Below are 72,089 nucleotides of genomic sequence, written 5' to 3' on the forward strand. Positions count from 1 at the left end.
CCTTTGTACTGATTTCGGCTATTGTTGTTATTGTTGTTGTTGTTGGCAGAGAAGGTGAAGTGAGTTTTCTTCTTCTGCTCACCTTGGGGGTTACTCTTGGAAAAAGTGAAGCCTTCATAGACTCCATTCTCTACGCTTAGCTCGAGCCATTCTGCTCGCTCAGTTAATTCAATGAAAGTCCGGGACGGTGCAGTAGAGATTAATCCTCTTAACGGCTGCGAAAGGTTATTGAGGATTAGGGACAGGGCGTGCCTTTCTGAAATGGGATCTCTCATTTTATTACAGGCTGACCTCCACCTGTGAATGAAATCCCGTGCTTTTTCATTCTCATTCTGCCTCAGACTGCAGAGATGACTTAATGTCGGGAGCGCTTCTGTATTGAACAAAAAGCGTTCAATAAATAAATTCACCACTTTATCGAACTCCTTGAGCTCGATGGGATTGATATGCTCAGCATACCATTTAGCTGCAACTTCTTCCAAGCTGCGAGGGAAACACAGGAACAGTGCTCTGTTATTTCTCTTGAATCTTGAACATTCTGCGAAGAAAGTGGCGAGATGGGCTTTTGGATCACCAGAACCATCGAACTTGATAAATTTTCGGGGAAGGTTTTCGAGATCATCATCCCCTTCGAGGCCGTCATAGAAGTCCTCACTGGAAAAGACTTTCTTGCCCTTGTCACGGGCTTGGAGATCCTTAACAACTCGGGCCATTTCCCTGAATTGTGACTGCAGAGGTTCTTCTGTGATTTAATTCTTTGCTTTGCGGCTCCTCCTTTGTTCTCGGCCACGTTTCTGAAATGCCGGAGGCACCTCATATTCTTCCTCAGTGTCTTCAGTTGATTCGGATTCATCTGAGATTTCTTCTGACTGAATCTGCTTTTTGGGAGCCTTCTTATTCTTGTGTTCGTGGAACTTTTCTCTGAATTGATTTTTTTCTGCACTAGTCCCAGCCTGTTCACTCATCATTTTATTCATCATCTTTCGGAACATGGCATACATTTGAGGGTCTATGCCGTCATCCTCTTGTTGCTGCTCTTGGCTCTTCTCGGATCGGGGGGAGCCCATCTCTTCTTCTGAGGCTGACGAGTGTTGAAGTGATGTGGTTCTTTTTCCTGACCTTGTTCGAACCATCAAATGCTGCGGATGCTCTCAGATTTTGCTGCGGATGCTCTCCTGTAGGGCAAAGATCTGATTAGATTATGAAGGAATTGGCTTTTGGAAGAAATATTTATGGAAAAATATGGTAGATAATTTGAAGATGATATCCCATTACTAGGGACAGAGTCGTCGCGAGAATCACGACAATTGTGTTGTCAATTCTTGGCACGAGAAACAAACAACGAAAATATGCCTTGTTACCTAGGCGAGGTCATCAAGCCATAATAGAAAAAGAGAGAATCTTATTAAAATGAGAAAACATGATTTTATTGATCTTGACAAAGAGGTGGAGGACAGACAATTTGCCACCATTTACGATAATCGGCAGACACTCTAGGACCAGGGAAAATTTTAAGAGAGACAAAGGAATCCCAGCCGTAGCGAGCAGAATGATATGCCCCGGACCATTGCGCGGAAGTGAGATCAAACTCTGCCATAACACCTGATAACAATCGGGCTTCGACGTACTGTTGTCTCTGGGAGAACTGCCGGACACACCTCTCTGGTTGGTAGTAAGTGCAGAAGAATGGGCCCAGTAACTTGAACCTCTTGCCATAAGCATAGGTGTATCTGGGAGGAGATAATTGCCGATCAAAATAGTCCCAGACTACATCATCTTCTTGAATGTTGTTGATCATAGACCGGTACTGTGCCACTGGAAGGAGCTCTTGACCATTATATCTGAAAGAGCTTGCTCGGGCTGGAACATGCTGAAAGAACCAGGATTGAAGTGCATAGATACATCCTTCAACTAAGATAGATTCTCCAAGTGAGAATCGAGTCAGACCTCGATATAGGAAAGCGAGCGCTGCCATGGCTATAGAAAGGCGATTGGTTTGCCTACTTCCCCATCTTCTCATGAGCTGAATTATTCTGATGTCCATGTAATTCTGTCCATCTGGGAAGAGGGATAATCCTACGGTGCACAGAACCATTGCATTCTGAATCCTTTCTCTGGCTGTTCTTGATAGCGAGCTGACTTCGACGAAGGTCCCGTACTGGCGGTACAACTCGAGCAAATCGACATATTCATTCCCTTCCAACTGGATCAAAGGCCAGGATCGGCGGCCTGTCATACGAGCTAAGGAATCTCGGGGGTCCAAACCCTTGACATTGATCAGGAATTGATGTTCTAATGGATCACTTGGCTGACCGGCTGGTTCTGGTAATCCCATGATTTCTGAAAATTCATCCATTAAAACGGTCATCTCTCCCCATGGGAACCAGAAGGTACATGTTCGAGGATTCCATCGTTCTGCCATTGCATGGATCAAGTTGCCGTTAATGGTCTGCTTCCCAACTGCTGACACCAGTTCTAATCCGCACTCGCTCAAATGGTCCGGGAACATTCGGGAAAAGCTCTTTAGCCAGGAATAATACCACCGAGGAATGAAAGTTCCGGTGCTAAGGGCTCGATGTTCAGGACGACCTTGTCGCACCTCGAAGGAGATGTGACCTTCAGGAAAGATAGGATCGACTTGACTGGATGCCATCGAACTGAAAACAGAGAAAGACTCAGAATGAGACTTAGGAAAATGTGAGAAATTTTGAAAAATTTTGCAGGCAGGATGAAAATGCAGCTAGAAATTTGAGATCCAGTGGAAAGGTAGAATGTAAAATCACCTGGAGTTTTGAAAGAAATTGGATATTTGAGAAAATCATCCAGGGTTTGAGAAAAAGACCTTGTGGAAAATAAGGATATTTTGAAAAAGACCTAATGAGTTGAAAAATATTGGGAAATATAAAGAATTGAAGAAATAACACCCATACAATCACATCCTGCACAAACATTTATGCGCATACAACATTCCCTAAAAGGCTGACTCTAGATGCATCAATTTGAAAATAGCTGTAGGACCTTAATCCTAACTCTAAGTTCAGATCATCTTTGTCCAATCCAGTTATGCCGATATACCCGAACCGAAATTCGAGGTACGTGGCATATAATTTCAACTCCGGTTCTAAGGTAAGGTTTTCCAACATCCTTGAGCGCCTACCGATATACTTCGGACTGTGGCCCGCGGTACGTGGTAGGGGGGTGTTAACCCAAATCATTGGCCCAGTTGTGAGGCTCTGTCCCGAACTAGGGTTCTGGAAGAGAGCCCAGCAACGTGAAGACCGGGTAATAATAGGTAATGGAGATTTTGAAAAATGATCACATGCAAGAAATAGATGGCTCTAAATCCTAGAGAGATAGATTTTGAAAACTTTGAAGAAGCATACATTGTTTGCATTCAGATCCTAAATTGAGGAGAGTTGTATTTAGACCTAAGTCTATGTGAGCATGAAAATTTCTCCTCAATCTGGTCCTACCAAACCATGCCTAGTCTATATGCAATCAATGTCAGCTAGGTAAGAATCTAGGCTCCTAGGTTCACATGATATCAAAATAAAAGAGCTGACATTTTGTGAACATAATTTCAATAATTGAACTAAGTCAAGCATAATTTAGGTCAGACAAAGACAGGTCCCATCACGGTCGCCAAACCTGTTATCGTCGCAAAATTTTTCCCGTCTTCCCTTCCTTGCGGAAGAGAGAAAGAAATGCTTTTGCGATTCAAACTTGACCGGATTTTGGAAATTGTTTTGAAATACTCGCCTCCGTTTGAAAATTGCGGGAAAATCCATGGGATGGGGCTCGACCTGTCGGTACGAGGTTCGACCGTTCCTGCCGCCTTTAACAGGGGTAATCGAACCAAGGACCAAAATTATGCTTGACTTAGCGAAATTACCGAAATCGTGTTCTATCCTAAATGCACAGAGAATTCAGGCATGTGCTATGCAAAAATGCAAGTTGGAAAATATGATGTATGCTTAGAAAACATTTGGAGTTGGAAAGCATTTCTCAGGAAAAGATGGAAATCAATCTCTCAAGAAAACTCAGACGAAGAAGGTTTGAAATCTCGAGAAAGTTTATAAAGAGTTGGAAAATCTTGAAGAAATGAGAATCTTGAGAAAGTTTAAATGGGAATCTCAGGAAAATCTTGAGAAAGTTTATAAAGACTTAGAAGAATGAGAATCTCAGGACAATTTTGAAAAGACTTAGAAAGACTTGGAAAATCATGAGGAAAATGAGAATCTCAGGAAAACTGTAGAAATTCTTGAGAAAAGATGAATATTTGAAAAGGAAAACACTTGTTGGGATAACTCGGACTTTGAGAATTTTCTCAAGAAAATGATAGAAAATTTTGTAGGAAAATTCATTGGAGAAGGAAATTCAAAACTTAGGAAATTGAATTCCTGAGAATCTTGTCTTTTGAAATGTTGGAAAATCGATTTCTGATTCTTGAGAAATATGAAAATTCCTTTTGAAAATGGATCTTAAGAAAATAACTTTTTAAGGAAAATCACAGGAAAGCATTTGATTTGGGAAATCCAACTCCGAATATCATCATAGTTTCTTGAGAAAATCGATTCCATGAAGTGAAAATCTTTTTGAGAAAATCATGAGAAAAATGAATGATGCAGATGATTTGAATGAATGAATGCACTTTGAAAAACTTTCTGAAAAATTTGTTGGAAAATGTGGATTAAGCCAAAGTAAATCCTTCATATATTCTGACTGTGGCCATGAATATATTCAGGGTTTATTTGAGTTAATTCACAATATTTTGAAAACATTGGAAATATGAGGTGCATTTTCAAGATAGCCTAAGAGTGTAGGCTCAATATGACTGGTAGAGAGATGATGGATCTGGGTCTCGTCCATATTCCGACTAGGGCCGTAAATATGGACTCCACCGAGTTCATCAACTCTCTAAGAGTTGGTGCACGTGCCATTCGTGTTCATCCACGGTGAATTTTGAAAATTTGAGATATATGCATCATAGAATCAGGATATTACTGAAATCAAACTATATGAGATGCGACCTAATCTAAGCAGTAAAAGTAACTCTTATTCCAAGGTTTACATTGGATTGTTACATTGCATAACATAAAGTAAAAGAAAATTGAAATGGATCCAAGGAATCTGCATCTTCTAGATTTTCCTGCAAAATGAGAGTTAGTACAAAATAACCAAGGAAATGATCATATATATATAATATATACAACGAAGAGATATATACATATATCAAAATGCTAAAATAGGTGCTAAATGTCATATAACAATGGAAGTGTAACTATATGAGAAAATATATACATGAATGCTCATATATGGAAATAAGGACACATGGAAGTATATATATATCTATATATATAAGTATATATCTATGTACATATATATATATATATACATGTATATATACATATATACATATACATATAGTTACACACATATATATATATATATATATATATATATATATATATATATATATATATAGATATATATATACATATAATGAGAAAATATGTACATACCAATGGAAACTACATATAATAGGTAAAGTCAGAAATTACAAGTATATACAGTTTCTGTAGGTGATTTCACACAACCATAATTCTCAAATTACAAAGTAATTTTCAATGAAAATGGGAATAGAGCTTCCCTATATATCAATAATGAAGCGTGCAAAAGATGGTCTGTAAAGCCTGAATGAATATTAAAATATTCATACATGAACAAGGCCAATTATCAAGACTGGGCTCCTGCAGAAAATCATGTTTATGACAGAAAATCCAATTGATTTCTAGATTGAATGCCTTGTAGGTACTTCCATAAGTCTTATCTTCTAGCTCCTCAGTGACTTTATACCCCTCTACCACTTCAATTCGGCACAGCCCCCAGATGGGTGATACCTTACAGATCTTTTAATTGACTATTCACACAGGTGATATTAGTGACTGAATACCCATCCCTTGCTTGGTCTTTGAAATTCAAAACTTTTATAAATGGGAACACAAAATAAAAGAAACCATTCTGGAAAACCCATTTTTTTTTTTTTTTTATGATACAAAACACCAACCAGCAGATGATCGATACCCTGGATGCAGCTTTTATATGCTTAAATAAACTGACGTCATCTGCAAACAACCATACTAATCTGCAATATCTTAGGCATCACTGCTGTAGCTTCAGCATTTAACTTAACTAATAAAATATACCAAAAAAAAAAATAAATAAAATAAAACACCAGCTTCATTCATACCACCAATTACATAAAAGTTATTGTCCATGGAACACCCAAAACAATGCTGCCTCTGTTTTTTTTTTTTTTTTGGTGAACCAGACGTGAAATCCCCCTCAACACTATCAGCAAACCTAGCATACCTAGCAGTACATGATTGTGTGTGTGTATGTGAGAGAGAGAGACTGTAGCTGAAGCAAGAACAAAATGGCAATTGGCAACATTAGTTGGATATTTTAGAGATTCTCAGAGAACATCCTCAAACAGAGCAACGTATTCTGGAATTATGAGTTAAGTATAGATTCAACAAATAAAGAAAAAGAAAAAAAAGAAAAAAAAAAAAATTATACTGATAACCATTACAGAGATAATATATTCTGATAATGTGTGACGTTGGAATGAGAGATTCAGTCCATGAAAAGGACTAACCTCTCATCCAATTAGTTTTGATTCTCCAAAACATTTACTTTGAACCTATTCCTCATGCTAAAACTCACGCATATTCACAGCATAGTCATCCCTGTTCACAATTGACAATAACGTCCGATTTAATAAAATATAGACAAAAGGTGCAAATCAACGTTGAATCACATTACCTAGTGATCTCTTATGTTAGCTGAATCTGTAACTTGTAAATGGATGCAGAGGGATTCCAGTGGGAGCAGAATTTGCAGATCCTCCTCTTCTCTTTGGCAGAAAGGAAATGGCTTAAAGCCTTATGACTTCCCCCAACTTGTAGATCCCCTGCTGGATTGGCTGTTGTTTCTATTGCTGGACTGAGGTGAGTGGGGAAAACCTTGGATGGCGGCAGCCCCTTTGAAATTTCAGCTGGTGTGCTGAAGCCGATGCAGAGACAGCTGCTGGAGGTACCCTGCGGCTGGTCTGAAGGAGATCAAGACTTGGCTGGGCTGCGACTGAGGATGGCTTGAAGGAAATCTTCTGAAGGTCGATGAAGACGTGACCTGGGCCTCCTGCTGAAGATGGCTCTCCTCCCTCAAATGGCTGGGGCTGAAGCCGGTGAAAACGCTTCTCCCCTTTCCCCTTTGAGCTCCCTGCAAAACCGAAAATCTTCGATTCAAATCCCTCCTTTCTCGTGAATGCCCTGTTCCCCCTTTTAAAACTTTCCCTTCTCACAAGAAAAACGCAGCTCTCCCTTCCGTTACAAAAATTATTAATTTTTTTTTTTTTTTTTTTTGAAAACTTTTGAAATTTTTGTAACTGAACTTTGAAAACTCGCCGTTTTAGGGTCTGGGCAAAATCTTAGGTTTTTTTTTTTTTTAAAATCACTTTGGGTTTATTGACCTAAGTCTTAGATAACTAAGCATTTTAGGCAAGTTTGGCTATGATTTTTTTTTTTCTTTAAAACTGTTTCTAAAAAATGAATAGTGATATCATAAAAAAAAAAAAAATTTAATGATAATAATAAATGGGAGATGCCACCTCAGCCATCTAAAAAAAAAAATATTTTTTTGTTGAAAATAAAGCTTTTAAAGCTTTATTTTGTTTTATAAAATCCTTTCTTTTAAAATAGGGTGCCCCATGTGTGTGGGCCCACTAACTAAAATATAAATAAATAAATATTGAAAAAAAAAAAAAAAAATTGCAAAAGGAACTTCGGGTGGGTCCCGCTCGAGATAAAACATTATTTATTTTCAAGAATTTGGAAAAATTGGTTTTTTCAGGACAAAAAATATAGATAAAATAAATGTAAAAATTTTTGTAAGGAGATTTAAAATCTTTTTGCAAAAAGTTTTGAGATAAAATCTTTAAAATTAATATCCAAATATCCAGATTGTTTTTCTTGAAAGAAAAAAAAAAAAAAATTGTAATTCAAAGTCCTGGGGGTAAAATGGGAAAGATTGGCAATTTTGAAAACCCAGGGTTTTAAAATTCAATTTGAAAAAGTTTAAAAATCAAATCTGGATTGACAATTTTGAAAATCAGGAGTTCTGGATCTCAAAATGACATGCTGTGCAGTGAAATGACGCAATGCTATGCAAAGACATGTTCTATGAAATGTCACTCTGAGCTCGGACTTGGAAATTTTAGCTTTTTGTCCATAAAACAAGATTTTGAATTTTTGCAATTTGAAGATGTCTCTGAACCTAAATATGGAAATTTTGAGTCTCAAGAGTAAAATTTAGGACTTTCTGCAAGGTTCAATCTTGGAAAATGACCATTTTGCCCTTTATTGCTTCTGGAGAACTGAAATGTGCCGATTGAGGGCAATGTCAAGAAAGTGAGTGAAAATTTGGGGTGTTTACAAATACCATTGCCAGCCTAGTCTCAATAAAACTAAATTGAGACAACTACCTATTATGGAGATCCCAACTTGAATCAGTTATGATTAGCCAGAACCTCGTCAAGTTTATCGATGACTCCTGTCCTCAACCTGATTTCTTCATTGCCGCGATAGATAGAGGTAAAATAGAGAATCCAAATTATCCTATTTGGATTCAGTTTGATTAGTTGGCTCTCAGTTGGATCAAAGCTACTATTTCTGAAGTTGTTCTCGGTCAAATCATGAGAACAAAAATGGCTCATGAAGCCTGGCTTGTTCTCGAAAAAGCATATGTATTTCAATCCCCTTTGAGACTCATGCTTCTGAAGAAACATCTGACTTTTACTAAGAAAGAGAGCATGAATATGTTGTCTTATCTAAACTGTATAAAGTTTCTAGCCAACTCTCTTGCCACTGCCAATCATCTCATAGAAGACAAAGAATTAGTTCAAATAACTTTAAATGGCCTTTCTCTCGAATGTGAAAGTTTTGTGAGTTCCATCACCACTAATTTGGCCCTGTATACCTTCATAGATCTATATGATCTGCTTCTTAATCAAGAAAAATATGTGCTTTTAACTCATGCCAAGCCTTCTGAAACACCAAAACCTAAGCAAACTACCTTCACTGCCTTCACGGGCCCAAGATGTGGCCACAATTTCTATCGAGGCCATGGCATGGGACAAGGAAGTAATTCCTCTCCAAACACATCAAATGACAACTCTACCTCTTAAACTCAAGGTGGTTGTGGGGTTGTTACCTGCCAATATTGTAGAAAACGAGGATATACTACCAAAATATGTTGGGATATCCCTAAAGCATTCTCAGCTATGTCTATTCAGCAATCCACTGATATTGGTATCCTGACACTGGTACTACGAATCATCTAACTATGGATGATCAACAATTCTCCCATAAATCACAATATCATTGGGGTGAGCAAATCATGGTTGGCAATGGTAAGATGCTTCCCATCTTGCACACTGATAATCTTATTCTGAAAGCTCATGGCTCTTCATTTGATTTAAATAATGTTCTTCATGTTCTTGCTATTGCAAAGAACCATTTATCTGTGGGTTAGTTTACTAAAGATAATGATTGTATATTTGAATTCACTCCTTTTGAATTCCTTGTCAAGGATTGACAGTCAGTCAAGATTTATTTCAGGGGACCGAAATCCAGTGCGAGACTCTATCCAATCAAATTTGATGATCATATGTAGGTGGCGACATATGCAGGCAGAATGGATCCTTTTGATATATGGCACCAACGTCTTGGACATGCGAACAAGAAGATCGTTTCTTATTTAAACTCTCATCATTCTATTTCTATTAATAAAAATAACAAAATAAAAGTATGTGAAAGATGTCTTATTGGTAAAGCTCACAAACTTCATTTTAGTCAATCTTGCTCTTCTACAACATCTCCACATGAACTTTTACATGTCGATGTCTGGGGGCCTGCTCCAGTCTCTTCATGTAAAGGATTTCACTTTTATCTTCTCATAATGGATGATTTTTCTCGATTTTCATGGCTTTTTCCGTTGCATACTAAGTCTCAAGTGTTTGGGTATTTTAAGTCTTTCAAACATGTTACTGAAAAGCAACTTCAAACAATGGAGGTGAATTTACCAGTCATGATTTTGAAAGCTTTTTGCAGGACCATGGCATACTTCATCGATTTTCATGCCCACGTACCCCAAAACAAAATGAACTTGATGAGCGCAAACATCGGCATGTCGTTGAAACCAGGCTTAGTCTGTTACATACTTTCTCCCTGTCACATACCTTATGGGTCGATGCTTTTTGTACTACTGTTTACATCATTAACCATCTTCCAACACTTGTCCTTAATCGTAAGACCTCGTATGAACTTCTATTTCATAAACCACCTAACTATCATCATCTTCGTGTCTTTTGTGCACGCTGCTATCCTCTGTTAACACCCTATCATACCTCAAAAATCTAGCCAAAGACTACCCCATGTATTTTCTTTGGCTATGCCTCTCTCCATAAAGGCTACCTTTATTTCGACCCTTCTCAACTTCGTACATATATTTCTTGTCATGTTCACTTTGATGAGTCTGTCTTTGGACCCCTCTCTTCATCTCCTCATTCTCCATCATCTAGTTTTTCAGAGTGCGGTCTTTTTCCTACTATCATCCTACCACCCCCGATCCTCTTCCGCCGCCTCCTTATCAACCAACAATTTTCCCTGATATACCTATCCCTCCCACTTTGCCTGCTCCTTCTTTCCCTGTGCGCCACATTCTTGATCCATCTGACTCTTCTTTGCCACTGTCCTCTACTTCCTATCTTCATAAAGCCATCGTGAGTCGTCTGTCTGATCATACTCACCCCATGATCATTCGCTCTATGAACAACTCTGTTAAACCCCATGCATTCACCACTACCCACTATCCTGTATCCCTTGCTTGCTTTAGCTTTGTCCTGCTCACATCCGAACCTACTTTGTTTAAACAGGCCAACCTTGACCCCAAATGGCGCATAACTATGATATATGAGTTTACTATACTTAAAATTAATCACACTTGGCACCTTGTTCCTCCTCATCCTTATTATAATATTATTGGCTCTAAATGAGTTTTTTGTATTAAACGACATGCTGATGGCTTTGTGGCTAGTTACAAAGCCTGCCTAGTTGCTAAGGGTTTCCATTAAGAGGAAGACATTGACTTTTTTGAGACTTTTAGTTCAGTTGTGAAGCCCACCACCATCCGCATTGTTCTTTCTCTTGCAGTCTCGTCAGATTGGCCTATACACCAATTGGACTTTAATAATGGCTTTTTAAATGATCTCCTTTCTGAAGATGTTTATATGGCACAACCTTTGGAATTTGAAGACTCTTATTTTTCTCTGCATGTATGCAAGCTCCATGTGCCTGGTACCAGTGACTCAATTCGTATCTTCAGTCCCATGGATTTCGCATATCTCTTTCCGATGCTTCATTGTTTATTTTTCAAGATAGGGGTTTGGTTATTTATTTACTGGTTTATGTTGATGATATCATAATCACTGACAGTTTCTCTATTGCCATTAAGCAATTGATTCAATGGATCATTCTTGCCTTTTTCATCAAAGATCTTGGACGCCTAAATTATTTTTTGGGCATTGAAGTTCATTATGCTTCGTCAGGGCTTCTTCTCTGCCAACGCATCTATGCACTTAATTTACTTCATCGTGCTTCTATGGCTGATGCAAAGCCAATCTCTACTCCTCTGAGTGCCTCCACTTGGCTATCTAAAGATGACACACCTCATTTTCACGACTCCACTTTATATCGAAGCATTGTGGGCGGTCTTCAATACCTCACCATCACGCGACCTGATATTGCCTTTGTAGTCGACAAGGTTTGTCAGTTCATGCACCAGCCCACAGTTGCTCACTGGTCTGCTGTCAAACGTATTCTTCGCTATATCAAGAATACCATTCATCAGAGCTTGTTCCTCTCACAGTCTTTCTATCTCCAGTTCAGTGCCTTCTTTGATGATGATTGGGTTGGTAGCCTTGATGACTGACTGCATACAAGTGGATTTGCTGTCTTTTTGGGTTCTAGTTTGGTTTCTTAGTCTTCTCGCAAGTAGCAGACCATAGCTCAGTCCAGCACTGAAGCTGAATACAAGTCTCTTGCTTGTGTTGCGTCTGATCTTCTTTGGTTCAAGTTTCTTCTTATTAAGTTAAGCTTTGCCCCTTCTTCTCCACCCATTCTTTGGTGTGATAATCTTGGAGCCTTATATCTCGTAGCGAATCTGATTTTTCATGCTCGTACCAAACATGTTGAAATTGATTTTTATTTTGTTCGGGGTCATGTGCAAAAGGGTCATCTTCAAATTTGGTTTATCACTTCCTCTGACCAGCTGGCTGACGATCTTACTAAACCTCTTTCCTTTTCGTTGTTTTTATTTGTAACAACCTCAACGTCGTTGACCCTATGTTGAACTCGCAGGGGCATGATAAGGATAATGTGGAGCACATCTCTCTTAAGAAACCAAATATGATAAACTCAAATCTTGCTACAAAGAATCCAACTCAATCCAAAGTCTCATGAGCCAACCAATCATTTGATAATCTGATCAGATTATCAAATATGATGATTCAATTTATCATGTGTAACCGTTTTTTATAAAGATTATCATAAACGATAATCTAGAAGTATTCTAGAAAGTGTAAACTGGTGTAATTGTTTTTTATAAGGATTATCAAAAACAATAATTCATAATCGTACATTGTATTGTAAACTATGTTATCATTTTTTGATGTTATAAATAAAGTGCTCGACCTCTCGGTGAACAAGAGAGTAATAATCGATCTTTTCAATATCGTTGAAGTCCTTTCACAGGACTATTGAGTAAAAGTTACCACATTTCATATTTTATTGATTCTTTTTGTAAATCAGAGTCTATAGATATAATTCTACATGGTGTGTGCTTTTAGTAAGAAGTGGGTGTTGAATAATGTGATTGTCACATTTAAGCAGGATTTTCAAAGGCTACAAAAACAATTACCCACAATGTGTCGAAACTTCTATTGGGTCCACATCGAGCTAAAAGTCATAGGTGTAAGTTTTAGCAACTAGACCTGATGTATTCAACATGCTTTATTTCATAGTTGACAAACTCGTGGCTTGTTGTCGGATCGCCCTACCCCTTGACTCATGAGTCAGCGGGTCGACTCGATAGCTTTGACGAGTGAGGACTATGCATTTTCTAGTGTTAAGATATGGAAAAAATCAAACTTCATATTGTATAATCACTAAATTTAGAACATGATATCAATGACTAAGTTATATAAGTATTCAACTATACATAATTGTTAATATTTATGATTTAAAAACAAATAGTTCTTTATAACAAATATTCTTTTATGAGAATTATGCATTAAAATCACAAAATGCAAAAAAAAAAATACATAAGAAGCATGTGGATTGGCAGTCCTGAATCAGGTGACCTAGTTGGGCTTTGATCTGGGTCGGGTGATTCCGGAGTCGACTTGCCAGGTTTTTCAACTATACTTTACTTGCTACTGAGCAGAACATGGTGTATTAACCAACGCTGGTAGGAGCAGCTAGTGCACGTCACCTTGCGTTTGGACGTTGCAAGTTTGAATCCCAATGGTATCATTGTATAACTGGTAGGGGTCTGCCTAACCCCAGCTTGCCTTTAGAAAATAAAGAAAAGAACATGGTGTACTTAGTCAGAAAAACAAGATCCAAGGTCTGATCTACATGGTCAGATTGTGCACATATATATGGTGAGACCTATGACTTTTAAATATTTGAAAATTTTCATACTCTCATTAGTAAGAAATATTTACTCTAGGCTAACATAAGTCATGGGGTAAGGGTTCTAGCCACTTATTTCCCCTCTAAGAGGTCAATCTATGATCTACATGCTACTAGGCTCTGGGCTTAATTTTCATGTCACTAAATCAAAGAAAGCAATATTTACTCTCAATCCAAGCTATAGTTGGATATGACCCTACACAATTGTTAAATCATTTATATACATGCCAATCATACATTTCATAACCACCATTATCAAAATGCAGTCATAAGCCTTCATTATTCATTATCAAAATCATGATCCTACAAGTTATCCTCATGATCAAACAAGAAGACATTCGTATATGTATATTTTACCACAGGTACTTATATATGCGTGGACCCAAGCAAATTTGCTTATGTATTCATCAGTACGTTTTTATTTGCTAGTGCGCGTAATGTTCATTGCCTGCTTGGATAAAATTGCCTGTAGATCCATGCTCTTGACTCAACCAGCAACTTAAACGCTGGCTATGTCAACCTTTCTGCCGTCTGCTGGTGGTTTTCCTGCATCGGGCGAAGCCGGAGACTCCGGATGTATGCCACTTGAAACTGCTTCAGTTACTTCTCCAGCTGGTTTTTGGGATGGAACCTTAACAAGTTTCTCCATCTCTTTCCCTTTGCCCCACAACACAACGTACAGTCCCAAGATGATCAATCCAGCACCAAGCACACTAAAATCACAATTGCATTAGTCATTCCAAATTGAAGGAAGATCAGGAGTAATGTGATTGCAAACTTTTAGTATACTCATGCTCCTGATCACCCGCCATCTTTGGGATACAGCCGGTCAGCAGTGGGGCCCAACAGCGGATGGTGGGTGATACGTAGGGGTGTCAATGGGTCGGGTTTGGTTTGGACCCAGGTGTTATCAGACTTGGACCCAATTTTCAGGTATGGTATCAGGTTTGGACCCGGGTCTAATCAGATCGACTATAAGAGAAACCATACTCAGACCCAATAAGAACTACATGAACCAGACCTGGACCATACCTGGTAAAATAATATTTTTTTATCATTTTTACATTGAAAAATTGCAGGTCCTAATTGGAACTCAGGTCGGGCCTGGGTCCGGTATAAAATTTCATAAACTGTATTTGGATCAATGTATTATAAAATTTTACAAACTGTATCTGGATCCATGTAGTATAAAATTTCACACTGTATCCGGATTCATGTATTAATCAGACCTTTTGGGTCTTCTTATTTATCACCATACTCGTATCATATAGGGTTTGGTCCGGATCGGGTCCATGTAAACCCGACCTGTTGAGACCCTTAGTGATAAGGTGCAGCAGCACACTTAAAGTGTGCAATCACATTGCACCTGATCTCAATTCTTCCAAACTTAGGTGGTGATGGAATAACTGTTTTTACTGCTCATCTAGGAAACATTTTGCACGTTTAGAAAATAAAAGAACTTGTTTGGTTCATTTTAAAGAAGAAACATGCCCAACATTTTGTTTTCTTTGTTTGAAGTATAGAATCTAGATTCTAAGAACTGCTTGTCTGGTAGGAGCAGCTAGTGCATATCACCTTGTGTTGGGACGTTGCAGGTTCAAAACCCAATGGTATAGTTGTATAACTGGTAGGGGTCTGCATGGGTTAAGAACCCCTTTTCATCTTTGTTCAAGATGAGCTTCAATGGAATGTCCATCCAAATCTCCATCAAATATGCATGTTAGGATGGATGATATCGGAACCTTGGCTCTCGTAGGAATTGGACATGAACCCGAGGGAATCAATGCTAAATTTAGTTATGAGGAATCAGAGTTTCCAATTCATACTTTTGGTTGTTTGGGATAAAGGAATTAGTGGAATCATGAAAATAGGAAGGGAAGCCACATTAGCCATTTCTTTCCAATTCTTCAGCTCGTTTTGAATTCCTTCAGCAAGGTGCTGCCAAGTAAGACAGATTATTGCCAATTTCTTTCATATTCATTTCTCTTCTATTCTCTAAGACTGTTCGGGAGATGGTAATCAAGCAGATTTTATGAAATGAGATAGAAGGAAATGGAGAGAAATAAATTTGGAAAGAGTTGGAAGAATTGTGCGTGTTTGGCATCGTCTTCATTTCTTTCAAGGTTTGAGTCCATACTTAATTCTCTTTGATTCTTTATTTTGTTTGGAGATAACTCTTGAGAGCAATATATATGGAGAGAGAGAGAGTGGTAGCTGCTAACCATTTTTCTAGTTACTTGACAGATAACTGGGTTTTTGAAGGGTTTCTTCCATGTTTTTCTTAAATCTGACCATACAAATGTGTTCTACATGCTTGATTTTACAAGAATGAACTCTTGGATCATCTGATTCTGATACGCAGATAGGTTTTTATAAGGTTTAAAAATTAAGATTTTCATTGATATTCAAGGCTTAGAAAATCATGTTTTTATCAAAAAACATTATTCAAGTGTCGTTCACTAGTAAATTGATCATGATGACGAACACATTTGTACAGTTAGGTTTGAGAAAAACATGGATAAATAGAGAATTGGTGCGTATCAAGATGTACTATCCTTATTTAGTGGTCAGAAGTTTTTCATTTCAACCTTAATATTTAAACAAGAAGGATCTGACAAATAGCTCCTCTTTACTAAGAAAATTAAATTAGGTAGGAAAAGTAAGTTTCAAACTTGGTTTGCCTCCTTATTTTCTTGTTCTAAACAAGTTAGATGGCATTCCATGCCAGCCATTTCTCTTCACTTGCTATCATTTCTCTTTAATTACCACTATTCAAACAGGCTTAATAGTCATTTCCATCGATACCTTCCAAATTCACTTTTCAAATAGATACCTATTTTAGAGTGAGATATGAAGAGTTGCACCATTGGAATTCCACGTAATAGTCATTTCTATCGATACCTTCATTCGTATATTAGTTTCTCAGTTGGCATATACTTTTTTCTTATAGGAAGCTGGAGTTTGGTAGACCCACCAGTTATACTGTACCATTGGGTTTTGAACTTGCGACTTCCTAACTGTTCCTACCAATCAAGCAGAGCCCCATATACTTAACTTATGGAACCTTTTCATTTTAAGATTACTTTAAATATGTGATTGGGTTTGTGATGTTAAGAACCTAGGGCACTAGGCTTGTTTTCACCAAATATTGAAAGACGAGTTGTAAAGTGCTCCTACTTGATGCAACGATGTGGACGTGTCACAATGCCATTGTCACCTAGGGTCCTATCCAACAAGACATAGACACATAGAGGCATTATTTTAATATATTTTCATAATTTTTAAATGAATTTTCATTATATTTCAATGAAATATATTTATATATGAAAATATCAAAATATAATTGTTTTATGAATAAATTTCAAAAAAGGCACCTAACTAATGGGCCATTTACAAATAATGGCTAACATTTCAAAAGTTATATTTCAAATACACTCGTATTTCTAACTTCGATGACTTGACCTTGATTGAGTGAAGGACAAGACTAACCTGCCTTCATTTTTAAAACCACCCGAGAGAGAGAAAGGTTTGCCCTATAGCCACTACCATCTCCACCTTCACACTTTCAAGCCTACCATTTGGTGTCTAAACCCCGTCATAGCTCTCTCTCTCTCTAAAAATGGAGTTTTGTAATCACAATGGAGTTGGCAATGATGGTATTAGAGGAGTGACCCATTTCCCCGCTCCACTCTCTCTCTTCCTAAAAAATGGTAGCCATTAATGGAGTGGCAATGGAGGTAATGGTGGGGCAGTCCAACTCTTTCTCTCTCTCTCTTTGTTACAGGTGGTTTTAAAAAAAGAAGGCAATTTGGTTTTTTCCCTCATTAAGTCAAAGGTCAATTAACTGAATCTAAGACTAGGCATGTCTTTGGAATGTAACCTTTAAAATCAGGCAGTTAATTGTAATAAGTGAAACACTAGGTGTGTTTTTGTAAATTGTTTTTATTTTATAGATTAAAAATAAAAAATTATGTCCTTGTATCCCATTTTCTAAACTCATGTTATGCCTGGGGTTGTACCTAGGGGTGTCGACGGGTCGGGTTTACCTGGACCAAACCCTATAGGCTCTGGGTATGGTGACAAATATGAAGACCCGATTAAAACCCAGGTCCAGACCCAAAGGTCCGATTAATACATGGACCCGGGTATAGTTTGTGAAATTTTATACCAGACCCGGGACCGATCTGAATTCCTATTATGACCCACAAATTTTCAATGTAAAAATGATAAAAAAAATATTATTTTACCGGGTATAGTTCATGTAGTTCTTATAGGGTCTGGGTATGGTTTCTCTTATAGTTGACCCGATTAGACCTGGGTCTGAACCCAAATAGACCTGGGTCTGGACCCGATACTATACCCAAAAATCTGATCCAAGTCTGGTTCCACCTGGGTCTGAACCAGACCCGACCCGTTGACACCCAAAGTTGTACCCGTATCCTTGTGACGGATGTGTAGTGAATTTCGCTGGGAGTTATAATGCAAGGAACTGCAGCTCCTCAATTATCCAAGCTCCATTCCCCGCAAGTAGGGGTGGCAATCGGGTCGGGTTGGCGGGTCGTGTCGGCGGGTCAGCATACCTCAACACGAACCCGACCCGTTTATTAAACGGGTCGGCTGTGGCAAACACGAAACCCGACCCATTTATTAAATGGGTAACCCGACACGACCCGGTTAACCCGTTTAATAAACGGGTTGGCAGGTTAGCGGTCGGGTTGGCGGGCGGGTTGGCGGGTCGGGTTCGGGTAAACAGGTTGACCCGCCCGCCTAACCCGTTTATTAAACGGGTCAGCCGGGTTGGCAGGTTGGCATACCCCTAACACGAACCTGACCCGTTTAATAAACGGGTTAGGCGGGTCGACCCATTTATTAAACGGGTTAGTTTAAGCCAAACCCAAACCCGCGTAAGAGGCGGGTTGGCGGGTCGTGTCAGGTTTTGCCACCCCTACTCGCAAGCTTCGATACACTATTTCTTTAAGATGTGTACGCAAATAATGCACCATTTTTCTTGGTACTTATTTTTTTAATTTTCAAGGTTGCTGCCAAGTTAAAAAAGAAACAAAAAAGGAAGAGTTTTATTTCCTATTTTACCTTCCTAGGTGGAGAACCTCGTCAAGAAATATGGATCCGGTAAAGGCCACCATAAGAAGCGACAAGGGATTGAATACTGAAACAAAGAGTGGCCCCCTCTTTTGTATGACCCATGACATGAGTGACACCATAACCCCTGATATCACTACACCCTGCAAGCCGTAGAAATAAGAAAACATAAGTGCATTGCCTAATTTTTCAAACATATTAATAAGTATTACCCTAGTAGACCGTTTGATTAATCTTAGGCATATGCACTTATGTAATTAAGTACATCAGACCCATCTGGTCGGCCTGGTAGCCCATTTATATAACGGGCTGGTTTTCAGACTGGTCACTAATGGGTCACGGCCTAAAGCTCTGGCCCAAACCGAGCCCATGGTGGGGCAGGTCGGCTTGGCTCATCGGACCGCCTGAACCATTGCCCACCCAAGTTTGATCTTTTTCAAAAAAAAGTAATGAATTTGATTCATTTTTAATTTTATAAATGAGGTAAAAAAATGCATATATATGATTTCTTTTTTCTTAAAAAATCAGGTCATAGCATAAGAACAACAGGATTTGGATTTAAGACTGTCATTGAATCTTAAGATCTGATAAATTTGGATTCATACCAGAGTTTCTATGAAAAGTATTTTTCTTTAAACATAAGCTTTTGTGTTTTAAACATCTCTCTGAAAAGAGCCTTTTTTTTAGCATGCTAGAAAGAGAAAGACAATTTCATTTTCATTTCAGCAAAAGACATTTGTTTAGCCCCAAGGGGGGTTGGCGTAGTGGGGTGGGGCCTTGGCTGCTGGACGAAAAGTCAAGGTTCGATTCCCATAGGTATTGCCCCTCTGCGCAAGCCAACGCATAGCGTTGGCTATGGGGGCAGGGGTCCTAGCCTCGGAGTTTTAAGCTGCCGGCACAATGACCGTAGGTATGACAGGCTTAGCCAGTGTGACCAGATCTTCGTGTGCGGTTTCTTCGGGTTATAAATCCAAAAAACAAAAACATTCTTTTAAAAAATAAGTCTATTGCTTCAAAGTTTCATTATAAAGCATGCGTATTCTAACAATACTTTAACCTTATTATTAAGATGTTATCATACTCCAACTATATATGTTTATCTACCAATCGTAAGAAAATTAAAGGAATACACTAAGGGGAGGAGACCATCTACCGCATAGAGAACAGTCAAGAGGTTAACATCCCAGCTTAGCTTCCATGCAGATGCACTCCTGTCAGTGATTGCTGCAATGCATGTGGATTGAATGCCTGCCATCAGGCATAAGAGGGCTGTGCTCGAGTATGGGTGTGGGTACCTCTCGCTCATCTTAGCCTGTGTTGATCAAGGCCTTGTTAGCTAGCACAAATTTGGAGGTATATATAGGTTGGGGGTATTGTAGGGATAAAGTTCACCTGGATTATCAACCATATAGCATAACTCAAATTATTGGCCATAACCAGCACTGAGCCCAGTACTTGGTTAGCCGACCCATGTTTGTCAGCCTGGTGGTGTACTAGGTGGGTATTAACTGACCAGAACTGGACCTTTGCACCCTTGTAGAAGGTGAGCAGCATGGCTCCACCGATCCCTGCAAGTGTGCCCACAGCCTTAGCCTGGAAAGTTGGGGCCTTGATCTCCAGCCTCTCCAATCTGTTCAACACCATGGACCCAAACAAAAACTTCATTAATTTACGCGTTCAGGATATTTTAAAATTATGAAAAAGTTTATCCCATTAATAGATGGATTCCATAAGGGGGTGTTTGCATGGATGCACTACCAGCTTGTCTTGAAAAAGGGATAAACTCTTTCACACCCATGCAATATCCTAGTTTATTCCAGATAATCAAGATATATAATCATATTCATGCAGGTAGGGTTTAAAAGAAAAGGCATGGACAAGGGAACGAATGTACCGGCATATAATGGCCAAAATAAATGTGAAGGCAGGGAGTACGTTGGTCAATGCACTAGCAAATGTTGCAGAAGTCATCTTGATGGAGGCAATGTAGAAATTTTGGTTTATTGTTGCCCTGCAGAAATTTACATATAACTAGAAATTCATAAACATGCAGGACCACATTTCAGAAGGAAGGCCTGTCACATACACACTGACATCATAATGACATAATTCTGACGATACGAGAGTTTTGTAAAACAATGTCCCAAAGAAACGTGCTGATATGTATAATATATATATTGGTTCGGTACCACGACACCATATGATGGTACACTTGATTGCATATAAATCTAACCATACATGTGTTTAGCATGATTTAACTAGTATATTAGAATCTTTTATCATGTTTAATACATCATAAGATTCAATATTTGAGACGGTGGAAATCAACTACTCATAAATCATGAAAATAAGGGTGGTTTAAAAATGATATACAACATCATCTTTTAGTCAACTTTAACACATAATAATAAATAGAATATGCTAAGTATGATCCAATGGTTAGATTTTGCTTTTAAATCTTAAATCTACATAAATCAAATTGTGTACTCCTCTACAATATAGTGGTACAATACCACCATATATATATATATATATATATATATATATATATATATATATATGCTAAATAAGTATTTCAGGTTTTTACATCTTATTTTAAATTATGACGGTACAAATGTGATCTATGTACTTGATTTTATAGGGATAGGCTATTGAAGTGTTTGATTCCCATACATGGGTGGGTTCCTATAACGTTCAAAAAATCAACGGTTCAAATCTTTGTAAATTTTTGAGGCTTAAAATAATATATTTTCATAAAAAACACATGATCTAGGTATGGATTTCTGGTAAATGGACCATGCCCAACACATTTATGAGGTCGAAACTGCAAAAAAAATATTGAAAAAGCAAAAACCCATCTCTCTCTCTCTCTCTCTCTCTCTCTCTCTCTCTCTCTCTATATATATATATATATATATATATATATAGAGAGAGAGAGAGAGAGAGAGAGAGAGAGAGTAGGTGGTAGCTGCCTACTACTTTTCTGGACTACTGCCAGCTTACGAGGCTTTAGAAGGTTTTTTCTATTTTTTCTAAAATCTGATCATACAAATGTGAACTACAAGAATCAACTCTTTGATGGTCCGATTCCGACACACATTTAATTTTTTATAAGATTTAAAAAAATAACAGTCTACAAATTTTAAAAATATTCAATGCTTAAAAAATAATCTTTTTTATCGAAAAAACAGGATCCAAGTGTCATTTCTAAGCAAATCGACCATGTTGAACATATCTCCAAGGTCAGATTTGTGAAAAATAACCTAAAACACCTATTCACCATTGGTAGGCTCATGGTAGGCAGCTACCACCATATATATATATATATATATATAACTGAACATATTAGGCCCGATAGATCTGAACCATTAGATGTGTTTAACATGCTCAATTTAGTAAGAATCAATTCTTGATTCATGTTTTTTCGATGAAAAAATATATTTTTATGAGCTAAAAAAAATTAATACCTTCCTAGCCATCAATTTTGAATCTCTAGAAAAAAATGATACCTTCATAGCCATCGATTTTGGATCATCGGAAAAACCTATATACAGGTCATATTATTTTATTTCCAAAAACAAATCTAACGTTTGGTTCATGTTTAGTATATTCGAATTAATATTTGCATGTGTTAAAGTTTTCTCTTAATGTTTTAGACCATTTTTAAACCACCCTTGTCTTAATGAATTTTGAGCCATTGATTTTTCATGGTTTCGAAAACCAAATCTTGTGACCATGCTAAATCTTGTGGCATACGTATTTACTTTCTCATATAGCATGTTATGTATATTTGTATGGTTGGGTGAAACATTTGCTACAAATAGGCTCGTACTCCTGTACCATCATATGGTATTATGTTATATAATTATAATATATATTTTTTATACTTATATTTTTATTTATATATATATATATATAAATAAATAAAAATATAAGTATAAAAAATATATATTACAATTATATAACATAATACCATATATATATTTGTGTAGACACCAAAATTTTATGATACTCAATTACTGCCTCTCAACTGTTTGCAGGTACCTAGCAAGAATCAGGTAATCCCTCAAAATTTGGATGTCTAAAGGATATTTTGTGGTCCATTTAGAGGACAATTTTTTGAACTGCCATCCATTACGTGATGGTAGAACAGACCGTCGTCTAGTATTGGGGACAGTAGAACGGAAGTACTGTCCGCCATGGGACAGCATAACTGCTTTGCCGTCCACTATACCGAGTGTGGAGATAAACTTTGAGGCTTATCCCTATCTCTTTCTAACACCCTTCACATCTTTCAGGGCGGAAGGACTCTTCTCAGATGAGTTTTTGTATGAGAGGATTATGTTTGATAGCTCTTATCCTCATCCAGGATAAACCTAGATCCATTTAGGTTGGATCTAAATCTATAAAATCTAATGATACATATCTTGTTTTGAGCTCTATAAATTAATAGGGGCTCACCACTATGCCTTGATCATCTGGAAATTAGATACCCAAGTGTTGGCTCTATAAGAACAAACATACTCAAGCCTTGTGGGCATGTTGTCTCTATGTCATTAAAGAATACTCATTCCTACATGAAGGTGCTAACAGACAAAAGGGAGCTTGAAGGATAAAACAGACCCCCGAGTTTGAAAAAAAACTATTTTCCAAATCCCTAATATGTTTATTTCAATTTCATATAATCTTTTGATTATGTACATATACACATTTCTTATCTTTGTTTGCATACTTAAATCCGCGGTGGTGCGATCCGAGATACGAAGATCAAAAAACTTGTTTGAACTTTACCTTTTCTTCGGACAAAAGACGACCAGAGCTTGCAAACAACATCCCTATAATGTTAAAAATGATTTTAAGTAACCCGAGTAAGTCCCATCTTTCCCAACATTAGAATTTTTATCAACAGTTTTTGGCAACCGTGATGGGATGTCATACTTATTTTTATTTTCATAGTTAGAATTGCATTGTGAGGAGATTTTTGAGTCCTGATGATCCCCAAAACTCTATTTTTTGGATTTTTGTCTTTGGTCAGACGACTAATTCTGTTTTGGCCATCCACTGATCGTCGTTCATCGATCTTTAGATGTTCAGATTTTGCTAATCGACAACATTGTGCCATCTAGGTTCTGTCGTCTGCTGACAGACAATGTCGTCCACATACCCTCATGTTTGCAGGTTTTACCATCTGTTGACAAACATCACCATCCGTAGACCCTCGTAATTGTAGGTTCTGACGTCTGCTGATAGACAACTCCATCTACAGGTTTTGTCGTTTGCTAACAGACAATGTCGTTCTCTCTGCCTACAATCTTGTCAACTCCCATCGTATATTGGATCCTTCAATCTGATAGATTGGTTGCTTGATAGGTGTTTGCCATCTGGACGATTCTGACATTTGTGGAGTATGGTGCAGATCACCACTGCTTTCTTTTTGCTAGGTCTCTTGTTTAATTTTTTTAGTCGATTTATCTTGCGAATAGGTTGCTCTGCATTAGATTCATACATCGACATTAGGTTTAGGCTTAGGCTTATTACAATTTAGAAATCCTTGCTGAAGATTTGCATGTATCATAAAAGATAAAAAAAATATAACCTTCTTCAAGTTAGGGTTTTGTGTGGAACACTACTTGATCTCATTGTGTGTTTTTCATTTTTTATCTTCTTCTTTCTTAGGAAAAGAGTTTTTCTTTTATTGTAAATTTTTCAAAATCTCTTGTCCTATCATTTGGATTTTTGGATCCCCCCATCAATACTCTTAAGTTGTTACATTGGGTATACCGGTGGTGGTACTATTGGAGTCAAATATTACACACTAGTATCCTTAAGTTGTTAGCTTAGGTATATCGGTGTAGACCCGAAAGAAAACCCTAAATCCTAGAACTCGAAGAGACCTTGCAGATCAATGTATATAGCTTTTTAGGGTACCCAATATTTTGAAAATCTCTCGATTACTTGTTTGGGCCCATGTAAACCAATTGTCTCGGGTATAATGAATACCCAATCTAAAGCCCATAAATTCCAAATCCAATCCATTCTAAAGGAACCACCTCTGGAGAATCTCATCTACAAAATACTACCCCATATGATGCAAAACATCATATTTGATGAGGATCTTAAAGAAAGGACCCACACTGACATTCCTAATGAGTCTATAGATGATCAGAAAAGAAAAAAGCTCTGATATTTCTGGAGTCCAGCTTATGTTGGTACCCTCATCGATGTCATAAAGTCTCCCAAAAGAGTTACAAGATGGGTAATTCTAGCATGGATGAGTCTACTAAAAAATAAATTCTCAGGACCTCACATTTCAAAGCTTGGTCCGAAGGACGACACCAGTCTCATAAAGTCCCCTACGTGGGATACGAGACAGTCAGTTCTAACACTAGTGAGTCTATAGAGAGGATGAACCTTTAGGAACTTACATTTCAAAGCTTGATCTAGAGAAATGGATGTACTAACATAAGCCAGACAGAACATGGAAAGGATGAAAGACAAAATAAAAGAGATACAAGAGTAGTTGGAACAAGAGCATGCATGAGCTGAAAGAAGAGCCAGAAGAGCCCACAAATCTGAATATGAATAGGCACGGGTTGATAGAGAGACCAGAAGACAGACCAAACAGACTCTAGAGTCACAAGAAGATAAATAATATAATCAGTGGAGAGAGTCTTAACTGTCCGATATAGAAAGGAGAGTCTACAAATCTAGGTCAACCTATCCAATCTAAACCATATCATCTCAATCAGACAGAAAGATCAAATCACTGAAAGACATGGTCTAAAGCCTAACCTTGAGAATGAGATAAATGGACATGGATTAGAGAGAATACTCTATGTATGACTTCCTATCAGAGGGATACAATGATGAAGATGATGAGATCCCTCCAAAATTTCTAAAGTTCAGCTATATATATATATATATATATATATATATATATATATATATATATATATATATATATATATATATATATATATATATATATATATATATATATATATATATATATATATATATATATAATGAGCTCGTTCTGCCCCGTTAGTGCCCTTAAAAAATGGTACTTTTTGGTACTTTTTCTCGCATATAACACCATAGATGTGATCTATAGGTTTTGTTTAGTGGGAACCAGATTTTGGATCAATATAATCTTACCAGTATACAGGTTTTTGCTGTGATCCAAAATCAATGGCTATGAAGACATCAATTGTGTTGGCTCATAAAAATATATATTTTCGTCAGAATAACATGATCCAAGGGACGATTATCACTAAATAGAGCACGCTAAACACATCTAACTATTCAGATCTATCATAAAACACTTCAAACTATGGAGCCTAATGGGGAATAACGGGAAAAGAGGGCCTAATATATTTAGCTCTCTCCCTCTCTCTCTCTCTCTATCTATCTATCTATCTCTCTCTCTCTCTCTCTCTCTCTCTCTCTATATATATATATATATATATATGGTCCACCCTTATCCTTCCCTTTAAAACTCCTATGTTAGATAGGAGGGTGAGAGAAATCATCCCATTGTTATACCAATCTGGGATCTCATTGATGTTGCAAGTTGTTTTGATCAAATCTGACCCTATGATGGATTGAGCATGCTAATTTGATAAAAAATCCCTCATATTGCATTTTGGACGAAACTCGTAATTTTTAAAATCAATAAGTTTCACATTGTTATAGCAATTAACTTTTTCAAATTGAAAATTCTTTTTAAGGGTCAGTATTGCTGATATTCAGTAAATGGACTATATAGATCACATATTTGATGAAACAACTTCCATCACTGAAATCCGAAGATGGGGTATGATGATAAGAATGACATAGAGGATGAGTGAAACCTTGTTGGGGTCAGGTTTTCACCATCAGCTTACAGTTCACTCGTATAAGAAGCATTGCATACTTAACCCTCCCTTGACATCTTTTCAAACAAAGACGGTTGAAAAGATACCGCATTATGTTTGGACTTTGTAGCACTGACAGCAGTATATTTGCCTAATAATGCGGTGCCCTTTTTTCTAAAGAGAAAAGAATCAGCCCATATATAGAGTGAGTTGGATGCTCAGAGTCAATTTTCGCAAAAATAGCTTTATTGGCGCACTAAATGTGCGTCAGTAAAAGTTTGTGACCTTTTAGTGTGTGCGTCAGTAAAGGTATTTTTGTAGAAATTAACACTGAGCATCCATCGCGTCAGAGTCATCCTGCTGGTAGTTGCGCAGCTACCACTTTATATATATATATATATATATATATATATATATATAGAGAGAGAGAGAGAGAGAGAGAGGAAAAGTTCGAAGTGTGAGGCAGAAACCTCACCTTAAAAGTACAAATAAGATGCCAAACAAACTTAAATAAACGCACTAAAAGCAAAGCAAACGAATAAGATAAAGCAGTATGCCTACGATGATGCGGGGGGCATGTTCTCAAACCACGTCTCTCTCTCTCTCTCTCTCTCACTTGTATGCGCACGTGGACAAACACACATATGGGCCTGCAAATATGCAACGGGCCATTTGGTTGCTCATAGGTACAAGTAATTATGGTTTTGCATGCTCACCCGAAAAGCCCACAGCAGAAGGCCTGTCCAAGTACAACCTTAGTCAGCTTCGTCCTGTTCTTCCTGCATGCACCAATGATACCAACTATAAGAAATCGAAATTAGCATTCATTGTTTGCGCAAGGGCAGGCCTCCCCATGATCATCCACAAACCGGCACTGTTGACCCTGAGATTGCACAAGACAAATTTAAACGAGCAGAAAGAACCCAACACATTGTGTTTAAGCTCAGCTCCTTTTTTTTTATAATGATAAACCCTAGCCGAGAACCAGGCTTCTTAATAGACCCGCCCCTCAGAGAGTAAACCCCCGAGTGGGGCCCGTGACCACCCTGCTTACGTGGCTCACTGCCTTCAGCTCGTTCGTGCAAAGAGCCGAACAGAGCTTGAGCTCTCATTTATAAAAAAGAAAAAAGAAAAAGAGACTTTTCAAAATTGAAAATAATAGAATTCAGACTCTAAACCTACTCAGCCAAGCTCATTTGCAGAATAAGCACGTCGTTTCAAAGCTGTAAGCAGTAACCTTAAACCTACTTCTTGTAAGCAAAATATTTCAACTATCTATACTGTATGATCTCAAATATATGTAAAATATACTAATTACTAATTAATAGGCCTAGACAGCCGAACGTCGACTGTTCATGTTTGGCTTGACGCGCGAGGCTATTTGAAGGAGCCAGGTCACATTTTAATCTGGTTTCACAGCCCTAATCAAGCAGTTGTTAATGGGTGGTACATGGTAGTGTTTTACCTCTCAAAGAAGAAGGCAAAAGGGCACAAGAAGGCCGCTCCAAACGTGTAACGGTAGGCGATGATCACCCGGGGGCTCACCCCCCTGTCTATCGACAGCTTGTACAGTATATTCAGACCTGCAACCGTTACTTGAATGATCACCATGCAGATCACGGGCTTCATTCCCTCCAGTTTTGCCCATATCCCCATTTCCCACTCCCTCATTATTCCTTTTCAATGAATTGATCGCTACTCAAAATACACAGAGGAACGAGATGAACGGAGCCTCAATGAATACAGTAAAGATGAGAAATGCAGGGGCAGTGGTCGTTTTTATAGATTTATGAGAGAGAGAGAGAGAGAGAGAGAGAGAGAGAGAGAGAGAGAGAGAGAGAGAGAGAGAGAGAGAGAGAGAGAGCTAAATTAATTGAAGAAGTGTCAAGTGTGGCTTTTCCAAGAATGTGGTTGTTTTCTTTTCTATTTGTTTTTCAAGGAACTTTTCTTTTCTATCATGTGAAAGAAAACCCTTCGCTAAGCTTAGAGCTTCTAGAAGAACCGGTTGATTCAGACTATTTCTCACATGGATCGGGATCTGGTTGTGAGTAGAGTAATGTTGTCAGTATAGTTGTGAATCAACATGAATGATTAGTATTGTAGCAGTCGTAAATGGATACAAAACCAAGTTGAAAATAATTTTAAAATTTAAATTTTTGTGACGTGTCATCTGCTGGTTAAAAGTTGGCTGATTCAGTTTGATTTGGTTCATAGTGAGAAGGGAGGGTGGTGTGTGTTCTCCCCGAAACACAAATTCACGTGTTCCAGTGTATACGGAGGAATATCTTGATACCCATGATAATTCATATGCCAATGTTGCCCACGATGACTTTATAATAAAATAACATATAAAAAAGGTATATATGCTTTTGACGAAAATGTTCTCCGATAAGATAGATATACGTTGGATGAAAATGTCCTCCCGCTCCCAGTAAATAGATTTGCATGTTTCACCTTTATTTTTAGCTTGTGTTACAATGCATGGTCGCCCTCTCGTTCTTCCCTGATAAGTTGTGGAGCCTAATTCAAAGTTTTTAACCTTGCAGAAAGGGGGTCTAGGGGCTCTTCCCGGCGCGGGTCATGGGGGGCCGCGTCCCCCGAAAGAAATTTTTTTTTTGGGCTTATGTTTGAGACTCGATTTCTTATGGATCAGACCCAACTTGTTTAGGTTTAGGGTTGTCGCTCTTGCTTTGTATAAATTCTTTCTTTTCTTTCTCTCTTGTAACTGTTGAAAAGATCAATAAGATTTCTCTCTGAGCGGCCATGGTTTTTTTTATTCTCTCTCTGTTGAAAAAAATGATTTACAGTAGAAATTAAATCAAAGAGAAGTGATTTATAGTAGAAATTAAATCAGAGAGTAGCGATTTACAGTAAAAATCAGATATAAGAGTAGCGATTTACAATAAAAATCAGATAAGAGAGTAGCGATTTACAGTAAAAATCAAATCAAAGAGTAGCGATTTACAGTACAAATCAAATCAGACAATAACGATTTACAATAAAAATCTTATTTGTACTGTAAATCGCTATTCTCTGATTTGATTTCTACTGTAAATCGCTACTCATTGATCTGATTTCTACTGTAAATCGCTACTCTCTGATTTGATTTTTACTGTAAATCGTTACTTTCTGATCTAATTTCTACTATAAATCGCTATTCTCTTATCTATTTTTTATTGTAAATCGCTATTCTCTGATTTAATTTTTATTGTAAATCACTACTCTCTTATCTGATTTTTACTGTAAATCATTACTCTCTTATTTGATTTCTACTGTAAATTGCTACTCTCTTATCTGATTTTTACTGTAAATCGCTACTCTCTAATTTGATTTCTACTATAAATTGCTACTCTTTGATCTGATTTTACTGTAAATCACTATTCTCTGATTTGATTTCTACTGTAAATTGGTACTCTCTTATCTGATTTCTACTATAAATCGCTACTCTCTTATCTGATTTCTATTATAAATCGCTACTCTCTGATTTGATTTCTACTTTAAATCACTACTCTCTTAACTAATTTCTACTGTAAATCGCTACTCTTTTATCTTATTTCTATTATAAATCGCTACTCTTCTCAGTTTGACGTTGCCATCATTATATCTGTTGTAAATCACTATTATCTGTCTACTCAGTTCGACGTTTGCACCCTCATATCATGATGAACAATAGACAAAATATTGATTTTTCATGTAGTTCAACTATTTCTCATGAACAGACGACGACAAAGGGTGCTCTGACGATAATAGACGATGGCAAAGGGTGCTCTGGCAGCAACAAACGATGGCAAAGGGTGCTCCGACGATAGCAGACGATAACAAAAGGTGCTTCGATGGTAGCAGACAATGGCAAAGGGTACATCATCAATCAGAGCTTCTATTACAGCAGATGGTGCATCACCAGAAGGTGATCCAGAACGTTTAGGGCGACATATTGCGAGGAGCTCCTATTAAAGTAGAGGAGTTTACTCCTTAGTGCGAAAATGATGATGATTTTAACTCTTTCTGGCGGGAGGACATTTTGGTCTTTTACTCAAAACATCATTTTATGGCGCTAATGGTGAGAAAGGGTACTTAAGTCTTTGCAAACACATCAGACTCTGATGTTAAGTGATGCTAACACACACGAGGAAATGAGCCCCATGTGCTTACATACGTGGCTCATTCAGACCTAAGAACATGCACCTGCTTGTTCCAAGGGGGAACATATAACCTGCTTCGTAGTGAGAATCAACCAATTGACTGAATCATTCGAAAAATTGATACAGGGACAACACTGACTCTGACAACATTAATAGAGTAGGGTGTCAACTGATCAGATCTTGACCAGAAGTGGGCGGTTCCAGACTCAAATTTGACTAGGAGTTGCTGATACCGGATCTAGACAGAGATCCAACCATATCTTTCTTGGTAAAAACCATAGCCTAGCCCAATAAGGATTACGTACAGCAGATCGAGTCCATGCCCGTTAAACTAATATTTTTTAATGTTATTTTGCATTAAAAAATTGCAGATCATAATTAACGCTTAGGTCGAACCTGCATTTGTTATGAGAGTCATAAACCGTATTAAGGTCCATGCGCTAACAGGACCTCCTGAACAGATAATCAAATGTCTTCCTTTGTTACCAATCCCTAACCCTACTAGATCTGGCACAGGTCAAGACTGGGTCATACCCAACACCTTCACACCACTACTAGGTGTCAGTAGGGGTGTCAACGACTCGGGTTTACCCAAAACCGACCCGAACCAAACCTTATAGAGTCCGGGTATGGTGATAAATAATAAGACCTATCCGAACCTGAAGGTTCGATTAATACATGGACCCTGGTATAGTTTGTGACATTTTAAACCAGACCTAGACCCGACCCAAGTTTTGATTAAGACCCACAAATTTTTAATGTAAAAATGATAAAAAAATTTAGTTTTATCGGGTCTGGTTTTTGTAGTTTTTATCGGGTTTGGGTATAGTTTTTTATAGTGGACTTAATTAGACTGAGGTACATACCTGATATCATACCCAAAAATCGATCGAGTCCAAGTCTGGTTCCACCTGGGTCCAAACCAAAGCCCACTTGTTCATACCCCTAGGTGTCAGCCAAGCAGTGTCTAAGATCTCGTTCTTAAAAATTTGTTCACAAGGGATAACATATGCTGAAAATCTGGCTTTTCTCAAGAAAATCTTGGGAAATGTATCAACACACATAAAATATACAAGCATACAAGTAAAGAAAATATAAAAGTTATTAACTATTAAAAACTACTTTTATCATAACAATATCATGATTAAAATGTGATATGTAGAAGTTGTGATTTTTCAGTATTATATTGGCCTTTGAAAATATCACTACAAAATTAATCATGATGTCCAAGTGTTTGGCCATATCTGTCACACGAACGCGAGTTTTGTTGGACCCAGACACTTAAGGTGAGGATGAAAATAGGTTAGGTACGAGTCAAGTTGCTTATCATCGCAAAAACAAATACATTTTCAAATCCAAAATTATTCACTTAGCCGAGTCACAGATCCAGCAATGATTTGAACTGAACAACTGTGGCACTAGATCCACTTTTTTTTATTTACATGAAGAAACCTCCCCCACACTACAAGAAAACTGACCTTTACTAGCACTAAGGTCCCCTTCGCTCTAGTAAAAGACCTTTACTGGCACTAAAACAACTTCAATATATGGTGTTGTCAGTAAAGGCTTTATCAGCACAATTTTTAGTGCTAGAAAAGGCCTTCTTTTGTGTCTTTGAACAACCAAAAAAATCATTTCTAGAGCTATTTTAGCACAAGAAAACCCCTTTTCTAGTGCTATTTTAGCAACAGAAAAGCCTTATTTTTTGACATTTAGTGCCAGAAAATATCTCTTTTTTGATATTTTTTTAACATTATAATTTTTTTTGCTAATTTAATTTTTTCTCATATAATTTGCTCATACATTCATTCAATAATAAATTTGCTCATACATACATTCATTTCATTCATTCGAAATGAACCTGCTCATTCATTTCATTAATTCATAAATGAACCTGCTCACATACTATAACGCCTCAATTTTTGAAATCGAAAACTTTAGAGTTTTTTTTTTCAAATTCCTTTTTTACGATTTTTAAGAAAACAATGAAAACTTTTTTTAAATACAGTTTAAGCTTTGGGTTGGTTACAATTTACAACTCACACATGTAAGACTAGAATAATTGAAGTAAACCATCAATTGAATTATAATAAATCAAATACTAGTCTTCTAAATATCAGAGTTTACAGAACTAAAGGAAAATAATAAAGTAAATAAAATAATTTAGTTCATCAAACAGCCAAGAGAAATATGACTCTTTTGATGCCACCCCGAGCTTCTTATCATCACCCTATAGCTTATTCGTTACTTGAAATATTAAAATATATGGGTATTAGCCATCTAGTAGGAAAACAGCCACAGAAAGAAGAAAAATACATAAAATATACACTACAAGAAAAACTCTAATTAGCGAAAAAAAATTATGACCGTTTTTTTCTGTCACAAATTTGCGACGGATTAGCTAGAGAAAACTATCCATCGCTAACATTCGAATTATTTGCGAAAATAGCGACAGAAAAAATTCCGTCGTGAATTAACGATGGATTCGTGATGGAACAATTTTGTCTCAAACTCCGTCGCAACTTCACGATGGCTCAGCAGCAAAAAATTTCGGTTGCTACTCTGTCGCACATTTGCGATGGCATTTGCGATAGATTTTTGCCATCGTGAAATTATAGCTAAATTTCTCGTAAATCCCTAATGCGAGCCCTTTTTCCCATTCTATTTCATCAGTCGCCCTTCCACCGCCCATTTGCCTCCCGTCACCCACCCGCTGCCCGTCAACCTCCCATCGCCTGCCCGCCACCAGGCGACCTCCCGTCGCCCACCTGACTGACGTTTGTTGACCTCCCATCGCCCACCCAACGCCCATCGACCTCCCAACGACGTCCTCTCTCTTTCCCTTCCCGTTCTCTCTCTCGTTGCCCCCCCCCCTCTGGGTTTTCTAACGAGCCTCGTCTAGCGAGCTCCGTTCGCAGGTAACCCTCCCCCTTTCCCCTATGGTGTAGCCGCCCCCTTCCCCCTATGGTTGCCGGAGGGCCAACAGAGGCCTGACAACCTCTGTCAGGCCCTCCCCACCTCTGTGTAGTCGGCGGGGGCTGGCAGAGGCCCCGATTGCCTCTGCCAGGCCCTCCCCTTGCCCTTGATCTCTTCAGCAGGACAGACGGCTCTGCCTTTGTCCTTTCAAATGCCGACAGAGGCCCCCCTGTCCGCTGTCGGAGAATGATCGGCAGGGGGAGAAGCCCCCTGCCCTTTTGTTTTCCCTGGCAGGGGGTGGCTTCGCCCCCTGTCTCCGATAATTTTGACAGGGGGCGAAGCCCCCCTGTCCCTTGTGTTTTTTGCTCGGTAGGGGGCGGATCCCCTTGCCAAGAAATTTTGCCTCGGCAGGGGGTGAGACCCCCTGCCTCATGATTGATATGGGAGGTGGCGAGACCTCCCTACCTTGACCTTACTGCCGGTAGGGGCAACGCTCCTGTCTGTCTCAATTTCACCAGAGGGTTGTGTTTCCCTGCCCGAGCTCGTTTTTGATAGGGGGCATCACCCTTCTTGTTATTGGGTAATAAATTTCATTTTAACACACTGTCTCTTGCAGATTTCTCAACGGATCCCGCTTGTGCCCCGCAACCCGTGGTAAGTAAGTGACAAAAGTAATGCAAATCAGGTAAATACTCGTGGTGAGTAAGTGATGCATGTGCATTACATGTTATTTAATTTCTTGGATGCAACACTTTTCTGTTCACACACTCACTTAGTTATGGATATTTAGGGTTGCTTTGATGGAGTTTGAAGATCATGCTAAGCATGATTTTAATGTATAAAAATAGAAGTGTTTTTATTTTTGGAGTTTGGATTCCATGTTAGTCATGGTAATAGTTAGCGGGATATTGATGTGTGTTTGCTGCAGGTACATGTTTGACATTATTTTGATCTGAATGATTTGAATGTATTACAATGTTTGATGTGATTGTATCCATGCTTGCAAGAAGTTACTTTCAATTTGATTATGACTTCTATGTGAAATTGTATCATAAAAACATGCTTCAAATGAATGTATCATGTTATGAATGAGTTTGTACTTGAAAATGAATGATAAGTTATCAATGTTTCAAACATGCTTGAAATGAATGATTTTGCACATGAAAATATTAAGTTATCAATGCATGCATCATAGTTCTTGTGATTGTATGATATTTTATATATATATATGTGTGTGTGTGTATGTGTGATATATATCAAATCATTACATCTACCAAGAATGCATGATAAATTTGATATTTTCTTTATCATAGCATTCTGATGATTCTCTTTTAACTGGTTAGGATAATATGCGTAACATCATACGACAAAATGACTGCAAACCGTGAATGAATATACCGTAGAATAGTTGACAATGAGGTATCACTTGAATGTATGAATGGTGTTGACAGTTTTATTGAATTTACAATGGCAAGTGTCAGTACAGTAGATCCCATAAGTCAGATTAGATGCCCTGCACAATTTATGTATAGATGGATTTTCAGGCAAATCAAACCTTCATAATAGAAGTGAGAAATATTAGGCTCGGTTTATGTACAAATGGATTTAATCCATTTGGGGGTAGATCAACTCCATACTCGTGTTTGCCAGTATTTGTAACCCCATACAACCTTCCTCCAAGCTTGTATATGAAGCATCAAAATCTTTTCTTGTCTCTATCGATCCCTGGTCCGACCTCTCCGGGCCAAAATCTTGATGTATATTTAAGTCCATTGATTAATGAATTGAAAGTAGTGTGGGATGACAATATTCTCACGTATGATGCCCATAAAAAACAAAACTTCAATATGAAGGCTACTGTTCTATGGACAATCAGTAACTTCCCTGCATATGGTATGTTATCTGGTTAGAGCACACATGAGAGGTTGGCATGTTCGTAGTGCATGGATGATACAAAATCTTTTAGATTGACGCATGGAAGGAAGTCGTACTGGTTTGATTGTCACTGTCGATTTTTACCCAATGACCATCCGTTTTGATGACAAAAGAATGTGTTTCGAGCAAGCACAATTGAAATGAAAGGTCCACCCACAAGGTTGTCTCGCATAGAGATTTTAAGAAGATTGTGATACTTTTCATATGAACTAACAGATGCCCGTAGCCCGACGCCCTTCCTTGGATTTGAGAAGGATCACAATTGGACAAAGAAATCTATATTTTGGGAACTAACATATTGGTCGTCCTTATTGATACAACATAATTTGAATGTGATGCATGTAGAGAAAAATGTGTTTGATAATGTGTTCAATATGGTAATGAATGTGAAAGAAAAAACAAAGGATAATTCGAAGGCATGTATGAATTTCAAAGTAATATGTAAAAGATCAGAATTAGAACTCAAAGAGTACAATGGCAAAGTACTGAAACCAAAGGCAAGGTACATGCTTAGACCAGATCAAGTAAAACATGTATGTCAATGGTTGAGACAATTAAGATTTTCAGATGGATACATCTCTAACATTGCTCGGGTTGTGAAGATAGACGAGGGACAATTATATGGGTTGAAGAGCCATGATTGTCATGTCATTATGCTACAGTTGATACCCCTAGCATTCCATGATATGTTAGACAAACCTATATGGGGATATTATCTGAGTTGAGTAGATTTTTTAGAACATTGTGAGCATCGGAAGTCGTAGTATCTGAGGTAAAGAATCTCGAGGATTCTATCATCACTACTATTTGTCAGCTAGAGAAGATATTTTTGCCAGCATTTTTTGATGTTATGAAATATGTCATCATACATTTGCCATATGAACCAAGGGTTGGTGGTCCTGTGCAATATCGATGGATGTACCTATTTGAAAGATATATTTTTTTTTTATATTTTTCTTTTCAATGCTATTGAGAAATTTATTTCAATCCGAGATGTATATTGTTGACAGATGCATGTTTGACCCGAAAAAAAAGGTTCAGAATAAAGCAAGAGTAGAGGGCTCTATTTGTGAGGCGTACACTTTAGAAGAGATTTCAAATTTCTCATCTATGTACTTTGAACCTCACATTCCAACATGTTACACATGCCCACCTCGTAATGATGATGGAGAACAATTTACTGTAGCTAACAAACTATCGATATTTTAACCACTTGGGCATGCCTTTGGCAGTTGTCGATCAAGACTATTGGAAGATCGAGAGCAAGATACAATACAAATCTATATCCTTTTTAATTGCTCAGCAATCGACCCATACATCGAGTAAGTATACTTAATATGTAACACTAAATTCTATATGTGCATACATGGTTCAGTAATATAAGTATTTGTTAAGTGCAGACGATTTGATCTGGAGTTGCAAAGAGAACTTCCACATATCACTGATGCAGAAGTACAGAAAGAACGTGAAAATAAGTTTGTGGCATGGTTGAAAGAGTTGGTAAGAACGATGACATCCATTTTTTTCATGTAAACAATAATAAGTTACTTAATTAGTGGTGATCACAGTCATTATTTATGCTTGTAGGTCCGCCATGCTGATGTTAAAGATCAAGAAATATGTGATTTACAAAATGGTCTGACCAAAGTCGTGCAATGTTACAATGGGTACATCATAAATGGTTATCGATTCCATACAAAAGACTACGGTGTAAACAAGTCAATGATGAATAGTGGCGTGTGCGTCAAGGGTAGCAGCTATGGTGAAAATGAACATGACTACTACAGTGTTATAGAAAAAATAATAGAGTTGACTTATGCATAAATAATAGGGTAACTTTATTCAAGTGTCATTGATTTGATCTTACAGCAACAAGAGTCGACAAAGCCTCAGGCATTATGGAGGTGAATCATAAATCAAGGTTTGGAACATATGAACCATTCATATTAGCCTTGCAAGCTCAACAAGTTACTATACTTCATATTCGACTATAAGGAAGTCAGATAGAAATGAATGATGGGCAGTTTGCAAGGTGAAGTCTAAACTGTACCCCGAGTATGATCAGTTATAGGAAGACAAGTTAACTGAAGAGAGTGATTACTGTCAATCAGATGATATGTATGACTTCTCTTATGGTCACGATGTTGCGCATGGTATGCATGTCATATCTCTAGTAGTCGATGGCACATGCATGGAAGAATGTGATCCAAATGATATACCAAGTGAATGGGCACCCAATAAAAAAAAAGAAAAAGACGACGAAGAGGAGGAGGAAGAAGAAGAAGAATATGAAAGTCAAACAAGTGATGAAGAAGAATTCTTGAGCTAGTGAAATACATCTTGTAATACATACCTCTATTTGATGTCAATGATTTGAATGTATTGAAATGTATTGCAATGACTTGAATGTATTGAAATGTTTGAATGTATTGCATGAAGTCAATTTGAATTTGATTATGTATCATTGATAGGTATAGAGTTATGATTTGAATGTATTGAAATGTATTACAATGACTTGAATGATTTGAATATATTGCAATGTTTGAATGTATTGCATGAAGTTAATTTTGATTTGATTATGTATCTTTGATAGGTATAGAGTTATGATTTGAATGTATTGTAATGTTTGAATGTCTTGCATAAAGTTATTTTCGATTTAATTATGTATCCATGATGATATAGAGTTGTGTAACTGATCAAATTGTATTACAAGTTAAGGATAAGTTATCCATGATTAGCAAGTGATGTCATATCTTATGTTTTAATGTATTGTAATATTTGATGTGAATGATTTGAATGTATTGAAATGTATTGCAATGACTTGAATGATTTGAAGGTATTGCAATATTTGAATGTATTGCATGAAGTTATTTTTTATTTGATTATGTATCTTTGATAGATATAGAGCTATGATTTGAATGTATTGAAATGTATTGCAATGACTTGAATGTATTATAATGTTTGAATGTCTTGCATGAAGTTATTTTTGATTTGATTATGTATCCATGATGATAGAGTTGTGTAACTGATCAAATTGTATTGCAAGTTAAGGATAGTTATCCATGATTAGCAAGTGATGTCATATCTTATGTTTTATTGTATTGCAATATTTGATGTGAATGATTTGAATGTATTAAAATGTATTACAATGATTTGAAGGTATTGCAATATTTGAATATATTGCATGATATGTTTTATTTGTTAGAATATGGTTCATGGAGGTTACAGTGGCCGAGCACCCAGTGGTAGTTAGTTTCAGCCTTCATCTTCATGGGTTGCTTCGATAGGTATATCATTTAACTAATTATATACTTGATTAGTTTAAATGCATATTGTGTAAATTTCTAACTCATTTTTCTATAGATGATGCTTTGCCTGCACATGACCCACCTACACCAGTTGTTCATACAAGTCAGAAGACGACAACACTTGATGCAGGGTCTTCTCAGTCTGACACATGATGACTCATTCAAATAGTGTATATCGATAATTGATTATAGGTATTTCATTTTCACTTATCCTATACTTATCTTATAAATATTGTATATTGATAGTTAATGTGTACAAATTCATGTGCAACGCGAGGTTCAAGCCACAAGAGGTAATACGAGACATTAAGCATTCACTAGTTCAACATCTATCAGAACTGATCGCTCAATAGAAAGAGTACCCGAAGGAGGTGTTGGACAAATTATAACCCTCATTCATGGTATATAATTGTTTCTCATAGTTAATGTGTTTCATATTTAATTTTTTGTTATAGTCATGTCTACTAACTTTCTGAAATTATTTATAGGCTTCGAATTGTTTCGCGACTACGATGAAGGAGCAGGACGCGAGTAAGGTGTGGCAGAAGGTGGATGCCAGTCGATTTATAGACATGCTGCATAATATGAAGACTGCAGCAAGAAAAACATTTGGCGGGATAGATGATCCACTGCAGTAGAAGGGCCATGACCCTCCCAATATCAGGTCAGATGTTTGGGATGCAACGTGCGACAAGTGGGCAGGGCATGAATTTTGAAATTGTTCAGTGAAGGCTGCACAAAACAGAGCGAAGATGCCCGATGCTCATCTACACACAAGTGGATCGAGGACTTTTGGGAGCCACCTGAAGAAAATGGTAACTCATCAATATATATATATATATATATATATATTATCAATTTTATAAGTATTGTTGCATACCTGTTAAATATTTTTTTTATCATTTAACTTCGCAGGAAGCAGAAAAATGAGGCATTACACCATACAAAGATGTATTTGTTGAAACGCATAAATGTAAGATCATAGGAGAGTTTGTATCAGAGAAGGCGAGAACAACAGTGGTATATATTTATTATATTAATAAACATTGTAATATGCAAGTTATCATAAATATTGTAATTCTTAATTATTAATCCACATTATAATTATTACTTTGTAGAAGTCATATGAGCAACAGATGGTAGAGCGATATGACGATGACTCCACTGAGCATCCGCCTTTTGATCCTACAGCATGGGTGACTGCAACAGGTGAACCCAAAAAGCGTCGTGTGTTCTAGTTTGGGAGTAATATGAACACCTCACCAGTCGTTGCCTCCTCCAGTTACGGCTCTCAGAATTCTCCCGTCAACATCAGCTCCAAGCATCTGACTGACCCGCCTAATTCTTGGGATGGTGTTTGCCAGCTTGTTAAGGACACAATGCGTGACTATTTACATAAAACAATTTCTGACGTTATCCGTAATGAGTTGTGCAGCTTTTTTCGAGACAGAGGAACTTCATCTGTAGGTGTCTCTCAAGTATGAAAGTTTCATGTGATTTGTTTCATGATCTAGGTAAAATGATTTTGTTAGAATCTAATTTGTTTGAGCATTATGATTTTCCTACCGACATTGTTCAGTTAGGAAAATATCAATATCATATATCCATTTTTTTGAATTAAAGGATAAACATGAAAACACTTATGTAAATAACTCTAACATGGATTTTTAAGCATGGTACACACATATTCAAACACTCATGATGTCGTAACATAGATTAAAAATCAATACATGCATTAGAACATAACCAAATTCATGTTTTTGCCCATATCTCAAGCACATCTTTAGAAAAATACTTTTTCATAAAACATGAGATTTGATAAAAATCAATTTTATTCTAAATCTAATAAATTCTCTTACACATCATTTTCAACATCATACATCATCTAATTATGCATAGAAATGAGTAACATGCATAACTAAAACTGATTTGCATCTAATCAACAATACTATATAATTTTCTTGAAAACCGATTTTGGTAAAATCCCAAATTAGATCTTGTTTTCAAAGAAATCAATATTTTGAAATATATCAGCATGAGGCATGTCAAGTATAAACATTTAAAACCTCTCTAATACAAGATTTATGGCTGATCCATCTTGAATCTTGATTTTTCATTCTTTAGATACCCGAAATTCATTTTCGAGCGTATATGATAGAGGTACCTACCTCAAATGCAAGTTTCAATGGATTAGATGTCTCCTCCACTTGATGTAATTGAAGCTCTAATGGCTGCTAAGACCTTTAAAATTGAAGAAGAAGAGGGGAGAGAGACAAAAAGAAATAGAAAGAGAGAGAAAGGGGTGGGGACATCTTCTCTTCTTTTAAAGAGAGAGGGCATGCCTAAGGCAAGTCATTAACTTGACTTAGCAACCCACAAAGAGAGGAGAGAGAGGACTGGTTGACGCCCCCTTCCTTTCTTCTTTTTGAATTCCAAAATCCAATACAAGTTGAATTTCAAAACTTTCCTATTTGGATTTTTTTTTCCTTTCTTTCTTTCTTTCTTCCTTGACCTCCCAAGAGGTAGGGATGTCCCATGTGGTCCCTCCTAGACTTGGTTGCCACATGGCCATCCTTATGGGTCTCAAGGCTTCTCATATTAAGCCTTGATTCCCATATAGTATGTTTTGACCTTCTTTTTTATCTTTTTTATGTTTTTGATAAAATCAAAGAGCACATTGATTTTTAGTAACTAAGGTCTAGTCATGAGGGTGTGGCCCACCTAGGCAGCGTTCCACCCTCTTTGGTAGTTTACTTAATTAAGTTTAATTATTTTTGTTTATTTATTTATGAAAAATCCAATATTTCTAAATTGGATCTTGGATCCATATTAAGCCTTGGATTTCTAACAAAATCTAAACTCAATCATTTTTCAAACCTAATTTGGATCCAAACCCATATACTCAATCCAAATTTAAGTGAAATTAATTTCAAACCCAAATTAAATTTGAATTCTATTTAAATTCCAGTTAATATGATTTTAACTCAGGGGTTAAATTCAAATTTCATTTTAACATTCAACAAAATTCTAATTCACCAGAAATTTTATTTTCAATAAATGTACTACATAAAATTATAATTCACAAGCATATTTAAATAAATAAAAGTAATATTTAAGATAATAAATCCTCCTTATTTATTTAAATAATTTTTAAAAAAATTGCAGGTATTATATCCTACCATAGCAAACTCAAGTTCTCATGTATATTCTTCTATTCCATGATGTTGCCAACATACTTTCACCAGAGGAATGGTCTTTAACCTCAATACCTACTCCTTCCGATCCACAATCTCAACTGGGTGTTCTTTCATAGTCAAGTCCTCTTGTACTTCAACATCCTCATATTGGATTATGTGGGACAGGTCCAGTACATACTTTCTTAGCATTGACACATGGACCACATTATGAATCTTTACATACTGAGGTGGTAACTCCACTCGATAAGCCGTTGCACCTATTTTCTCGAGAATCTTAAACCATCCAACATATCTAAGACTGATTTTCCTTTCTTGCCAAATTTGAACACTCTTAATATGAGAAACTCGAACAAAGACAAAGTCTCTCACCTTGAATGTGCGCTCTCATCATCGTAGGTCCGCATAACTCTTCTGCCTACTCTAAGTTGCTAGTAATATGTCGAGTATCTTCTATACTTGCTCAATATAGTGCTTAATCACTACTGGTGACTCAATTGACCTCACACCAACCTCGTTCCAATAGATAGGTAATCTGCATGGGTATCGATACTCACATGATAACTATTATTATAGGTAAATTTTGTCACTACAACATACTTGTCTCACTCGCCCTTTCAGTTCAAGATACATGCATGATGATGCATATCATTTTCATACATTATTCATGCATTTTTATGTAATTTCAAGGTTTAAAACTCATGTAATGGTGTATTTATGTACAAAGAGGTCACAGTTCAAATTTCACTTGAATCAGAGTTAAATTGAGGAAAATAATACATTTTTAGAATTTTGGATCAGTGTTCGATGTAGAACGGATCCAGATCCAACCCAAGAACTCAAATTTGGATCTTGGAATGGACCCAAAACTTAAATATCCATAAACCCACGTGATCCAAAGTGCTTTGTCATGATATTTTCCGAAAACCCTCTCTTTCTAAGGTATTTAGGTAGCCAATTGTAAATAACAATTAATTTAGCATTTAATTAGAACTAACTTTTATTTTAGGTGGTTTTTAGAATTAGAAACAAGTTAGTTAGAATAAATAGTAAAAAATTGTAGATTTTCACATTTTTGGATGTTTAAAAAAATCGCCCATTCTCTCTCTCATCTCTTCTCCCTCCCCCTGTCTTTCTCTCTTATTCACATGCCCCCATTGGCGTGTTCTTCTTCTTCCTCCTTTCTTGTCATTGTTTCTTTTCTTTGTTGATTGTTGTGTTTTCATGCAGGTGCTGTAGATCAAAGGTGAGTTTATCCTCAGTGTTGTGCCATTTGCATCAATGAGGAGTAGTCCTGCTCTTCCCCCACATGACTCTCTTCCTCTCTTCTTCGATTCCTTCTCTAAATCGGTTCTGTAACAAGTGCAACAACGAAGGGAACATGAAAGACCATCAAGAAACATGTTGGACATGCTTTCCAACTCTATTGATCGCTCTTCCTCCCCCCTCCATCGTCGCACAACCCTTGAGGTTTGTCTTCCTCATCCCTTTCCTCTAGATTAGATCGAGTCAAGCCTAGTTGAGTCAAGTTATGACCGAGTCATTTTGTTTTCTGATTTTTTTTACAGCAAACCTATGTTTGTAATTCACATTTTTTTTAGGTTCTAAGATTAAGTCTAATTTTAGTTTTAGGTATTGTTTTATTTCTTTTCAGCAATTTCGCTAAATTATGAAAAATCGGCTAGATTCAATCTAGTCGATTGTGGAGGTTTTGACGTTTTCAAGTGTGATGTTCTGATATTTTTTTATCATAGTAGGTAAAATCTCAATTTTTAATCCCCTAAGATTGAGTCTAGAAAGTAGTTTAGTTTAAATAAAAATAGATTTTTAAATTGCTTTGTTTTGATAATTAAAAATTAGTTTGAGCTTTTATTTTTATTTTTTTAAATCAAGTTTAGGGGTTGTCATCTTCTCCAAGAAGATGACAACCATTATAGGTTCAGCAAGGGTTGAGTGAATTTTAGTAAAGTCTAATTTAGCTTAGTGTTTCTTTAGTATGTATTCAATACATTTATGGCATGATTTCTTATTATGTATTAATTAGGTAATTAACATAGGCAATTTCAATTAAGTCAAAATAGCCATTCACGTGTGTTAGTTTTATTCCATGTTCTGTCCCAGCATTAGTGATGTTAGATATTATATAGAATAGCCTGTAGTTAGTTTAGTTAGTATAATTCAATTTTTTTCTAATTTTCATAAAAAGCATTTTAGGGATTCCTAAGAATAGGTGATTTTGGCAAATTTGTGGGGGTTTCTAAAATTCGGGGAATTTTAATTTGGAAAGAGTTGAGTCTTCTTTGAAGATGCCAAGCTAGAAGGATCCTTTAAATATCCAATTAAGTAAGGTGATTCAATTTTTGAATCACCTACTTAATGGTTGTATTCACTTGTGATGTCTATTTTGAAATCGTTGTAATTTTGAAAAGATTTTTATATGTAAAACATGTGAAAACCAGACATCAAATAATAAAAACCGGTTCTCACTAGTGGATAAGACCGGGTCGAACTCAGGGAACGGGAATATTTCGTATTCAAGCACACAAATCTAAACTATTTCTTTATTGCCGAATTATAAAATGTAAAATGTTCGAGAAAAGTAAAAACAACTAACTATTACAACAAATGAATACCCTTCGTAGAGGACGTAAAATGCGATATTTACAAACCCAGAATTAAATTCCTAAGGTCTAAAATAAAAGTAAAAAGCTTCTATCTTCATGTACTTCGTGTCGCGTATGCGCTTCAGCTCCACTCCTGTGCGATCCTGCACAAGTCAAACAAACACGAGCAGTACAAGATACTAATAGAGAATACACTAAGCAAAGTATACTAATTAAATGCTAAAATACTATGAACTATATAAACCTAATAGCAATCCACTAAGCAACTTTAAGAACTAAATTTCAAATTAAAATCTTACTAACAACATTTTCTTTACTAAGTAACTCTAATGATCAAGTACTAATTAAATGTGATTCCTTAACTAAATGAATGAAATTACAACTAAGCTAACTATTATCTATCACTCATCTAATATCTAACAATGCAATTAATTAAACAGCTAACAGTTTAACAAAGTAATACTAGCATTATTCACTTAACTAACAGTCAATAGCATTGCATCCAACAATTAATACAACACTCTTAAAATCCGATTTAATTAGTTTTCAAAATAAATCTTCAATTGATCTTAATAACCACAACACTCTCCGAAAATCCAACTAACAACAAATATCAACATAATTCCAGCAGTGAAGTTTAACAGAGAATTGCAATGAATTTCAGCAAAAAACATTTCAGTGAAAATCATTGATGAATTTTACTGAAAATTAACACACTATTGCCAAAGATCAAACAATAAATCGTGTCCGGACGATTAAATTTCAGTAAGCAATACACAGTGAATAGTGAAGTTCAACAAAGACACACGGTCACTGAAAATAGTGAAGTTTGCCTAAAAAACAACAGTAAAAATTACAGCCAGATTGCTCTGATGATTATCTCAGATTAGTTGCCCAAATCAATGATCAGAAAAGTAGGAAATCAATAAATCACTATCGAATTAAATCCTAACTCAGATTTGTATTTAACTCAGATCTTGATTTTGCATTTCAACAACAAGATTTATACACAACCATGCAACAACATGATCAATGGCTTCTATGGTGACCTGCCAGAAATTGTAGAGATTCCAAGGGATTCGACCTCAAATTTCAGCTTTCACGAATCTCAGATTTCACAACAGTGATTCACGACATTATCTATTAGTTTTCACTATCTTATGATAGTAATGAAAAAGCATTACTTGTTTGAACTCCATTCATTAGATCAATCACCGAAGTATCACTGGATTCAAAGATTAAAATTCACTGTACTCTGCCTGAGCATCAAAATCTGTTCACCTGGCTCAGAAACAGTAAAATCATGGCTGAGATCGCTGGATTTCAGTAGATGTTTCACTGTTATCAGATACACATCGTCATCTCTCTATCAGATGCCAATCGTGATAGGATTTCACGATTTGGAACAGGGAATTCCGATAGGCTCTCTACGGCAGGTCCATAGCTCTGATCGGTACCAGAAATCTCTTTCAAGAAGCTTTGAAAAAGAATGTTCGCCGAAAAAAAAACAGAAATAGATCCAGATGATCGATCAAATTTCTGTAGAAATTTGTTAATCAATCCAGATCGAGACGATCTGGATACTCTGGTGACAAATTCAGATCACTGTAAACTGAAGTTTCAAATCATACTATCGACAACTTTGAATAAGATTAAAACAAAATTCAAATCATATTATCAGTTTAAAAATTCAGATCAAAGTATCGACATATCAAATCTCTGATTTTTTCTTTCTGTTTTTTTTTTTATTTTTTTAATGCAGAAACAATAATATGATTCACTAGAAATGCATATAAACTACAAACTAAAATCCATTCTAAAAATTTCTAAAACAAAAAACAGTAAATCAGAACAATTTTTTTAACATGAGTTATGAATTCTTAACAGAAAATTAAACGAAATTCAGAAAATAAAGAGAGGAAGAAAATAGAAGAAGAAGAACTCACCATAACTGGAGGGATTAGAAGAGAGGTTGGAATCCTCTCTCTTGCTTCAGCCGTTGTCAGAATTCTCCACCGGAAAGAGGATGAGAAAAAGAGGGGAAAATAGGGAGAAGGAGAAGAATAGGCAAGAAGAGGTGGAGAGGAAGGGGAAGAAGAGAGGGCTTGGGCAAGAAAGAGAAGACAAGCTTCTCTTCCCCCCTACGTATCATATTTAAAGATTTGAACTTTTGTCCATAAGTCCATCTTCTTTTTAAAATTTCATTTCAAAACCTCTCTTCAAAAAGTTATTTACAAAACAACTCAAAATGACTATGTTTTAGAAAATACAAAACTAAGTCTATTTTAACTCTAATTTTTTTTATGATTTTCAAAAACTAAACTACTATAATTATGTCAAAAACTAAAATATGCATTAAAATGTAAAATAACACTATTTTTCATGCATTTTCTATTCTTATATTATTTTAGCACATTTACTCGAAACTAACATAAAATTGGGTTTTTAAATCATTTTCTCATGAAATCATGCATATTTTTATATGAAACATCCCTAAAATATATGCATGATCAAATACCCCCCACGCTTATGTTTTGCTAGTCCTCGAGCAAACTAGACAAATGCACGAAATCAATCTATCAACTAACTCACTTTCGTAGGAATCACTGTTGCATTTAGCACATGCAACAAGCCCTTTCAACCCCTGGGTTACCCCAGTGGACGAGTAAGGTCTCGTGAGGGTTTGCAGTGATGCTACCCACAAACATCTTTGTCATGTATGCATATTACACATCCTCATAAGTAGTAGATAATTAAAGACTTTATTTTCACAAATATTTCTTGTTATTTCAACATCACAATATAATTAGAGTCTTTTATATACCACCACAGAAAAAGAATCTCTTTCACTTTTCTAAATATCACAATTATTTATGTTTTATTCTTAGAAAATCCAATAAAAACAAGTTATTATTTACTTATCCTCACTCATATGTTTTCTACACAGATTTTCAAAAACACACCTCTAAGCATTGAACTTTTTTCTTTTTAAGCTCTTTTCTTTTCTTTTTTCACGCTTTTTCTTTTTCTTTTTGCGCATTCATTCTTCTCTTATAGCTTGTGTGTGGTCTGCTTTTATGCCCTGTGTAATGTCAATATCTTCTATACTTTTTCAATGCATACCAAAAGATATCAACTAAGACATAAAAGTGACTTCCTTCATTTACCTTTGCAACGTGAGAGTCAAACACTTCAACTTGTGTCTTGTTCTCAGCTACTTAGGATCACGAAGTTTTCCACTATCCTTTTCGAAATGGAATTCAAAAGTTTCAACTTACATCTAAGTCTCATATACTAAGGATTGTGGAATTATCCAAACAACCTAACACATACTCTTTTTCACTTTTTGAGCTCATTTTTACGCTTTTGTTCATTTGCTTAGTTTTTCAAAAATACAACTGTGCATATTCATATTTGTGATTCAAAATAAATTCTAACATGTATCTATCATCATTTCTTTGAAATCCGCATAAACAACCATAATTTTTAGATCCATGTCAGAAAATTTTTTCATGGGGCTTAAAAAACCTCTAAAAACATCAGATTTGAAATAACATTCATATAAGTTCAAACTCTTTCTTTAAAAACCTACTTTTCATGAGAGATGTGTAAACATGTGCAAGAACGTAGACAAAAATATTCAAGGTGTGCAAACTACACCCTCCCCCATGCTTGACTGACACTGTCCCAGTGGCACTCCCCCATGCTTATATGAAACTACGTGAATGCACATGAGAGGAAATAATTGAGGGAAAAAAGTAGAATAACCTGACATGAATTAAAAATGCATGTTCTATGAATGTAATGAATGCAATATGTACATGACAAAACATGAAACTCATAGAAAGAGATAGAAAATGAAAAAATAAAACCAAATAAAATCTACAAATCCTAAAAGCGAATGTAATATTGTACAAAATATGGGTTGCCTCCCATAAAGCGCTAAGTTTCACGTCCCCAGCCAGACGGATCCCTGGAAAAACCTTCATCGTCCATGAGATCAATGGACATGAAGTCAGGCTTAATCAGACTCTCTATGAAAAATAGTGTCATCTGTGATACTACACACTGTGTTTCCATCCCTTCTACCTCTAAATGTAGTATCATGACTCTCGACATGAAGAACGAAAATTAGTCTCATCTGAGAGTCTGGTCAAGAAATGAGAGTCTAGGACCGACCGACTATCAATAAATGCTAATTCAGAAAAGTGGTGACTATGATCTGGCTTGACTTGGTCAAACACCTTCTGCATCTGTACCTCTTGCTTACTAAAAGGAATCAGTGATCCTAAAGGTTGAGAAAATGGGTCTCTATATGATGATAATGCATGCTGTGGGCCAGACCCCTTCTGCTGAGGTATCATGGAAATCGACTCGTCAGTAAAAATGATATGAGGCTCATGAGTCGATCCCTGAATGGAATGATATGCCTTCCCGCTCTGAAGGGATGTAACAGATTTAACCTGCTCATGATGTGAATTGTTGGAATACAGGTTAAATGACACAAAATCTTCTCCCTTTGAGATGACAACAAGCCTACTAGATGGGTTCCCCTCGCTTTGCCTACTGAAGGTCTCAACCAACTGTCTCATTTGAGTCTCTGACTTAGCTATTGACTGCGTATGAGAGCTCAAAACTTGTAATATCTTATCCTGAAAGGACTGACTAGGCAAAGGCTCATGAGAATGGGGTTGAGTATAAGCAGGTTGGGCTGGGGGATAACTTGATTGATGAAATCTAGGCGCATAACTGCCTTGCCTGGGTTGGCTCTGGGAAGGGTTAGGGGGTGGACTGATGAAGTGGTTTCGCCATCCTGAGTTATATGAAGGTACAAATGAATCATGCTCGGTCCTAGCGAAACCTTAGGCAGCATTCACCTGCTCCTGAACGAATTCAGAATATAGCGGTGCTGCCGAACACTCTAAAACACAGTGTGCAGGGCTAGCACAAAGCTCACAGACTCTTTCTACTGGACTTCGCGAAGAATTGGCTAGGAATTGATCTAACTTCCTAGTCAACTGGTCAACCTTGGTACACAATTCTAACTCGGACCCTACTTCGGAAATCCCTATTTTTCTAGGACCACTAGACATAGTTGTAGTCCTATCGAGCCGTGAAGACAAGGTATAATGCATCGTGTTTTCACTCAAGGTCTTAAATAGAGACCACACCTCATCCTCACTCTTGAGCATAAAAGTGCCCCCACAAGATGAATCAACCATTTGACGGTGCTTCTCAGTAAGTCCGTCATAGAAATACTGCACCAACTGACAACGAGGCACCTGGTGATGGGGATACTTGCGGAGAAGATCTTTCAATCTCTCCCAAGACTCGTGAAACTGTTCTCCCTCAATTTGAAAAAAACTGGTTATAGCTTTATGAAACTGATTTGTTTTACCAATTGGAAAGTACTTTTTGAGAAATTCGCGCTGCATTTCTTCCCAAGTAGTAATACGAACCGTCTCAAGAGATTTTAGCCAGTGCTTGGCTTTATCATTGAGAGAGAACGAAAACAAATTTAACCTCATAGCATCATCTCCAAAGTTATTGATTCGCACTGTCGAGCAAATCTCAAGGAATTCGTCGAGATGACGATATGGGTCTTCATTGCTAAGGCCATAAAACGAAGGTAGCATTTGAATCACACTGACCTTAATCTCAAAATGGCTCGCTCCTACATCAGGTCTCGTGATGCAGGAGGCGGGAGTATACGTATTTGGCATGCAGTACTCCCTCAAAGGATGGATCAAATGATGATCGCCAGCCATTGCGTACACCTTGGAGTTGATCGGTGTAGCACGCGTCCTAACTTTGGGTTTTCTACCTAACTAACGCACTAAGCGACCAAACCACACAAACCACAAAGCGAGTAAACTAAACAAACACCACGCAGTTACACATAACAAAGATTATGCAAAGAAAATATGAAATCTATGTGTACGGTACCAATCGTACACAGTCACCTCTAAGGGGATCATAGTGGGTAGGCTGTGCAGAAAAGTAAGCTTGTCTCTATGATATGCACATACGTGGTTCTAAACCTAAATGCAAACAAACACTAGGCAATAAAGTGAATACTAGTATTTCGCCGTTCTCCGGCAACGACGCCAAAAATTCGATGTCTATTTTGAAATCATTGTAATTTTGAAAAGATTTTTATATGTAAAACATGTGAAAACCAGACATCAAATAATAAAAAACGGTTCTCACTAGTGGATGAGACCGGGTCGAACTCAGGGAACAGGAATATTTCGTATTCAAGCACACAAATCTAAACTATTTCTTTATTGCCGAATTATAAAATATAAAATGTTCGAGAAAAGTAAAAAAAACTAACTATTCCAACAAATGAATACCCTTCGCAGAGGGCGTAAAATGCGATATTTACAAACCCAAAATTAAATTCCTAAGGTTTAAAATAAAAGTAAAAAGCTTTTATCTTCATGTACTTCATGTCGCGTATGCGCTTCAGCTCCACTCCTGTGCGATCCTGCACAAGTCAAACAAACACGAGCAATACAAGATACTAATAGAGAATACACTAAGCAAAGTATACTAATTAAATGCTAAAATGCTATGAACTATATAAACCTAATAGCAATCCACTAAGCAACTTTAAGAACTAAATTTCAAATTAAAATCTTACTAACAACATTTTCTTTACTAAGTAACTCTAATGATCAAGTACTAATTAAATGTGATTCCTTAACTAAATGAATGAAATTACAACTAAGCTAACTATTATCTATCACTCATCTAATATCTAACAATGCAATTAATTAAACAACTAACAGTTTAACAAAGTAATACTAGGATTATTCACTTAACTAACGGTCAATAGCATTGCATCCAACAATTAATAAATCACTCTTAAAATCCGATTCAATTAGTTTTCAAAATAAATCTTCAATTGATCTTAATAACCACAACACTCTCCGGAAATCCAACTAACAACAAATATCAACATAATTTCAACAGTGAAGTTTAACAGAGAATTGCAGTGAATTTCAGCAAAAAACATTTCAGTGAAAATCATTGATGAATTTTACTGAAAATTAACACACTATTGCCAAAGATCAAACAATAAATCGTGTCCGGACGATTAAATTTCAGTAAACAATATACAGTGAACAGTGAAGTTCAACAAAGACACACGGTCACCGAAAATAGTGAAGTTTGCCTGAAAAAGAACAGTAAAAATTACAGCCAGATTGCTCTGATGATTATCTCAGATTAGTTGCCCAAATCAATGATCAGAAAAGTAGGAAATCAATAAATCACTGTCGAATTAAATCCTAACTCAGATTTGTATTTAACTCAGATCTTGATTTTGCATTTCAACAAGATTTATACACAACCGTGCTACAACAAGATCAATGGCTTCTATGGTGACCTTCCGGAAATTGCAGGGTATCCAAGGGATTCAACCTCAAATTTCAGCTTTCACGAATCTCAGATTTCACGACAGTGATTCACGACATTATCTATTAGTTTTCACTGTCTTACGATAGTAATGATAGAGCATTCCTTGTTTGAACTCCATTCTTCAGATCAATCACCGAAGTATCACCAGATTCAGAGATTAAAATTCACTGTACTCTGCCTGAGCATCAAAATTTGTTCACCTGGCTCAGAAACAGTGAAATCATGGCTGAGATTGCTGGATTTCAGTAGATGTTTCACTGTTATCAGATACACATCGTCATCCCTCTGTCAGATGCCAATCGTGATAGGATTTCACGATCTGGAATAGAGAATTCCGGTAGGCTCTCTACAGCAGGTCCATTGCTCCGATCGGTACCAGAAATCTCTTTCAAGAAGCTTTGAAAAAGAATGTTCACCGAAAAAAAAACAGAAATCAATCCAGATGATCGATCAAATTTCTGTAGAAATTTGTTAATCGATCCAGATCCAGATGATCTGGATACTCCGGTGACAGATTCATATCACTGTAAACTGAAGTTTCAAGTCATACTATCGACAACTTTGAATCAGATTAAAACAAAATTCAAATCATATTATCAATTTAAAAATTCAGATCAAAGTATTGAAATATCAAACTATCAAATCTCTGTTTTTTTTTTATTGCAGAAACAATAATACGATTCACTAGAAATGCATATGAACTACAAACTAAAATCCATTCTAAAAATCTCTGAAACAAAAACAGTAAATCAGAACAATTTTTTTAACATGAGTTATGAATTCTTAACAAAAAATTAAACGAAATTCAGAAAATAAAGAGAGAGGAAGAAAATAGAAGAAGAAGAACTCACCATAACTAGAGGGAATAGAAGAGAGGTTGGAATTCTCTCTCTTGCTTCAGCAGTTGTCGAAATTCTCCACCGAAAAGAGGATGAGAAAAAGAGGGGAAAATAGGGAGAAGGGGAAGAATAGGCAAGAAGAGGTGGAGAGGAAGGGGAAGAAGGGAGGGCTTGGGCAAGAAAGAGAAGACAAGCTTCTCTTCCCCCCTACGTATCATATTTAAAGATTTGAACTTTTGTCCATAAGTCCATCTTCTTTTTAAAATTTCATTTCAAAACCTCTCTTCAAAAAGTTATTTACAAAACAACTCAAAATGACTATGTTTTAGAAAATACAAAACTAAGTCTATTTTAACTCTAATTTTTTTATGATTTTCAAAAACTAAACTACTACAATTATGTCAAAAACTAAAATATGCATTAGAATGTAAAATAACACTATTTTTCATGCATTTTCTATTCTTATATTATTTTAGCACATTTACTCGAAACTAACATAAAATTGGATTTTTAAATCATTTTCTCATGAAATCATGCATATTTTTATATGAAATATTCCTAAAATATATGCACGATCAACTTGCCTTAAGAAAGATGATTAAATTTTTTTTAGTAACTAGCTATGCCAAAACGTGTGGGCGCACTTGGGGCTGACGTTTTTGGCTCTAGAAGGTAAGTAATCTGCCTAAGGAAAGATGTCTAGGGCCCCACTTAAATCCAAGCCAACCTATATGCATTAATGCCCTTACATTTAGCATTTAGCATACTATAGTTAAGTGCATATTTTATTAAGTATTTAGGAAATGTTTGACTTAGGCATTTTTTTTGTATGCATTGCATGTTAATGACTAATTAGTATTGCACTTCAGTTAGGTCAGTGAGTCATGCATATTTACATCTTCCATTTTTGTTGTAGTCTTTTACTTAAGTCCTAAGTAGGTCCCACATAGGGGACGATTTATATGATATAGCATTTAGTTTAATTTAGGTTGTAAGTGGGGTAAGTGTATGTGCTTCTTTATGTTTTGCATAGTTGGTTCTTGTTTATGGGTAGGCTGTCATAACAACATGTTCAACCTTAGATTGCACTCACCTTAGAAAGCCGGAATGTTAGCTTAGGTTTGTTCATCATACCTCATGGTGTATTTACTTGTTTAAATAAGTCTTTTACGATAACTTAGGTTTTGTTTTCTTGTTAGATTTAAGTTAATGTCTAGCATAATTAATTTTGTTTATTGTGTTTTAGTATAGTATAGGGTTGTTAGGTCTGTTTTTGCATAAGCCTAAACTCAGCAGTGCCTGAATTGAATGATTCAATGGTTTTTTGAATTAAAATTTGAAACCAGAATTTATAGTCATTTGCATGCATTATTTTATGTGGATTTTCGTGGGATTTTAATGCAAAACCGGTTCCGTTCTCTTCATATGTGTATTGACTATCTGCAATCAAAATTCAACTCATTCGAAGTTGATTTGATTGGATTTTTAAAAGTTTTTCAAAAACCAGTTTTTTGGGATTTCAAATTTCGGGATATGCATATTTCCATATTTTTATTGATTTTGAAACGCTTACATCTAGAGTTCCCGGATGAATTTTTAAATTCTGTAAAAACTGACAGATTTATGTACAAGTCAAGAATCCAAAAAAATAAAATTCATTCAATTAGGACTCTATTTGACCTTTCAAATTGTCTATTTTTTAAAACCTGCCAAAAAGTGATTCATGTACGCTATCAAGGGCAAAATAGGCATTTCACTAATTAGCTAGTTTTCTATAATTTTCGTGTCTTTCTCTAGAATAGTTAGCATACTTACAGTAGTTAGCTTAGTTAGTTTTAACATAAATTAATTAGTTTAATTAGCATTTACATTTTAGCTTGTTTTTATTTTAATTATAATTTAGCTTTTTAGTAATTATTTTTAGAATTACAATTAGTTATATTTTTGAATTAATTATAGTATTTCTATTACTGACTGATTATTTTATGTTGTTTAGGTTGACAAACATCCTATAGGTTAAAGGTTAATTACGTCAAGCAGGAGAAAGCTGTAATTGGTGAAATGCTAAAAATGCCCTTGTGATCTGGAGAACGCTTGAGCAGTCGCATTTAGAATGGCTTTAGCTAATTTTTAGTTGTTTTTTAGTAGGTGACTTAGTTGTAGTGTTTTATTTTTTTGTAAACATTTGTTATATTAATAAATTGAAATTTTTGGATTTAATTCTGAATATCATCATGTTCCCTGTGGATTCGACCCGTACTCTTCACGAAAGTGGAAAGTCGGTTTTTATATAATTGGTTATTGTATTTCTAAAGTTTTATTAAAAAATAGGTTTTAAAAATACCATTAATAAAATATATTTTAAAAATACCATTGCAAAAGTACAACCAATGCTCTAAGCATATCCTCTAGAGTCTGAATCCACTTCTCAAACTGTCCATATGTTTATGGATAAAATGACGTGCTAAACTTCAATTGAGTTTTCAAAGCTTTCTGCAATTGGCCCCAGAACTTCAAAGTAAATCATGGATATCAATCAAAGATGATCAATAGAGCTACTCCATGTAGTCACATGATCTCCTTGATATAGAAGTCTGCTAAACTTTCCAACAATCAACTAAATCTGATGGGTAGAAAGTGTGTTGATTTAGTAAGTATCGACAATCACCCATATAGTATCATTTTCTCTGTGTATCCTGGGTAAGCCTACTATAAAATCCATCGTGATTCTTTTCCATTTCCATTGTGGAATCTCAATCTGTTGTAATAACCAACCAGGCTTTTGATATTCTATCTTAACTTGCTCGCTAGTTAGACATCTCGAAACATAATCTGTAACATCTCGGTACATCTTGATCCACCGGTAACTGTAAAAATTCAAAGGGATTGGGTAGTAATGGGAATAACAAAAGAAATAGAGGTAACAATAGGGGAAAATCTCAAAATATTACCTCATCTACAAGTCCTTAAACATTTTAGTACTACTAGGGTGTATGGTAAACTTACACTTATATGCTTCGCTAAGCACCTCTTCCTTAATTCGAGGGTCGCTAGGCACCCATAACCTTTGCCCGTACCAGATACTTCCATCTTCTTATAAGTGTAAAGCTGACTCATCCTCCTGACATGCAACTGCCATCAGAGTGAATTTGGGACCATCCTTTTGCTTTTCTATTATTCGCTCCATGATCTCAGTCATCACAACCATACTGGCAATTCTAATATTACCATGTTCAAATTCAAAAGGTCTCCACTCGATGAGATCTTCTGTTAAACTCTACAGGATCATCAAAACTCCTCCTGCCTTACGGATAAGAGCATTTGCTATGACGTTCGCCTTTCTTGGGTGGTAAGTGATCATGAACTCACAATCCTTTATAAGTTTGAGTCATCTTCTTTGCCTCATGTTTAACTCTTTCTATATAAATAGGTACTTGAGGCTCTTATGATTTGTATAAACCTCAAACTGCTCACCGTACAGGTAATGCCTTCAAATCTTTAAGGCAAAGACTACTACTGCTAATTATAGGTCATGAGTAAGGTAGTTTCTCTCATGAACCTTTAACTTATGAGATGCATAAGCAATGATTTTCCCGTGTTGCATCAAAATATACCCTAGACAAGTACCCGAGGCATTCGTGTACACGACAAAACTACCTTGCCCAAATGGCAAGGTCAATATTGGAGCACTCGTAAGCTTCTCTTTCAATGTTTGAAAGCACTCCTCGCACTTGGCGTCCCATACAAACTTCACTCCCTTATAGAAAAGCTTCGTTATCGGTAGGGCGATCTGAGAGAAATCCTAGATAAAGTGTTTATAATACTCTGCCAAACCGAGAAAACTTCTAATGTCGCCAATATTCTTGGGTTGTTTCCACTTTAGAATTGGGACCACCTATTAGAATGCCAAAATTTACCTATTAGAATCTGAAAAAAATCAAAAATTCATCCTAAGATTCATAGAAAATTCACTCACCTTAGAATGATCCACTGAAACCCTATCCTTATAGATAACATGAGCCAAAAACATCACGTGATTAAGCTAAAACTCACACTTAGAGAGCTTCACATATAATTGATGTTCTCTAAGGATTCTCAGAGTACTCCTCATCACTCTCCGAATAGATTAGGATATGATCTATAAAAACAAAAACAATAATGATCTTGTTCAAATACAGTTTGAATATCCTATTCCTAAGATCCATGAATGCTACTAGGCATTTGTGAGTCCGAATGGCATAACTATGAACTCGTAATGCCCATATCGGGCCCTGAATATCGTCTTAGGGATATCCTCATTCCTAATTTTGAGCTGGTGATAGCTCAATCTCAGATCAATCTTGGAAAATACCTATGAACAACTAACAAATCCTGTTAAAAATATTTATCTTAATGATTCTTTCGTTCTTTCAAGGTATAAATTTGAAAGATCAAATCCCCAAATTATAAGTCAGAATTTACCCTAGCCTTTTGTAGTTGATTAAATAAACCTTCGATTTGCGACAAAGGGTATTTGTTCTTGATTGTGGCTCGGTTCAGCATCCTATAATTGATGCATAATTGCATGAAACTGTCCTTTTTGACAAACAACATCGGTGCTCCCCACGGTGACACACTTAGTCGAATGAAACCTTTGTCTGTCAATTCCTATAACAGCTTCTTGAGCTCCTTGAGCTCAGCCGACATCATCCTATATGGAGCTTTTAAAATTGGGGCCGTTCTAGGCACCAACTCTATAGTAAAGTCCATTTCCCACATAGGGGGTAATATAGGAAGCTCCTCAGAAAAAACATCCATCCTTCATGACCGCTATATCCTCTAATGAGGTCAGTTTGGGCTTGACCAATGAAACATTAGCAAAAAAGGTCTCACAGCCACAACCAAAAATGTGTTGAGCTTTACTATTGACAGCAACTTCGTCTTCTCCATTGGTTTATCCGCTTTATATTCCAAAATGGGCTGATCCAGGTGAACAAAACAAAATGATATAATTAAGAATTAAAATACAAAACCCCTAAAATCTAAAATATATATGAGAAAAAAAACAAAATTATCATGTATTCACTCAATAAATAACAAACTTAGTAATTAAAATCTAAAACCCGTAAATCATATATGTGAAAATAAAATAAAATATGCATGCATTCACTGAATAAATTACACAAAATTAGGAATTAAAATGTTAAACCCCTAAAATCTAAATAATGTATCAGAAAATAAATAAATTTTGCATGCATTCACTAAAGAAATTATAAAATTAAGAATTAAAACGTAAAACCCTTAAATTCCAAATTACATATAAGAAAAAAAATAAATTTAGCATGTATTCACTAAAGAAATTATCAAATTATGAATTAAAATGTAAAACCTCTAAATTCTAAATCAATAAAAAGAAAAATATAGATTTAGCATGCATTCACTGAATAAATTACATAATTAAGAATTAAATTATGAAAAACCCCTAAAATCTAAATCATATAGAAGAAAAAAAACTTTGATTTAGCATACATTCACATAATAAATAAAAAACTAGCAATTCAAATGAAAAACTCCTAAATTATAAATAATACATTAGAAAAAATCAAATTTGGCATACAATCACTTAATAAATTATAAAATTACCAATTAAAATGCAATGCCCTTAACATCTAAATAATAAATGAGAGAAAAATCAGACTTAACATGCATTCATTAAATAAATAACAAAAATATTGATTAAAATGCAAAACCTCTAAAATCTAAAGTATACATGTTTAAAAAATTTGCATTTATCATGCATTTATTAAATAAATAACAAAAATAAGAATTAAAATGCGAAACCTCTAAAATCTAAAGCATACATGTTTAAAAAAATTAGATTTAACATGTATTCACTTAATAAATTACAAAAATATAGATTAAAATGCTAAACCTCTAAAATCTAAATCATGAATGAAATTTTTTTGATTTAACATGCATTCACTCAATAAATTACAAAAATATAGATTAAAATGAAAAACCCCTAAAATCTAAAGCATACGTGAAAAAAAATTAGATTTAGCATGCATTCACTCAATAAATTTTAAAAGTATAGATTAAAATGCAAAACCCCTAAAATATAAAGTGTTGTATTTCTAGTTGGCCCATAGTGAGTCTGAGTTTGAACCTAGATCTGAGTTGGGTCGGATAGGTCAAACAGGGTTAGGTTTAAGGCTAGTTATGTTTGTGTCTAATAGGTTTTGGGGAAAAATGATTTCTCTCAAATGGCTAAAAACAAATAACTAATTTTTTAGAACAAGCGTCTAGACACATGAGGGAATGTCCTATTAATATCTTAGGGCCTAACTCCACTGGTTAGAGAGTTATGATCTAGGGAACAAGGTGTAGGTACTAGGTTTAGACTGGGTCTGGATTGGGTTTTGGATCCGATAGGTTTGACAAAAAACTTGGTTCTTTCTACTAGGATATGGTCTGGGGGTCATTTTCAGAGGGTTGATTGAGGACACATGGAAGAACCTATAGTTAAAATACGAGATTTAGATCAAATCGAGTTAGGAAGATCTGACTCAAGAAAAATTGCTTAAATTTTGTAATTCACAACATGCAGAATAGGATGGGTTTTTAGAACTGGCTTGAGTCTAAGGGGTTAAAATGTGGGCAGGGATTAGGTTATGGATGGTTTGACTCATTGGGACTTAGAAGAGACTCTTGAGAGGGTCTGCTATAGGTTCAGAGGCCAAGGGGTGTCACCTGGGTGCTGAATGGTGCAACAAGGGTTTAACCATCGCCGAGCTCAAGTCCACCGTTCACCTTAGCTTGGGCCAAGGTACAAAGAGTCAAACCAAAGAGGGTCTGAGCTTGATGAAACAAGCTTGTAAAGTAAGTGAAACATGAGAGAAGGCATAGAGGCCAAGGAGAGAGAAGCCAGGGGCTTAGAGAGATAGAGACCCTTAGGTGGGCATGAATTGAGAGAGAGAAGAGGGAGACGATTTAAGAGAGAGGAGAGGAGGAAATATCAATTCAATTTCATTTCTTGCTTCAAGCCTCAATACATGGGGTTTATATAGAGTGTAGAGGGCTATTTACACCCATGTTACAAGCTTCATTAAAAAGAAAATCTAAAACAAGAAAAACAATATTTGACCACACCCTAAAGTTAGACACCCCTGGGTAACACCTCCTAATCCTTCTCTTAAGAATAGGTAAGGCCTTTCCACACCTAGGTATTATATTGTTGACTTAACAAAAAATAGGGACACCAATTCCCAACCCCCCTTTACTCCACCATACTTTCATCTAGGCACCTCCCAAGGAGAAGTCGACCTCCATATGGGCCCCACTAGGGCCAGATGGCTCTTCAAAGCCCTCCTTGGATCTGGATCCCTCCAAGATGGGGTTGGGTCCTTCTTGATCTACTGTCCAATGTCCTTATTGATCCAGATCCTTTAGGGCTTGTTTCAATTGTTTCTAATGCGGGTCTGAACCAATCCTTGGTAATGCAGTTTCAGGTTCAATTAGATCCATATCATAATGCATACATGAAAAAAATCAGATTTAGCATAGAGAGAGAGATTTTGAGCACCTGTGGTCAAAAGTTGCAAAGAGAGAGAAAGAAAGACACTGATGTCTATCGATTGGACACCACACACACACACACAGAGAGAGAGAGAGAGAGAGAGCGAGAGAGAGAGAGAGAGAGAGAGAGAGAGAGAGAGAGAGAGAGAGAGAGAGAGGCTGTGTCCAATGGTCAAACATTGCCGAGAGAGAGAGAGAGAGACCCACAAACTAGTGAAAAGGGCTTATTTTTTTTAATGCATATTTTTACTGGTGCATTTTTCTGGCACACATTTTATTTGCACTTGAAAAACCTCTTTTTTTCTGGCATAATTTTTTATTGCGTCAGAAAATTTTATTTTTACTGGTGCATTTTTTTGTGCACCAGAAAAAGTTTATTATATTGGCGCGGTACATCTAGCACCAATATAACAACCATTTTCACTGGTGCTATATAAAATAACGCAAGTGAAAATGACCTTTTACAAGCATGCCAAGGAGTACACACTACTAAAAGAGTTTTTTCTTGTAGTTTCAGGATCACTGACTTAATTGTGCTGACTTTGCTCGTCATAGTTACTATCAGTATCCAGGAGGCATAAAGCTCCATGAGCTTATGCCGACATAATAATGATTTCTCTCAAAACACGTGGAACTGGAAAAAAAATGAATTTGGCAAATCATTGGTATCACCAAAAATATTTTCAAATTTTAAAATATAACATTAACTTTAAAAATGCTGGTACGTTTAGCAACTTGTATAAAATGTTACTAAACAATATATATAGGGAAACTAGAATATGTAAACCAGCAATATGAAAACTAGTATGAACCAAGATTTTCATAGGATTATTTGCAAATCTAACCCTGCCGATGCATTGAGTGTGGTCTGTTTGTATGGAATCACCTATTGGACCATCATAATCTGATCAAGAAATATGATTTTGTATGCTTGAATATTTACGAAAATTCTAAGTATGTTTCTATAAAACCAAACATCTAAATAACATTCATATGATGAAATTTAAAAAAAAAAACTATAAAAATCTCAGTGCATAGCAGTTTACATATTTTAGTTCCTCTCTCTCTCTCTCACTGCCGTTTGCTTCCTCCTTTCGTCTCTGATCATAGCCAAGTCGTTATTTGCTGGGGGACTGGTTTCTCTGTTTCTCGAACCTTCTGTTTTGAACAATGGTGGCTCAAAGAGCCAGATTTCGAGTTGTTCATCCTCTGGTGCTGGAGTCGGTTGTGCTCTGCGGTTAGGGCTGCTTCTTATTGCCTGGTCAAGCTTTTCTGCCTCTCCCGCGATATTTGCACTTGGCTTTCTTCCAACAAGATTAACAAATTTCGGCAACTGGGTGACTAGTAATTCGATCTGTCTATAATCCATCACTCGCTGTCATTTCCTGAGGATCTCTCTGTCTTCTGTCTTGAGGGCTTAAAAGCCAGATCGGTTGAGTTGTCTCTTCTCTTGTATTCCTGGCGGCTTAAAGATGAGATTCGTTGGAAGCAAAGGTCGAGGGTGCTCTGGCTTAAAGCGGGTGACAAGAATACCCATTTTTTTTATTCTTTCGCCTCGCATCATCATAGGAGGCATGCCATCTCATCCATCTCCATTGATGGGGTCACCTACTCGAATGACCATGTCATTCTTGCTGTTACTCGCTATTTCTAGGACCTTTATGCTTTCAAGTCGTCCGTCAATCTATTGGTCGGTCCTTGGTTTGCTCAATGAGTATCACTCTTTCCAACTCCATGCCAACCACGTTCATAGATGTTGAAATCTTTTCTGTCGTTCAGGATCTGTCTGGGTGGAAAGCTTCTGGATTTGACAGTTTTTCGATCAACTTCTTTTATATCTTTTGGTCATGCGTTAAGAATGACATTCTTCAGGTCTTCACTGAATTTCATCGCAACTGTCGGTTGCCAGTCCACACTCATCTGGCAATTGTCTCTCTCATCCCTAAGGATGCAACATCTTTGGACATCTCGAGATTCTGTTCTATCTCGGTGTTGGGGGAGATCTATCGTATTATCGTTAAGGTTTTGGCTAATCAATTTCGTACCAACGCCTCTCAAATTTTCTCAGACTCCCATTTCGCCTTCATCCCTTAAAGGCGGATTAATCATTCTTTCATTTTAGCCTCTGAAGTTCTGCATTCTCTGAATATCAGCGGCCAACCATTTTTCTCTCTTAAGCTAGACTTCCATAAAGCTTTCGACTCTGTTCATTGGCATTTTCTTTTCCACATGCTTGACAACCTTGGTTTTGGTCATGGCTTCTCTAGTTGGGTGCGCAAACTGGTTACTAATGCTCACTTTCAAATTAAGATCAATGAGGTCAGAGGCCAGCAGTTCAAGCTTGGGCGCGGTATCCGACAAGGTTGCCCTCCTTCTCCTCTGCTTTTTAACGCCGTCACTGAAGGTCATGTGGTTTTGCTGATGAGAGTCGTGAAGCATCGGCTTATTGGCTCCCTCAAAATCAAGGATTTTCCTTACCATATTCTTACTTACGTCGATGACATGATCCTTTTCTGTCGTGCCACCATTCAACAAATATTGAGATTCAAGCTAATCCTCCAATTTTTCCTTTCGTTGTCTGGGTTATCCCTGAACAACGGTAAATGTTGTCTGTCCATGTTTAATGTTCCTCCTTCTTTGATTGCTATTGGGAAGCAGATTTTTGGCTGTGCCTCCTCAGAGCTTCCTATTTCCTACCTGAGTCTCCCTCTTTAGCTATCGTGTATCTTCTCTGTCGCTTGGAATGCCACTCTTCAAAAAGTCCAATCTAAAATCTCCCTCTTGTAAGCTTCATACCTTTCCATCGCTGGGCGCTTAACTCTCATCAGGCATATTCTAACATCTATCCCAGAATTTCTTATGTCCATGTTCATGATGCCCATTGGAGTGCACAAAAAGCTCTCTCATTTACTGGCGAATTTCCTTTGGTCAGGGTGCAATCTCTAGAATAAGCATCATCTAGTGGGTTGAAACTATTTTCCGCTGCCTAGGGGTCGGGCGGGCTTGGGGATATTTGACTCCCGAATGAGAAGTATCATGCTTGTCATGAAGCAAAGTTGGCTCGCGCACCAATCTGGCTCTATGTGCGCTAACTTTCTCCTCGCTAAGTATGGCTCCTTTGAGTCACTCTACTTGGATTGTCACTCCCACAACAAACGCTACGCTTTTCCGCTGCGTCGGTCTTGGATCAAAGCATGGTCGATCATCATTTCCAAGGAGGGTGACCCTGATCCTCTAGCCCAGTTTCTTCGTCAGGCTATTGTGCCTAACGGAGCTTTCCGCACCAAATCTTGTTACCTTTCCCTCCTTCCTCCTGGTGCCATTGGATCCCTGCGAGCCTTATTTGGGTCCGGAGCCCTACTCCTCATTCGTGGTTCCTTGCATGGCTAATTATGTATGATCGAGTTCAAACAGACTGTCTCCTAAAACATATCGGCTTTCATCTACTAAGTAGGTGTATTATGTGCAAGATGGCTGGAGAATTCGCTTATCATCTGTTCTAGGCCTACCCCATCTTTGGGAATCTTTTCAAGCATACCTGGAACGAGCCTGCCGTTAACGTGCGTCAGGAGTCTTTCACTATTGATCTTTTATGGGGCTCGCAACCTGTTCGCAAGTGCAACCGATGGCGGCTTATCTGGAGAATGTGGCTTCTCTCTTCCTGGTGGGTTGTCTGGATGACCTGCAATAATTCCATCTTCCGGGAATGCCCAATTGTTTTCAATAAACTGGCGCACTGCATTTTAGCAGACGTGCATACTATTTTGCAGTTCTCGTTCCCTGACCTTCAGTGCTTTATGCCGCCCTAGACGCCTCCTGACCGAGGCTGAATCTTTCGTGTTTTTCGTTTACTTCTCTTGTATTTCTGGTTTTGTTCTTGCTCTTGGCCTTCGGCCCTGTTTTCTGCTTTGATCTTTGGGCTCAATGTTTGTTGACCCTTTGTTCTCTCTTTAAGGTTGATGCTTCATTTCGGCTCTCTCTTTCTCTCTCTCTCTCTCTCTCTCTATCTATCTATCTATCTATATATCTATATATCTATATATATATATATATATATATATATATATATATATATATATATATATATATATATATATATATATATATATATATATATATATAGCAATGATTCACGTGAATGTCGGTCTGCAACTTGATTTGCTTCTTGAATGATATAAAGAATCCAATTCTTGAGGCTGATGGAGTAGAACTCTTTGTGGGTTGAACTCTATGGTGCCTCTCATTAGTTAATGTAAGATCACCACAGCCACAACGTTCGTGGTCTGCTCTGATACCAACACCTTAGGATGGTGTTGGCAATGAAAAATAGTAGAGAATTGGGTAGGGAAAGAAGGGGAGAGGTTGGAAATGAAGAATCTTAGTCAGCTAGGGAGAAAGAGGGGATCGGCTATGGGAGAGATGTTTGTGAGGGAAAGTAAGGTGGTTTGGGAAGGTTGGCTGAGTTGGTGGGAGGTTTTAGAGTAGTTGTGAGGTGGTTAGGGAGAATCTCCAGAGGGAGTGGGGTTCTTTCCTACCACTAGAACTAATGGTTTCACTCTTTAGAGGGAAGACCTCTACAAGACAATTTCAAGTAGAATTGATATAAATTCAATGATTCACCAAAAGAACAAGTTACAAGAGCTCCAGCTAACCTTTACATTGCATAAGGCTTAGTTAACTAGTCATATATGTCTAAAAAATTATCCCAATGTCACCACCCACAATAATTATAAAAACTCATTCAAGCCTACTAGATCGACTAGGCTAGTTCTCATGTATCAAAATCCCAAAGAAACAAGAAAACATGCAAGAAAGAAAACAAAAATATGGCCAGCCTTTGTTTGGCAATCTATGGGATGCATAAAGTTTGTGCAGTTATATTTAACAAAACTTCGTTAAAGGGAATTGCAAGCTGCATGTTTGTCTGAAACTCATCAAAAGCAATGGACAAAAAGTTGTGACTGATAAAGTTCCTAAGGAAACTTTCATTAAAACAATCACTGTCTCTTGAACATATTGCCAAACTCGTCATCGACAAATCATCATGGGTTGCCTTCGCAAATTGCGATTAATCGATAAAAAAATTGGTCAATCTTGGTATGCAAATTCTTCACTAAATCATGATTAATTGGCAAAATTGTAAATCATAATTGATAAAATAAGAAATTTCACATTAATAACTATAAACAGTTAAATTTCAAAATAAATATAAAAAAAATTAATTGTGCTTTTAAAATTGACATGTTAAAATTTTAAATATGCTGTAAAATTTGTCAAAAATATGCTATCTTGAGATGCATATATCAGTTAAAAGCAATAAAATGAATTTGTAAAATCTAAGTCAACAAAATTGCTGAAATTAATCAAATTTTAGACAAATATGTGATATACACGATTCTAGAAAACTGCTAGGCCTTTAAATTAGTATTACTAATTTAAAGAACATTATTTTATTTTTTATTGACACTCTTTAGTACGAAACCTCTTGTTTTTTTTTCTTCAAGACACGCTGCTCTCTCTCTCTCTCTCAATGGCAGGCAATGAATCACCTTTAAATCACCTGTTTTATTGGCGAGTTGATGATCCATCGGTTTTCCTGTAAAATTGAAATCGGCTACACTGCTCTTGAGCTTTGTTGATGAATTTTCCTGGTAGAATATAATATGGACTTTCTAGATAAAATCATATTTTTTTATCATTTTTACATTGAAAATTTAATCGGAACTCGGGTTGGGACCGGGTCTGGTATAAAATTTCACAAACTATACCCGGGTCCATGTATTAGTCGGACCTTCAGGTCCGGACCCAGGTCTTCTTATTTATCATCAAACCCGGACCCTATAGGGTTTGGTTTGGGTCTGGTCCGAGTAAACCCTACCAGTTGACACCCTTATAAGTGGACTCCGCAGCTCTTCTGATTTGATTAGACATAGAAAGAGCAGAAAGTTAGAAAGGTGTCATTGTGTTTATGAACCAAAGATGGTTTTCAACATATGTGATGTCCTTGATATATCCTTGCCTTTCTCAACAAAAGAGGCCTTAAAAAAAAGTTCTATGAAATTATTTTTTCTTAAGATCCTGTGAATGTAATTAAATTGCAATCATGATAACTTTAAGATTTTACAAACATGAAAAAGTGCAAGTTGTGATTGTGATTCTCGTTTTGAGAATGCTCCTTCCTTAAGATGGAAAAAGTTGGTCATAAGCTGATACTTTGTCAACTTTCTCAAGTGTGATGACTCATTATCCACCTGTGACCAAAGAAAACCTGTCCTAAAAGAACAAGAAAATATGAAAAATTTTCAAAAAAAGGAAAAAAATCCATAGCAACATAATAAAATGTTGTTTCTAGTGACATTCTCTGATGTTACTGGCCAGCCTTGCTAGTCCGTGATGTTTTGTGCCATGTGACTGCACCGGATCCAGACTAAGGTCACCCACACCCAAACCCTTGTGGAGCCTACCAGTTAAAAGCACCCGCACACCCAGTGGGAGTCGGCAAAACCTTAGGTATTAACCACTAGGAAGGTGGGATCGCCCTAACCATGAGGTGGGCTTAAGCCCAAAAAAGAAATGGCCGTTTTCTTTAAAGGATTTTATTTTGTAAAATCAACCAAGAAAATAAGGAAGCTAATATGAACGTGCGCTAGCATGCACATCCATACACTTAATGAAGTATGAAGCTTAACATGAACCCTCTAAACAAACCACAGCCATCCAATTGGCAATTGTAGATGCCATTGATCTAGAGACTAATGGTGTCCAAGGTTAACGTGCCAAATAGATGCATAACTTGTTTTCTTTCTTTTCTTAAGACTTTTAATTCCAGCACTTTTATAGAAACAGCGACCGCACTCTCTCTCTATTGAGAGATCGACCGATCACTCCAACAATCAGAATTTCACTTTATTCCTATGGCCCAGTTTTCCTTCACAAACAGAAACCACCACCATTTGTCAACGAAAACCACCCACCACCATTTTGAAGCGTTCCCCACTCATCTCAATATCATTTTCAAAACTCACAAAGGAGTCTCAAAACTGCCACCTTGATAAGTGCAACTCCACTCTTTCTTCTTTACGAAAGAAGCTACTTATCTCTCCTATATAGCATCCCACTCAGGGATGTCAATGAATCAAATTTTATCCCATATCCGACTGAATTCGACTCGTTTTAGTTGCATTTGGTAAGCCAAGACCATATTCCAATAATACAATCTGATGTTGATATGGTTTTGATTTTTTGCGACGGAAACCAATAAATATTCAAATTTTAAGGATATCCAAATCTGGCATGAGTTCTTCACCATCCAAATCCGAATTCGAATCTGTTTAGCCTATGAAGAATGAACACATACAAAAAAATACACAATTTAACTTGGTTCGGTCTAACATGACCTACGTCCACAAACTCTCTCTCTCTCTCTCTCTCTCTATCCCACACGACGGAGAAGAGGGGTCTCCCTTTATTTATATAGGCAAACCCAACCATAAAGGGGTTCCTAATGCATTTGAAACTCTCAAGAGTACATCCAATACTGGAGAGTTGATTACAAGGTTTATCACTCTTTGAGTTCATGTTGGATGAGCTACTGGACATTTTATCTTTACTTGGATTCAGGTTGAGAGGAGCCCTCTCATTGAGAGAAGTCTTCGCATTGAGAGCAGTCCTCACATTGGCAGGTAGCTTCACATTGGAACTCTTTACATCAAGACTCTTGTTGGAACGTGTGTCACACTGGGACTCATCTTCATGTGATGTTGGATCTGGGTCTGGATCACACGGTGGAGCTGGATCTCTAGCTGCCTTAACATGTCCCCTCAAGCCAATCTTTATGAGATTGAACTTATCTCCAAAGAATACAAACTTAGGTCTAAAAAGAGGTTTGGTGAGAATATCAACAATTTGATATTAAGAAAGAATGAACTGAACATCAATTTCTTCTTTAGAGACCTTCTCTCAAACAAAGTGAGAGTCAATCTCAATGTGTTTGATCCTGGTATGAAATATTGGATTTACAACAGGATAAGTGGCACCCAAATTGTCACACTACAAGGTTAGGATTTCACATAGAAAAATGTTCATCTCTATTAACAACCGCTTGAGCCATACAAGCTCAGAAACTACTCCTATAACTACTTTATACTCGGCTTCAATACTTGAACAGGCAACAATAGGTTGCTTAGTTGAGCTCCAAGACAGCAGGTTGGTTCCCATATAGGTAAGATAACCACTTGTAGATATTTGATCATCTAGATTTTATGCCTAGTTAGCAACAGAGAATGCAGACAAGCGAGGCAAAGGAGACTTCTTGATTTTAAGTCCTAAATTTATGATCCCCTTATGATATCTTAAGATTCTCTTTACACGAGTCCAATGGTCATGATTTGGTTCATGCATAAATTGATATGCTTTGTTAACTACAAAGGTTATATTAGGCCTTATAAACATAAAATATTTTAAGGTACCAACAATGCTTCTGTATTGGGTAGCATCTTCAAGTAACGCCCCACCATATTTGGATAAAGTAACATTTGCTACGGTTGGAGTAACAACTAGTTTATATTCTATCATACCTATCTTGATTAAAATATCCAGAATATACTTTCTCTGGCACAACACAATTTCTAAAGGTCCTTGAACCACTTCAATTCCAAGAAAATAATATAGAGAACTCAAGTCCATGATAGAAAATTCACAACTGAAATCTTAAATAATATGTTTAACATTATCACATAAATTTTCTGTAACAATGATGTCATCAACATATACCAAGACAAATATATGTAGACTATTGTTGTATGAATAAAAAGTGAAGGATCAACTTTTCATTCAACAAAACTCAAGTTTCTAAATAGATTCAAAGCCTTTTAAACCATGTATGAGGATTCTTCTTTAGACCATACAGAGCACAACTAAGATTTCACATAAAATTAGGATGGTTCTTGTCTTTAAAGCCTAGTAGTTGACATATATAAACTTCCTCCCTCAAAATACCGTGAAGGAAGGCACTATTATTGTTAGCACGTACATGTGTTTTCCTTATGTTTTTCTTTTTAATGAAAGAAAAAATTATTAAGGCATGTGAAATACATTGATTAGTGATATCAATTATCCCAACAACATACAAGACAGGAGGTTGGAACCTATTAGAAACCTCATAAGACATGAGCAAACCAGAACAATATTTACAATCAACCTCATAGGTCATAAAACAATGTGCTCCTTATCAAACCAACCTTTTAGATATATTCAATTGTACATGTTTATTTTGCTTTCTGGTATTGCGACATGTACAAGTGATTACTTACACCCAACCATATATTCAACAATTTCCCAAACTCTGCTATACAAATATCTCTGGAGTTTCAACTATCGCATGCATTCTTGACTAAGTTCACTATTAGGAAAGTCAATAATATTTTGGAGGAGCTGCCTTATCTTTATACTTTCCTTTTTGTTATTTCCTCTTGGGTTTAGCCATATTCTTGAAAAGATATCCTTCCACATTTGTTGGGATACCGAACTTATATTTTGTCACCCATCTTGTAACAATGGTGTATTGTAACAGGAATGGAAGACGCTCCTCCTCTCTCTCGTAGATGTAGGCACATTGCCGAACCACGTAATTGCTTGTGTGCTTTGCTTGATTTGCAATGAGTTTTTCTTTCTTTCATGGTATCAAAGCTAGGTTATTTGATCCACTACAGGAATATGATTCATTGGTGCAATATCATATTCTCATGGTAGCTGATTTCTATGCAAACATCATGACATCTTTTTATAACACCACATCGTGATTTTCATGAGCCATCTCCCTGTTACGATTTGCACGAGACACTTTGTAGCAATTTTCATGGTGTTGGACAATATCGTATAGCAATTTTCAAGCAATATCGTGTAGTGATTTACATAGTGTTGTTGCTAGCATTATTACAATTTGCCTTGGCTTGCTCTTGGCATTCTCTCATGGTGGACAAATTTCAAGCACAAGGAGGTGGCTCAGTTGATTTCAATCAGCAGCACACCAACAAGGTGGACAACGTGAATTCAGCCCTAAAAATCACTATAGAGCCTTTGAATGGCTAAAACTATCTTACGTGGGCTAAGTCTGCGAAATTTTTCTTGAGCAAAAAGACCAAGCTCGGTCACGTGATCGGCAGCAAGATCAGACCTCCTAATGGAGACCCAAAACTTGAAGAATGGGAGTCTAATGATCACTCTGTGATGTCATGGTTACTAAACTCTATGGACAAGAAAATCGCTCAAACGTTCTACTCTCTAGAAACTACAAAAGAGGTTTGGGATGCGGCGAAAGTGATATTCGGCCATCAATATAACATGGCGAGACGTTATCAAGTTATGCAGAAGATTAACAATCTCAAACAAGGTGAGAGACTGTTCACTGAATATATTGGGGAGTTGCAGGATTTGTGGAACGATTGAGAGTCTTACACTCCAACGACCACAGATGTCGTGACTCACTAAAAGAACCATGAGCATGACAAAATCTTTCAGTTGCTGGCTGGGCTGAGACCTGAGTATGAGAATCTTCGCAGCCAGATTATCATGTCTTCAGATCTACCCAAGATAAATGAGGTATGCGCTATCATTATGCGTGAAGAATGCAGAAGACAAGTCATGAATTCTATATTAAAAATTAATGATTCAAATGAGTTTCAAGTTGCTCTCTTCTCCAAGCACAAAGAAGCTGTAACTTCGACTGATCCCCATGAAAAATGAAAACTGTTTTGCACTTATTGCAAGAAGGAGAATCATACAAGAGATAGATGCTGAAAATTGAATAAAAGACCCAATAACGGTGGTGGCAACAAACTTAAGGCTGCTCAAGCGTATCAAGAAGATCAAAAAGAGACCTCAGTTACCATGGAAAAGCTGACTCAGATGTTCAAAAATTTCACTAAACAGCATCTTGCTACTGTGGCATCGCGCAATACGGAAAATAACACAGGTAATTTTAGTTTTTTTTCTCAATTTGATGATAAATGTTGGATAGTCGACTTGGGAGCATCGAACAACACGACTAGTGATAAATGCATTATATCTAACATCAAAACTAGTCCTTAAATCAGACCGGTCACTATTGCTAATGGTGGAAAATTCCATGTTGAAGGGAAAGGGAAAACCCGTTTACTTGAGAACTTAAAGCCTCTTGATGTCTTATACATGCCTGGTCTAATGTCTAATCTCATGTTTGTTAGTCGTGTGACTAGAGATTATAATTGCGATGTTATATTTTTGCCATCTAAGGTTGTTTTTCAGGATCAGAGCACATGGGCGACGATTGGTAAAGGATCGGAGTTTATGAGTCTTTATTACTTAAATAACAAGAATAAGACATTAGTCACCAACTTGAATAAGGAT

The 72,089-nt window shown here is 36.6% G+C and overlaps 1 protein-coding gene across 1 annotated transcript; it reads right to left on the reverse strand.

The window, feature by feature from the left end:
* Positions 1-14,310: 14,310 nt before the first annotated feature.
* On the reverse strand, positions 14,311-28,423 carry LOC149816980 (WAT1-related protein At1g68170-like). The gene is made up of 7 exons (XM_089986995.1): positions 28,233-28,423; positions 27,484-27,546; positions 20,806-20,922; positions 20,304-20,541; positions 20,065-20,223; positions 18,903-19,054; positions 14,311-14,524 (listed from the first exon to the last, which is right to left on the reverse strand). The coding sequence occupies exons 1-7, from the start codon at positions 28,421-28,423 to the stop codon at positions 14,311-14,313; spliced, it is 1,134 nt and encodes a 377-aa protein (XP_089843121.1).
* Between the last annotated feature and the right edge of the window lie 43,666 nt (positions 28,424-72,089).

Source organism: Nuphar pumila, chromosome 14 (genome assembly GCF_984573655.1).
Source record: "Nuphar pumila chromosome 14, dmNupPumi1.hap1.1, whole genome shotgun sequence".
Classification (NCBI taxonomy): domain Eukaryota; kingdom Viridiplantae; phylum Streptophyta; class Magnoliopsida; order Nymphaeales; family Nymphaeaceae; genus Nuphar; species Nuphar pumila.

What these genes read in the sequence shown, in the direction of transcription:
- LOC149816980 (XM_089986995.1), bottom strand. Translation starts at nt 28,423, where the DNA reads ATGGGGATATGGGCAAAACTGGAGGGAATGAAGCCCGTGATCTGCATG. An exon ending in TTCTGCTGTGGGCTTTTCGG is followed by an intron (nt 20,923 to 27,483) that starts GTGAGCATGCAA and finishes AAATTTCTGCAG; the next exon opens with GGCAACAATAAACCAAAATT. An exon ending in GAGGTTCTCCACCTAGGAAG is followed by an intron (nt 14,525 to 18,902) that starts GTAAAATAGGAA and finishes TTGTGATTTTAG; the next exon opens with TGTGCTTGGTGCTGGATTGA.